Genomic DNA, 72,089 nt, shown 5'->3' with positions numbered 1-72,089 from the left:
TTAACAATTGTGTGTATTGAGCCGTACTGTATTGTACCCATTCTGCAATCTGTTAAATACAGTTTTCATTCATTCATTCATTCATTCATTCATTCATTCATTCATTCATTCATTCATTCATTCATTCATTCATTCATTCATTCATTCATTCATTCATTCATTCATTCATTCATTCATTCATGCTGGCTACAAGTTGAAAGTCAATGGCTTCAGGTTCTCAGTTGATTTATTCAGCAGGGCATCAGCGGTAGAATACAGCAAATTCACAGGATACAAATAATCTCTCAGAATGACACAGACAACTTGGTTCTGTCCAGTGTTCCGTGGTGTTGAGACTGCTCAGTATTTAAACACTTTCTCAACCCCCGTACCTAGTACTGGAGTCGACTAGTCCACATAGCATAATGACAATACATTTATTTGATCACAAAGGCTGATTTTCGTTCTAGACATTAACATGGTAATTCACTCATTCTGGCTCCTGTGTGGAGTGTAATCTTGTTCCACCGGTATGTGGGTCTTCAATAGTTTTAGTTTCGTGTGTGAGTGTCTAAATGGGTGTCACCTGTGTCTAGTGTGTGTGTGTGTGTGTGTGTGTGTGTGTGTGTGTGTGTGTGTGTGTGTGGATGACTTGAAGGAGGAGGAGCTGAAGAAGTTCAGGTTTTATTTGAAGGATAAAGGGCATGGCTACATTCCCATCCCAACATGCTGGCTAGAGAACGCTATCAGACTGGATATGATGGAGGTGATGGTGCAGACCTATGGTCCTGATGGAGCTCTGGAGACTACAGAGAAGATACTGAAGCTGGTTGGCAGGAATGATCTGGTGGCAGATCTACAAACAGGTATTCTTGTCAGCCTGTCTAGATGAGTTACAGCTGTCCTCTCTGTTCTGTGTAGATGTGTTCCAGCTGTCTTCTCTGTTCTGTGTAGATGTGTTCCAGCTGTCTTCTCTATTCTGTGTAGATGTGTTCCAGCTGTCTTCTCTGTTCTGTGTAGATGTGTTCCAGCTGTCTTCTCTGTTCTGTGTAGATGAGTTCCAGCTGTCTTCTCTGTTCTGTGTAGATGTGTTCCAGTTGTCTTCTCTGTTCTGTGTAGATGTGTTCCAGCTGTCCCCTCTGTTCTGTGTAGATGTGTTCCAGCTGTCTTCTCTGTTCTGTGTAGATGTGTTCCAGCTGTCTTCTCTGTTCTGTGTAGATGTGTTCCAGCTGTCTTCTCTGTTCTGTGTAGATGTGTTCCAGCTGTCTTCTCTGTTCTGTGTAGATGTGTTCTTAGTTACTTATTTTGTCTTATTTGTTCTCCAGCAGTCAGGGATGAGACAGGATCAACCTCCAAAGCATCTGGACCCATTAAAACTGGTAAATTAAATATGAATTCTAAATGAATTGATCCTGATGTACAGTAGGTGGAGAGACTCTAGTGGTGATTGCTTTTTGTAAATGATCTGTCTGCTGAATAAAAGTGGCAATTTCTGCCTGACATCAGAAAAGAAACTGGATGAGTTTGACCTGAAGAAATATTCTGCATCAGAGGAGGGTCTTCTGGGACTGCTGCCAATGGTCAAAGCCTGCAGTACAGCTCTGTAAGTATTCTGTCTAGATAATTAACAGCTCTGTAAGTGTTCTGTCATATTTAGATAATGAATTGTTTTGTCTAGATAATATCTAGATAATTAACAGCTCGGTAAGTGTTCTGTAATATCTAGATCATTTAGTGTTCTGTCTAGATAATATGTAGAAAATGAAGTGTTCTGTCTAGATACTATCTATTCTAGATAATTAGGTGTGCTGTCTAGATAATGTCTAGGTAATATTCCCTTGATTAAATTCTGAAAGTAATTTCTGAAAGAAATGCTCTGAATATGCTCTGTAATGTAATGTTAAATAGCGACCTCTAGGAAAAAAGCCCTGTTTGGTATTGTACTTTGTTTAAATTTTTTGTTTTGGTCTAATGTGTGGGTTGGAGTTTAGTAACTTATTATACAGTGAATTTCTCAAGACCTCTTCTCCGGAGGCTGAGGTGTGACCAGTAATATCAACCCCTCCCCCTATCCCCACTCAACTCCATCTATATAGGTAGAACAAGTTTGAAAGGTGTAGCAGGTATATATACAGGTAGAACAAGTTTGAGAGGTGTAGCAGGTATATATACAGGTAGAACAAGGTTAAGAGGTGTAGCAGGTAGATATACAGGTAGAACAAGGTTAAGAGGTGTAGCAGGGAGATGTATTGGATTTAAATAATTATAATAATAATAAATACCATTAATTAATTGGCAAATCTCTCCTTTCCGATATAAGGAGCCGTTGAATATGTTTGCACACGGTCCTTCATGCCCTCATAAGTAGCTGGCTGGGCATTTCTGTATGCAAATTCGAACTTCTTATGAGGAAACTTACGAGAATGTTAGTGAATTAGGCTGGGTTTTGTTCCTGTGGATTTGTGGGAGTAAATACTAAATTGGGGTTGACTTAGTATGGAGTACTGTATTTGCACAGGATAGACTTTGGTTAGTTATATATAATATTGTGCCAGTAATAGACCAAGGATAGTTAGTTATATTTGTACCAGGCTTAGGTTAGAGGTATACACATTTGAACTGAGGCAGACTGCTTTGACACCTGCATTTCCCTACAGGGGCTAATAAAGGTTTTTCTTGTCTTATTTAAGAGTGGATGTACTGGGTCTGTTGCTCAATTTCCCAGTACTACCGACCTATACATGCCATGTACTGGTATCAGCTGTCACATGGCTTCTGCTTGGTAGTCAGTGTAGTGTGAAGGACAACTACAGATCCACCTTTATCAGCTGGTCGGATGAGAATGGAGTTGTCCTATAGCTCTTTGTGTGCATGATGTTTTGTTTAAAAAAGGGAATGTTGCATTTGAGTCTGGGAATGTCCTGTTGCATTTGCTTGCTGTACGTGTTTATGGCAGGGCATCTGGTGCCCAGAGGTATGAATGGACAGGGGTGGATATGTATTGAAATAAAATACTTATTGTTGACGGATTTGAAAGATATTAGAGAATTGTGAGTTTCTTAAGTTTCATCCAAACTGGATCAGAACTGCAGAAGCTATGGCTGGTACAGACAGCTTTGTGTAGCATCACCATTGTGCGTTTATGTTTACCCTTAATATTGATTTCAATGGACAATGGTGGAAATTAATTAAATTAAAATACTTGTCGTTGACTGATTTGAAACATAATTGAGAATTGTTGGCCTACAGTATATGTGCGACATTTCATACAAACTGGATCAGAACTGTAGGAGCTATGGCTGGTACAGACAGACACACAGACAGAATCACAGACAGGAGTGAAAACAATGCTTCCTCTCACTGTGTGCAGTGGTGTAATTAATTCATAATTCACACAACCTCATCTTGTTCTATGGTTGTTGATAAATCCTTCTTAATATTCATGTACTTTCTCATCCTTTATTTTGCAAGACAATATTAAAAAAAAAAAAATGTCATCTTCGTTCTATTTTCATTCTATATATTTTCTTTCTGCTGCAGGACAGGAAACTCTGTAAATCAGTTGCTCTACTGAGTGTTAGGGTTAGTTTAATGACTACTGACTACTTTTTACCTGTTTAAATAATGAAATATTTCCTGCATGCTGGGTTCATTCTGGTTTCCTTCCAATCCATCTTCATTCAGGCTGACCCCGTTCCCCGTACCTGGATAACTGAGTTAGCCGGATAACTTTCGGGTAAGTCTGACTTAAGCCGGACTTTCCGATTCCCCGTACCTGGATTTTCCAAATCACCATGACAACAGATCCAAAAGTTTGAGCCTGGTCGAAAGCAGAGTTTAAGTTCAAGTTAGCCGGATCAAGCAAAGCCACGCCCCCGCAAAGAAAGTGACAGCTCGTTTCCTGAAATTATTCCCACAGCCTAGGATCTGCGTTATACCATTCTGAATTACGTTTTTGTGCTCCATTCTTCCAGAGGGGTCTTTTGAAATGTAAAATAGACCCAAAATGCTGATACTAAATTCACTTTGTCCTAAATAATGCACGTTATATACCGTGGCGCTCGCTCGGTGCAACAACAACAAAATAAAGAATATTCTAAACACGGGTCTCTCGTTCATTAATGTATAAACAATGAATTTATCCCATCTGGCACAGTGGCGTAGCGGTAGTGCTCAAGCCTGGCAACCCGGCGACTGGTGTTCGAAACCCCGTGTTTCCAATATAACTTTTTGGAATATAATATTAATGATTATACGCAAAGGTAGCCTAGTTTTAAGTCAAAATATTATAAATCTACATGCATTGAGGATGTCATTCTTTATATAGCTCTCAACGTGCACCAAATTGAATTATTCCTATATTGCAAAAAGAAGGAGACGACTGGGTCTCGAACCCCGGTCGTCTGCGTGAAAGTCAAAAGTAGAACCCGTTACGCCACAGAGAAGATAAGTAAAAGATCGACCATACATCAATCAATGGGTAAGGGAGCCGTATCGTTATTCTGTATAACAGTTTTACTAATTATTTTCGCTAGCAAGATCTCATTTGATTATTCAATCCAGCAGGCAAGTTTAAAGAAATATAATCTGATTGATTGAGGTAATGAGGGACTTGAAATTAGCCTATAGATAACGCATTTAACTTGTCGGCGAGGCGATTGAGCCGTACTGCAATATGTTACTAAAGTTTTAAATCAATTAATCAATCAATGCCGCTAGAGAATCAGGATCTCTGCTCTCGACACTTGCTGCCTTCTCGGCTGAGGCGGGCACGCGCACTTATCCTGGGTCGCAAGTCTGGCTTGAGTTAACGAGACTGAATCCACCTTCGAGGAACAGGAAAATCCCGGCTTCAAACATCGGGTTAACTGAATCTGGATAATGACATCTTGATCGACTTAGTTGAACCAGGTACGGGGAATAGGGCCCAGGTGTAAACTCTCAGGTAGATCCTGTGAAGCTCTGGCCTCAGTTCTCAGCTCTACCTCCTCCAGTCTGAGAGAGCTGTACCTGAGTAACAACAACCTGCAGCATTCAGGAGTGAAGCTGCTCTCTGTTGGACTGAAGAGTCCACACTGTAAACTGGAGAAACTCTGGTCAGTATTATATTGAGACACATTTTACTCAAAGAAATTTAACAAAATATAGAATTGTAAAAAGAAAATAAATGTATATTTTTATGTATGAAATTAAGTGATTTGTAAACCCAAAGCTTATAGGTGTATCAACTACATTACAGGGTTCACTCTGTCATTTCCATATTGTAAACTGTTGCCAGAGAGCTGATTACCAGAGTCTAGCTGAGGCTTTGTGTAGCATCACCCTTGTGCGTTTATGTTTACCCTTGATTTCAATGGACAATGGTGGAAATTAATTAAATTAAAATACTTGTCATTGACTGATTTGAAAAATATTTGAGAATTGTTGGCCTACAGTATATGCGACATTTCACCCAAACTGGATCAGAACTGTAGGAGCTATGGCTGGTACAGACAGACACACAGACAGAATCACAGACAGGAGTGAAAACAATGCTTCCTCTCACTGTGTGCACTGGTGTAATTAATTCATAATTCACACAACCTCATCTTGTTCTATGGTTGTTGATAAATCCTTCTTAATATTCATGTACTTTCTCATCCTTTCTTTTCCAAGATTTTAATTTTTTATTTTTTATTATTTTTTATCTTTGTTCTATTTTCTATTTAGTATTTACATTCTATATATTTTATTTCTGCTGCAGGAGAGGAAACCCTGTAAATCAGTTGCACTACTGAGTAGTAGGGTTAGGGTTAGTTAAATGACTACTGACTACTTTTTACCTGTATAAATAAATAAATGTGTGCACTGGTGTAATTCATTCATAATACACACAACCTCATCTTGTTCTATGGTTGTTGATAAATCCTTCTTAATATTCATGTACTTAATATTCATGCCACATTTTACAAAATAAAAAAGTTACAAAATGGCTCAATTGTAATATATTTATTATATGTATAGTATTAATAATGGTGAACTCTCTGCAGGCTGGTCCGATGTTGTGTTACTAGGGAAGGCTGTGCTGCTCTAGCCACAGCTCTCGGTTCCAACCCCTCCCACCTGAGAGAGCTGGACCTGAGCTCCAATAACCCAGGAGATTCAAGAGAGAAACTGCTCTCTGTTGGACTGGACAAACTCATGTATGTAAACTGTTGTTATCTCTTGTCTAACCCAGGTACTGTTGTACTGGAGTTCTGGACCAAAACATTGAACAGTGTGGTTTTTAAAACAATCAGTGGAGGGTGAATAAAAAGTAATTTCCACAGAGCGGAGACTGTTCTGGTCAAATCAAGTGCAAAACAACGTTGTCATAATGAATAGTTTATTCTGAATCTAACCTTTTATTGAGTCATGTCAGCAAGCCAGCTAACAAACTACAGTTGGAACGGTTTACGTAAATGAATAAGTTAGGGTTAGCTTTTGTGGCATGTAGGAGTACCTCAATTCTCAATTAAATCAAAGAAAATGGAAAACAATAACTTAAGATTGAAATAACTAATGATGAATTACATAATAATAGTGGGTCTCATTCCCCAATATTTTCCAAAGAGTTCTCTTGGAAGACTTATCTTGGAACCGACTGAGACAGAATCAATGACAAGTTCACTCTGAGTCCCCAACGTGCTGGGAATATGTCTTAAGTGGCTCAAACATATGTCTTAAGTGGCTCAAACGTTCGCACCTGTGATATGATCTGATATCTGCGTTGGGGAATGGCATATGTCTCAAACGCGAAAGCGTGTCCCTGTTCAGGTCATTTGCATACAAAACAACGCCTCCAAAGCTCCTTATAATGACGCAGCCGCGTGAAAATGGAATGGCGGAAGCGCTTTGCGAGTCTTGCGAGCCATCAAAATTAGATTAGATTAATGTATTGGCATCATATATAGAACAGCTCGTGGTACACCTGCCGCAGCGCGCGCGCACACACACACACACGCACGCGTGCGCAGTACTGTATATGGATGAATTAATGAAAACCTTAACAGATTGCAGAATGGCTACAATACAGTACGGCTCAATACACACAATTGTTAAGGGGATGCAGACCAGAGAAAGAATGAACGCAGTAATGAATGAACGCAGTATAGGCTTATTATTCCATTAATGACTTGTTTCATTAGGATTTAGTAGATATATATATGCTCTGCCCTACGTACAGTATAGGTACAGTATAGGTACAGTCTGTATACACTTCACTTATACTGTACGTAGGGCAGAGCATATATATAGTATCTACTAAATCCTAGTTATATATCTCAGTTATACATCTCCGTTATATATCTGATTTTACACATCTCTGTTATGGATCTCCATTATACATCTCACGCTATGCATCTCTGTTATGCATCTTCGTTATACATCTCCATTATACATCTCCCATTATACATCTCCTGTTATGTATCTTCTGTATTAATCCAAATTAATCAGTTCTTGATACACTTGATTCATTTTCATATGGGATTTGGCTAACTGGACAAACATTTGTGTGCACTGTGTGTGTTTGCTAATGTTGTGTAAAAACTTATGGAAATGCTTCAAATGTAGGAAATATATTCAATGTAACAATATTTTAGCAAAAGTGTGTTTTTACAGCATGTGACATCATTACACACAGGTTGCTATTCACATCAAATCTGTTGGATGGAAACACACTTTCACCGGCATAATTCACATTAATGTTTTTTGCAAACTTCAAATAATTGGCTTTAAATTCAACTGACAAGTGGATGGAAACTTAGCTACTATCTGTTCTTGTTTCTACAGTCTGGACTCTGCTGAAGATTTCACTTTGATTAGGCCTGTATAAAGAGGCTATTTCACTTTGATTAGGCCTGTATAAAGACACTATTTCACTTTGATTAGGCCTGTATAAAGACACTATTGAACTATTATTAGGCCTGTATAAAGGGACTATTTCACTTTGATTAGGCCTGTATAAAGACACTATTTCACTTTGATTAGGCCTGTATAAAGGGGCTATTTCACTTTGATTAGGCCTCTATAAAGTGGCTATTTCACTTTTATTAGGCCTGTAGAAAGAGGCTATTTCACTTTGATTTGGCCTGGATAAAGACACTATTTCACTTTGATTAGGCCTGTATAAAGAGACTATTTCACTTTGATTAGGCCTCTATAACAGTGGCGGCTCTGCCACTAGGGGCGCAAGGGCGCCGACCCACCTGCTGCCAGCTGCTGTTAAATCACAGAAGAAGAAAATAAAACTTTTTAGTTTTTTGTTTTATAGCCCTATAAATAATATAAACATGTTTAAAATGAATAATATTTACTCATTTTAAGTATGTTTGTATTTCCAATGCACAATATAACGTTATTATCTCAAATAAAAAACACTAGTTTTCCTGAGCAGGAAGTGACATCACGTTTTTTTAAATTTTTTAAATTTTTTCGTATTTCTCTGCCCGGGCTAGACACGATAGCGCTCTGAGTGCGCGTCACAGTTTGATCGCTGTATCTGTCACAGCCAATCAGTGCATAACGCGTTGTGCGTTGAAATATGACTATTATGTTGGAATCCGGGCGCGATTTGAAGCGATCTAGCCAGTAGCGTCAAGAATTTCTGTAGCCGCATTTCACAGAGACGATCTCTGATTGGCCGAATCCAATTTCTAATGTTCCAATTCTAGCTTATTCCGGCTAGGTTGGTTCCTAGGTTGGTCCTAGGTTGTTTGTCTTAGAGCGTGCCGTGACTGCAAGTTCTTTAGACTGTTAAGCTTAGGCACTCTTTCAAAGTTGGTTAAGGTTAGAGTTTGTCTTAGAGCATGGCGATAGAATGCCAGGTAGTTTGCAGTCTGTTCGAGCGGAAATGGACAAAGGAATGAAGTACTTGTGACTGTTGTGTGGTGCTGCTAACAAGCTAACACTTGGCTAACAAGCTATATGGCGGATGCAGTCTGGACACAGTGGACAGTGGTCTGGAATACATCAAGCCCTGGACGTGTCAACTAAACAGTGAGTCTCTCTCTCTCTCGCTCTCTCTCTCTCTCTCTCTCTCTCTCTCTCTCTCTCTCTCTCTCTCTCTCTCGCTCTCTGTGGTTAACGTTAACGTTTGTAAATAGTTTTTTTTAGGAGCAGTACTGTTAGGCTACTGCTGGCCATTCATGAAGCGAGACATTGCTGATTGTTTATTTATTTTATAACACAAGACTATGACTACCAACTGCCTAGCCAGCCGTGTATCAATCTTGGATGCAATAATAACGTTACCACACTGACTGTGTCGATGGCTCATTGATTTAACTACTGCAGCTCTCTCGGATTGAAAATACGTGGATTATGGCTTGTTCAATATCGTCTATGTTTGAATGAATGAATGAATGAATGAGAACTTTATTAACAGATTGCAGAATGGGTACAATACAGTACGGCTCAATACACACAATTGTTAAGGGGATGCAGACCAGAGAAAGACGTTTGTCTTGTTTACATCAGGGTCCCAGATTTTCGATTCATATCGATAGTTTAATAGCTAGCCTTGGCTCGTTTAACAATATGCAAAATATGTGTACAGCCCTGTACTCATACTGAAGTTATTCTTGGTATATAATAGGTCTGATTGTGTAACGAATCAATTCCACGTCGCGCTGTGTGTGAGAGAGAGAAGGAGAGAGGGAGAGATCTGCCTGTGTTTGGAGACGGGCGAGTTTTGTTTCTAACTTTTCTATTTATATATTGTGTTTCAAGTTGTGAATTAGAGTCTAGACTATACTTTATTTGACTGGTTGTGTGTTGTTGTAGTAACAGCTGAGCGACTCGTTCATAAGAGCCGATTCATTGCCGTGAGCGTGAGTCGAATCGCTCACGTCTTGCCATGAGTCTGTTGCGTGGTACTGTACATGTTTGCAAAATGTTTGGTATAGCGCCCCTAGTGGCGAAGCACCCACCGGCCGCCACTGCTCTATAAAGACACTATTTCACTTTGATTAGGCCTCTATAAAGAGGCTATTGTAGGAATGCGGTAATGATAGTGAAAACGGAGTCGTGTTCCGATGCAAAAATACTATTTTATTACGCACTCTACTGTCGCACAACAACACTGCCATTCATCTTTCATTCGTCTCTCTTTAACTACGTCATCCCCCGCTAAGGATCACGGGAGATGTAGTAACCACCACATAAGGCTAGGATGCCGTGAATTATGTCCCAGTAGCCACTACACACATCCCCCCAGAATTCACAAGAACTGGCCCCAAAAAACTTCCAGGGGCTCTGACGACCCGCCCAAAACGACTCCGGTACCCCTGGGCAGGCACAGGAAACCGAGGCAGTGGCAAGGCAGTAGGCTGACACTGAACAGGCCTCGGACGGTAGGTCCGGGGGTCCGCCGTAGCTAGAATAGGCGTCGGGACTGCCCTACCAGGGAGGCGACCGCGGCGGGGCGGTTGGGCCAACTCAATGGGGCGGTCCAAATCCAGGTGAGCAGGCTTCAGGCGATCCACGAGATCCGTTCTTCCCTCCCCCCCATGTCAACGACGAAGGTCTTATCACCTGCCTTCACAACCCGGTAAGGACCATCGTAGGGTGGCTGTAGGGGGCCTCGATGGGCGTTGCAGCGGACAAACACGTACCCCGCTGCTTGCAGATCAAGCGGGACACGCACCTTCGGAACGCCGTGGCACGAGGTGGGGATGGGCAAGAAAGACTTGGCCTTGTCCAGCAGAGCATCCCGCTGTTTCAGTGCTGACCAGGAGGCCGTAACACAGGGAAGAAAATCCCCTGGGACACGGAGGGGTTGGCCATATACCAGCTCAGCTGAAGATGAAAGAAGGTCCTCCTTAGGTGCAGTACGGAGCCCCAGCATCACCCAAGGAAGTCTGTCGACCCAGCTGTCGCCTCGGAGATCGGCCTTGAGAGCAGCTTTCATCGACCGGTGAAAACGTTCACACAGGCCATTGGCCTGTGGATGGTAGGCCGTAGTGCGGTGGAGGGAGACACCCAACTGCTTGGTAATGGAAGTCCATAACGCGGAAGTGAATTGGGCCCCTCGGTCAGAGGAAAGATCAGAGGGAACACCGAACCGGGCGACCCAGGTACTGATGAATGCGCGAGCCACGTCAGCTGTAGTAGTCGCAGTGAGTGGGACAGCCTCCGGCCAACGGGTGGTCCTGTCTACCATCGTCAGAAGGTGAGTGTACCCCCTGGAGGGAGGAAGGGGTCCCACCAGATCCACGTTGATGTGGTCAAAACGCCTCTCAGGCACATCAAACCGCTCCAACGGGGCCTTAACATGTCGATGGACCTTCGCGCGTTGGCATGCCATGCAGGTCTTGACCCAACCCCCAATGTCAACCTTCATCCTGGGCCAGACGAATTTCGCTGCCATTAGGCGCTGTGATGGTTTCCTGCCCGGGTGCGAGAGGCCATGGACAACCTCGAAAACTTGTCGTCTCCATGCCCGTGGAACCACTGGCCTTGGCTGCGCCATAGATATATCACATAGCAGCGTCGTGCCATCATCAAAGAAGGGGACGTCCGCCAACTGGAGGCCAGTAACCGCCGTCCTGCATGCCTGGATGTCTGGGTCTGAAACCTGATCCGCAGCCATACGGGTGTAATCAATTCCCAGGTGGACAGCACCAATGGCGGCCCACGAGAGGCAGTCAGCCACGGGGTTGTCCTTCCCCGCCACATGCTGGATGTCAGTGGTGAACTCAGAGATGAAAGCCAGATGGCGTTGTTGCCTGGCAGACCACGGTTCGGACACCTTCGCCATAGCAAAAATCAATGGTTTGTGGTCTACAAAAACAGTGAAAGGGCGAGCCTCCAGCAGGAAACGGAAATGTCTGACCGCCAAGTACAGGGCGAGGAGCTCACGGTCAAAGGTGCTGTACTTCTGTTCGCTGGAGCGGAGTTGTCGGCTGAAGAATGCCAGGGGTTGCCAAATGCCCTCGACCAACTGCTCATAAACGGCTCCAACGGCATAATCCGAGGCATCAGTTGTCAATGCCACGGGAGCCTCAGGCACAGGGTGCGTCAGCATGGTTGCGCTCGCAAGGGCCTCCTTGGTATCCGAGAACGCCTTTGACATGTCATCGGACCAGGCGATGGCATGCTTGGGAGTCTTGTCCTTGAGAGCCCCATACAGGGGGCGCATTAGGTGGGCAGCCTGAGGGATGAACCGATGATAGAAATTCACCATCCCCAGGAACTCCTGCAAGGCCCTAACCGTGGTAGGGCGTGGGAGCCGCAGCACCGCTTCCACCTTTACTGGTAATGGGACCGCCCCAGCAGTAGTGATGTGGTGGCCAAGGAAGTCCATAGCAGGCAGTCCAAACTGACATTTTGCTGGGTTGATGATTAATCCATGCTCTCTGAGGCGACTGAAGAGGAGCCGGAGGTGTGTTAGGTGTTCCGCCTTGGACGTGCTGGCTACCAAGATATCGTCTAGGTAGACAAACACGAAAGACAGGTTGCGCAGCATGGCGTCCATTAACCTCTGAAAGGTCTGAGCCGCATTTTTGAGGCCAAAAGGCATCCTCAAAAATTCAAAGAGTCCGAATGGGGTTATAACTGCCGTCTTGGGGATGTCCTGAGGGCTAACCGGCACCTGGTGGTATCCTCTCACCAGATTCACCTTCGAAAAAACAGCCGCGCCAGCAAGGTGGGCTGAAAAATCTTGTATGTTTGGAACCGGGTAACGATCAGGTGTAGTGGCGTCATTAAGGCGCCGGTAGTCGCCACACGGACGCCAGCCGCCGTTAGCCTTTGGAACGAGATGGAGAGGCGAGGCCCAAGGACTGTCGGAACGACGAACGATGCCCAGTGCCTCCATGGAGGCAAACTCATTCTTAGCGATGGTGAGCTTGTGTGGGTCGAGACGACGAGCCCTAGCATGTACTGGCGGGCCTTCCGTGGAGAGGTAATGCACGACTCCATGCTTAGTGGCCGCGGACGAGAAGGTGGGTGTTGTGATGTCCGAGAACCCCAACAGGAGGCGGGAGAAATCATCAGTGGCCGCGACGGTGCTGGACAGTGTCATTGTGGCCGTGTCACTGCGCTCACATGCTAAGGAGCCAAAAGTCACAGCATTGACGAGCCGGCGATTCCCCACGTCTACCAAGAGACTGTTGGCGCAGAGAAAGTCAGCGCCTAGGAGGGGAGTGGACACCTTGGCCAACACAAAATCCCAGGTGAAACGCTGGTCAGCAAAACACAATGCCACGGTGCGTTTGCCAAATGTAGGGATCGCACTGCCATTGGCAGCTTCAAGGGCGGGGCCCCATCTCGCTGAGTGTAAATCCTGAGTGGACGCCGGCAACACGCTCACCTGGGCACCCGTGTCACATAAAAAAACGGAGAGTGAGTCTGTGACGTACAGCAAGCCTGCAGGATGGCCAACACTCACGGCTGCTAATGAGTGGCAGCCAGTGCGTTTCCCGACCCACTGTAGTTACAAGGTGGCAGACACTTCTTAGCTTTGTTCCCAAACTTTGCGTGGTAAAAACACAACCCCGACGGCCTCACCCGGCGGGGCATAGCTGCGGCGGAGATAGAGAGTGGCTGGAACCCCTGCTCATCAATGGTGTAGGCTGATGCTGCCACACACCTCTTCCCAGCTGAGAAAAATACATCTGCTTCTCTAGCTAGCTGGCGAAAGTCAGTTTTGATGGAATCAGCCATAGGTAAACGAACATAGTCTGGTAGCTGTTGCAAGAAAAGCTCTTTAAATAGAAAACATGGCCCATGGTCACCCAGCAAAGCTAACATGTGATCCATCAGTTCAGAGGGCTTTGAGTCACCCAGTCCAGGTAGAGAGAGAAGCTGGCGAGCACGGTCAGATTCAGATAGACCGAAAGCCTCTTTCAGGTGTGTTTTCATAGCAACATATTTGTCATGTGTAGGTGGGTTTTCCAGCAAACTCACCGCTCTCGCCGCAGTTGAGTTCGTCAGGGCTGCTACCACATAGTAGTACTTTGTGGCGTCCGCGGTAATATCCCTGAGAGCGAATTGGGCTTCAGTTTGTGCAAACCAAGCGTTGGCGCTCTGCTCCCAAAACTCTGGCAGCTTGAGTGAAACTGCGTTCAAAGATCTGCGATCCGCGTCTTGTTGTTCATTTGACATGTTCAATGTAATCTCCGAAATACGTCCAAGAGAAAATCAGGGTCACCAATGTAGGAATGCGGTAATGATAGTGAAAACGGAGCCGTGTTCCGATGCAAAAATATAATTTTATTACGCACTCTACTGTCGCACAACAACACTGCCATTCATCTTTCATTCGTCTCTCTTTAACTACGTCATCCCCCGCTAAGGATCACGGGGAGATGTAGTAAACACCACATAAGGCTAGGATGCCGTGAATTATGTCCCAGTAGCCACTACACTATTCCACTTTGATTAGGCGTCTATAAAGACACTATTTCACTTTGATTAGGCCTCTATAAAGACACTATTTCACTTTGATTAGGCCTCTATAAAGACACTATTTCACTTTGATTTGGCCTGTATAAAGAGACTATTTCACTTTGATTAGGCCTCTATAAAGAGGCTATTTCACTTTGATTAGGCCTCTATAAAGAGGCTATTTCACTTTGATTAGTCCTGTAAAGAGGCTATTTCACTTTGATTAGGCCTCTATAAAGACACCATTTCACTTTGATTAGGCCTGTATAAAGAGACTATTTCACTTTGATTAGGCCTCTATAAAGAGGCTATTTCACTTTGATTAGGCCTGTATAAAGAGGCTGTTTCACTTTGATTAGGCCTGTATAAAGAGGCTATTTCACTTTGATTAGGCCTGTATAAAGAGGCTATTTCACTTTGATTAGGCCTGTATAAAGAGCAGTAGCGGCCGGTGTTCTGCAAAATTCTACTACTCTGCTGAATTCTGCTGCCAGCGCTCCTGCGCTTGCGCACGCATGCGCATGACCCACAATCGTTCACTCTACAATATTCTGCCACCTTGCTGACGAACGTCTTGTTGAGTCTTGTTGATATATCTTAAACAATATCTTAAACATATGTTTTTCATTGCACCTTTTGAACTGTATACGCATGTAAATATTTGCATGTAATTGGCTTTGCAGCCGAATGTATTTGTAGATGATAAAATGTCGGTACACCTGTTGGAATTCGGAGTGAACTATAGGGTGACATCACCCAGCTGTCCAAAGATATAGGCGATTCGCGCTACGGCAGCAGTTCTCAGCAGAGTAGTAGAATTTCGCAGAACACCGGTGTGAACTACATTTGGGTGGGCGCGGGTGGGGGGGGGGTGAAGGGGGGCAAGCGGGCAGCTCACAGCTGACCAAGTGGACAGCTGACGACATAATGCTACCAATGTTAAGTCGAGTTACTACACTAGTACACGTATGATCAATGCAATAATGAACACATATATATCTTGTCATTTTAAACAAGTTACCATTCATTCATTCAGCCATTATGCGTCAAATTAACAACAACAGAGAGAGAGCGAGAGAGAGAGAGAGAGAGAGAGAGAGAGAGAGAGAGAGAGAGAGAGAGAGAGAGAGAGAGAGAGAGAGAGAGAGAGAGAGAGAGACCGAATTAACTCACTGTTTACGTGGTCGAGGAGGGCTTGATAAAGTGTATAATTATGTCCACTGTTGTCCCACAGTCCCAGACCGTTGATGTATATCCACTCTGTCCCGACTGCATCCAGCTATTAGCCAAATAGCTTGTTGTTGTTGTTGAATGAGTTTGTCTTTGCCCATTTCCGCGTCGAACAGCCTGCAAACTACCTGGCGTTCTAGCTCTAAGACAAACTCTAACCTTAACCAACTTTGAAAGAGTGCCTAAGCTTAACCGTCGAAAGAACTTGCCGTCACGCTCTGAGACAAACTCTAACGTTACCTTAACCTACTTCGAACGAAGAGTGGCTAGGCTTTCCCAGTGTAGAAACTGACGTCGGCCAATCAGAGAGCGTCTCCGAGAAATGCGGCTACGGAAATTATTGGCGCTGCTTGCTTAGATGATAATAGATCGCTTGGAAACGCGCCCGGTTTCCATCATAATACATCATATTTCAACGCACAGCGAATTACGCACTGATTGGCTGCGACAGTACAGCGATGAAACCAGTGCACGCCCACTGTGAGCGCTATGCGTCTAGCCCAGGAGAAGTCACTTCCTGTTCATGAAAACAATTATTTATATTTGATATATTAACATTATATTGTGCATTGGAAACACAAACATACTTAAAATGAGTAAATATTATTCATTTTAAACATGTTTATTTGATTTCTAGGGCTCTTAAAAAAAATTTAAAAAAAATCTTCTTCTCTCTTTTCACCAGGGAGGGCGGCGCTCTAGCGCCCCCATTGACCAGCCGCCACTGATAAAGAGGCTATTTCACTTTGATTAGGCATGTAAAACGATGGCTGAAATGCAAATCCTTGTATCTGAAAATCTCGTGTTGTTTTCTTGCAGAATGCAGATTTTTTTCAAGGATACCCAGTACAATACACTGCTTTTGGCTTTTGGAAAATATCTTGAATAGGTGCAGATAGGAGGTTTCTCATCATCCAAAGTGAAATCAGAAAATCTGAAATGTTGCAGATTTTGCGTTTTCAGCAATCAAAAAGGTTATTTCACTTTGATTAGGTCTGTATAAAGAGACTATTTTGTTTGAATATAAGCCAATTTATTATATTTTATATTTTGTATGTATTGGCATAGGCTGCACAGGCTATTTCTTTTGATCAGTTTCCTTCTCATAAACTAAGGCTGTAATTTATTTAATATGATTATTGCACATTTTGTAGCCACTTAAATGTCAATGAAGAGGAAAAACCCTGTCTGATTTTGCCTTTGTCTCTCAATAGCATAATAATTACAATAATAAAGACTAATAACGGTTGATAAAGACGTCATTCATTCATAATAACGGCACCAAACAGCGCCGTTAGGCCCCAATCATCCTGCTGATGAGCGCAGATGATGTCACACTGCGTGCCTGGAGGTCTCTATGCCTTCTACAACGGCGCTCAGTTTCCGGGTTCCTCTGATTGGCCACTAAGCCCACGTGACCGCGCGCTAGCACGCCCCCCTTATCGCCCACTGCCGCGCTCTGCAACCCCTTAACAATTGTGTGTATTGCGCCGTACTGTATTGTACCCATTCTGCAATCTGTTAAATAAAGTTTTCATTAATTCATTCATTCATTTCTCCCCCACTACTCCTCCAACGGGTGTTTGTGCGACCATGTCGACCTGAACAATGGGGGATTAATAAGAACGAGCCGCCTCGGAGAGGGAGAGAGGATATCGCAGGCGGAAGACGGCCGCTGGAGCTGGACCGAGTCAGCGGCGCACGGAGCCGGGGAGAAACCACCGCCGAGCCGAGGAGAAACCACTGCTTCGCCCCGCTGCCTCTATGCTCCGCTTCACAGCGCGGCAGTGAGCGATAAGGGGGCCGTGCTAGCGCGCTCCGAAAATGTCACCTCACTCAGACACACTGGGTCCATTATGCACAGAGACGTTTGCATATCTCGGTCACACATGCGCCTCACTGACTATGTATGGGAGATCTGTCCTGCCCGGTCAAACTCGCTTGATGCATACTGTCACTGAAGTGGTTTTCTTTTGTCGAGGCTTGTGATAAGATACACTATGCTAATAGCGTTTTACAGTTGGTGCTCAGTAGGGTGTTTGGAAGATGAATCCACATACACACACACACACACACACACACACACACACACACACACACACACACACACACACACACACACACACACGTGTTTTTAGGTACTTCCGAGGACCTTGAGATTTCAACGAGGTTGCGATGACCACCCTTTCCACTGTGATTTGGAGCTTGAAAAAAATATATTTACCAATAGATGGCGCTGAACTGCAGGAATCTGACCTCAAATAATTTAAGAGGCATGTCTGTTTTTTCTGTCTGATGTTATGTAGTGAGGACTAGCTTGTTGCTAGGTAGAATAGAAATTTTTTCGTTTTTTAAATTTTTCCTGGTCCTCAGAAAAGCGTATAAGTCAGAACACATGACTATATAAATACATATTGTTTCTGCCTTCAGAAGGTGTTATAACATATAATTTCTGACTCCAGAAGGTTTTATATGAAACATATCGTTTTTTGTCAGGATGGAGGTAGGTGAGTTCCAATTGTTGTAGGCAATTCCAGAGACGGAGATGGTATACTCTTGAACAGGTTCGACTTTAATAGTAAAAAACACAAAGAGTAATACTAGGATACTATGCCGAGGGTAAAGGAAAAAGAGAATAGATAATGAAGCTTAGTGGTGGTCCAAAACTGGAACCGGCCGCGTTATCTCCGAACGCCTATAGTGAAGACCTGACGAATGACAAGCAGAAGGAAGGAATGTTAAATAGCCACCAAACACCAACATTCCACACACACCCCCGTGACAGCCAATCAGAAGCCAACCCCTAAGTGACAGCACTAAATGACAGGGAAAACAAGTGACAGCAGTCAGGTGACAGGTGACAGAGATGGTGGGTGGTTCCCGACCGTAGTCAGTAACCAGAATCGTAACAGTACCCTCCCCCGACGAACGGCACCAGACGTTCACCTGGGGGCCTTGGGATTCAGCCGCCGGAAATCAACGATCAGGCTGGGATCTAAAATATCCCTTTGAGGCACCCAAGAACGCTCTTCTATCCCGTACCCCTCCCAATCCACCAAGAACTGAAACCCCCTACCCCTCCGCCTACAACCCAGTATCCTCCGCACCGTGTAAATGGGCTGACCACCAATAAACCGAGGCAGAGGAACCGTAGGCAGTGGCGGGGCCAAGGGCGATGAGAGGAATGGCTTCAACAGGGACACATGAAACGTCGGATGAACCCTCATAGAGCTCGGAAGCCGTAGCCTGTAAGCCACAGGATTCACCCGACGTACCACTTTAAAGGGGCTATGTACTGCTATTCCTAGCACTATTTGGGCAACTTTACACAATTCCTGTTAGTCTATTGAAGACATCTGTAAGGTTTTTTTCAAAAAAATGTATTGTTTTATATTTCTAATCAAGTACTCAAAACCATAATTTTTCAGCTCCAAGATTTCAGGCTGTTATGGCCTGGCTCCGCCCATAAGCACTTTGAGTGAGAGTCAGTCCACACAGTCTGCGACAGAGAGAGAGAGAGAGAGAGAGAGAGAGAGAGAGAGAGAGAGAGAGAGGGGGGGGGGGGGTGCGAGAGAGAGAGAGAGAGAGAGAGAAAAAAAAGACAGGCTGGGGCAGATTGAAACCCGATACCTCTGCATACTCTGGAGGGAGAGAGAGAGAGAGAGATAGAGAGGGAGAGAGAGAGAGGGAGAGAGAGGGAGAGACAGAGAGAGAGAGAGAGGGAGACAGAGAGAGAGAGGGAGGGAGCACTTGGGGGGGGGGGGCCCTACCGCGCCACACGGGAGAGGGGAGGAAGGGAGGGCCCCCCCCCCCGTTTTCGAGAGGGTCCCACCTCCCGTGTGTCGCGGCAGGTCCCCCCCCTCCCCAAGTGCTCCCTCCCTCTCTCTCTCTGTCTCCCTCTCTCTCTCTCTCTGTCTCTCCCTCTCTCTCCCTCTCTCTCTCCCTCTCTATCTCTCTCTCTCTCCCTCCAGAGTATGCAGAGGTGTCGGGTTTCAATCTGCCTGCAGTATGAGGAAGTAGGCGGGCATTAGCTCCAACCACAGAGCCAATCGCATCACTGTGCGCTACCCAGCGTCCGAATGACGTGACTCAGACGTTCAAATCAAAATGGCCTGATTTACTGGAGGAGGAAAGGGGCTGAGCTGAATCAGAGCAATCCGCCAATATGGTATTTAGACACTAAAACACATTGATACGAACTCCTATTACTATAATACAATGCTAGAGACTGAAAAATGACATTTATAGTACATGTCACCTTTAAAGGGGCCAGCGAGGAGCCAGCTTCCTAGATTCCACCCGGAGAGGGAGATCCCGGGTGGAAAGCCAAACCCGCTGCCCAGGACGGTAAACCGGAGCCGGACAACGCTTGCGGTTAGCCTGCCGCTGGGTACTAACCGAAACCTTCTGCAGCGCCGCCCGGACCCGCTTCCACGTCCTGCGGCAGCGAGCCACGTGTGCCTGGGCCGAGGGCACCTCCGCCTCCTGCTCCTGCTCGGGAAACAGAGGAGGTTGAAAACCATACTGACACTGAAAGGGAGACATACCGGTAGAGGAGGAGAGGAGGGTATTATGCACATACTCAGCCCAGGCCAACCTCCTGCCTGGCAACGTAACACCTCAAGACCCCCTCCAGGTCCTGGTTGACGCGCTCCGTCTGCCCGTTCGACTGTGGATGAAACCCAGACGAAAGACTGACGGAGGCGCCAAGACCGGCGGCAAACGCCTTCCAGAACCTGGAAGCGAACTGAGGACCCCGGTCCGACATGATATCCACCGGAAGCCCGTGGACCCGAAAGACATGCTGTATCACCAGATCAGCAGTCTCCCGGGCCGATGGAAGCTTGGGGAGAGGAACAAAGTGAGCCGGTCCACCACCACCAAAATGGCGGTGAACCCGTCCGAAAGGGGAAGGCCAGAAATAAAGTCCAGGGATATGTGCGACCAGGGCCGTTTAGGAATAGGAAGCGGCCGGAGGAGACCTGCTGGTGCACGGCGAGAGGTCTTACTGCGCGCACACACCGGGCAGGCCGCCACAAAGGAACGCGTATCCCCCTCCACTGTCGGCCACCAGAACCTCCTACGGATAAATTCCAGGGTCCTGGTGGCCCCAGGGTGGCTGGTGAGGGATGAGACATGTGCCCACTGCAGCAAACGTGAGCGTGCCGCCTTGGGCACATACGACCGCCCCGGAGGGCCCCCACCAGGATCGGGCTCCCGCGTCAGCGCCGACCTTACCACCTTATCTATGCCCCAAGACACGGGTGCCAAAATCAAGGCCGGTGGAATAATGGGATGGGGCTGCTCCTCCCGACCAGGAAGATCAAACTGGCGCGATAACGCGTCGGGTTTGATATTCTTGGAACCGGGCCTACACTGAAAAAATGGGAAAGAGCAGGTCTTTGAATTTACACGAATACAGTTAGTGCATTCAACTAATTAATTTATAATCCTTTTGTGATCATGTTTTAATCAAGTAAAACTTTCGTTGTTTATGGAGAATGTTGAATTTACTGGTTTCTCTCGCGTTGATTAAAAACTGACAACTCAGTTAAATTGAGTAGAGTCACCAACCGGAAATAGTATACCGGAAATAGTATTCGACCGCCAGAAAGTCTGATGGACTCTGAGAGAAGAACTGAAAATTCGTCTTTTGAGAAAGAACTCCTGAATTGAAAGTAAGTTCATCAAATTGATTTATGTTGGTGTTCAAGTGGGCACTGGGCGACATTTCCTCTATTAGTCTGTCTATCAGACAAGCGTTGGGTTAGCCACTGGCTAGCTACACAGCATAAAATGTTTGGACAGCTTGCGTTAGCTATAGACAAGCTAGCTAACGTTAGCTACAATAGACGAGCTAGCTAACGTTAGCTTTAGACAAGCTAGCTAACGTTAGTTACCTCTAAGGTATGATTATAGCTGGGTAGCTAGCTAACGTTAGCTATAGACAAGCTAGCTAACGTTAGTTAGTGCCTCTATATGCTTATAGCTGGGTAGCTAGCTAACGTTAGCTATAGACAAGCTAGCTAACGTTAGCTAAGGTTAATTAGGGCCCGGTCACACATGTGCGAAAAATAGAATGGGAGGCGCATTTCTTCCCGCAATAATTTTGTGAATGTGCGACTGCCTGGGGCCCTAACGTTACTTAGCTAGCTAGCTAGCTCACTGTGTTATATTGTCTAACGTACAGCTTGTGTTAGCTACAATAGACAAGCTAGCTAACGTTAGCTATAGACAAGCTAGCTAACGTTAGTTAGTCCCTCTAAGCCTATGGTATGCTTATAGCTGGGTAGCTAGCTAACGTTAGCTATAGACAAGCTAGCTAACGTTAGTTAGTGCTCTAAGCTAGCTAACGTTAGCTATGGTTAATTAGGGGCCCGGTCACAATAATTTTGTGAATGTGTGACTGGGCCCTAACGTTACTTAGCTGTGTTATATTGTCTAACTACTAGCTAGCTAAATGAAGTCCCATTGATGAATAGAAATAAGCTCAACACTGCAGTGATCAGTGAAATTATTGTTTGTTTCAGGTTCATGGTGTCTACGGTCAAATTGTCTCCTTGTATTTAAAGATATATCCATTATTTTTTAATTGATAGCACTAGTACATTTCCATAATGTTTTGAATTGCTAGTGCAGTAGACCTTTTTATTATAATTAGGCCTAGAGATCAGAGCTTTAATAATGTAACTAATGATGGTCTTGATTTATGTTACAGGTGCTGGGAATGTAACAGAAATTATCAATTAAGTCCCAAGCTTTTGCATCACTATTAAGGCATTCTTTAACAGCATCATAACACATTAAAACACATTTAGCTGGTTAGTGTTTGTCCTTGTATTTAAAGATATATCCATTATTTATGAATTGATAGCACTAGTACATTTCCATAATGTTTTGAATTGTTAGTGCAGTAGACCCTTTTATTATAATTAGGCTTAGAGATCAGAGCTTTAATAATGTAACTAATGATGGTCTTGATTTATGCTACAGGTGCTGGGAATGTAACAGAAATTATCAAGTAGGTCCCAAGCTTTTGCATCACTATTAAGGCATTCTTTAACAGCATCATAACACATTAAAACACATTTAGCTGGTTAGTGTTTGTCCTTGTATTTAAAGATATATCCATTATTTATGAATTGATAGCACTAGTACATTTCCATAATGTTTTGAATTGTTAGTGCAGTAGACCTTTTTATTATAATTAGGCCTACACAGTAAAATTCGCAGTGTCAAATATGCAGTGTCAAAGTACATTGACTCTTTCAGAGTTATTACAACAACAGTTTGAGTAAAATGCAGACAGTGTTGGTGAAATATTTCGTAGTTAATTGGCTGGTGTCATCACTACTCTGGGAAGCTCCGCCCATCTCCTTCTCTTGAAGAACGTCCAAGACACGCCATTTTCTTCACGTCGCGGCAGAGGTAACTCGGCAGGTAAGTTTCTCCTAATCACATATTAATTAATTAATTCGGTAGCTATTGGCTTCCAGCAACTTGCAAGAGGTAATGTTAATGTTGTTAAATACAATGTGGAGGGGTGATTGTGAATTGTATCGTTTGGAAAAAAAGATCGATAAAAACACATGGCGATACATTGGCTTATAGTAACAAACATTTGCACGCCATGTTCTGAGGTAAATGTGTGTACAGTATGAAATCAATTAACAGTTATTTGGCATTTGACCAACATTATTATTTTGTTAAGTCCACAGATTTCGGCGACAGCCAAGAAGAGTGCACGCACGTGCGCCATTTCACATTGAGTGAGGCCTTGAACGTGAGCCAGCCCTTAGTGAGTTTTTTCAAATGTGTCTTGCTAGCTAATGTTAATGCGGGGAAATACCCTTGAATGATATAAGTAATCTGTACTATGAAATGGTGTGTTATGAGAGTGAGTGCATTAGAATGCATACAATATGGTTGATTGAGTTTATTGGAAGAAACACAGGGCAATACATTGGCTTAACAAACATTTGCACGCCATGTTCTGAGGTAAATGTGTGTACAGTATGAAATCAATTAACAGTTATTTGGCATTTGACCAACATTATTATTTTGTTAAGTCCACAGATTTCGGCGACAGCCAAGAAGAGTGCACGCACGTGCGCCATTTCACATTGAGTGAGGCCTTGAACGTGAGCCAGCCCTTCGTGAGTTTTTCAAATGTGTCTTGCTAGCTAATGTTAATGCGGGGAAATACCCTTGAATGATATAAGTAATCTGTACTATGAAATGGTGTGTTATGAGAGTGAGTGCATTAGAATGCATACAATATGGTTGATTGAGTTTATTGGAAGAAACACAGGGCGATACATTGGCTTAACAAACATTTGCACGCCATGTTCTGAGGTAAATGTGTGTACAGTATGAAATCAATTAACAGTTATTTGGCATTTGACCAACATTATTATTTTGTTAAGTCCACAGATTTCGGCGACAGCCAAGAAGAGTGCACGCACGTGCGCCATTTCACATTGAGTGAGGCCTTGAACGTGAGCCAGCCCTTCGTGAGTTTTTTCAAATGTGTCTTGCTAGCTAATGTTAATGCGGGGAAATACCCTTGAATGATATAAGTAATCTGTACTATGAAATGGTGTGTTATGAGAGTGAGTGCATTAGAATGCATACAATATGGTTGATTGAGTTTATTGGAAGAAACACAGGGCGATACATTGGCTTAACAAACATTTGCACGCCATGTTCTGAGGTAAATGTGTGTACAGTATGAAATCAATTAACAGTTATTTGGCATTTGACCAACATTATTATTTTGTTAAGTCCACAGATTTCGGCGACAGCCAAGAAGAGTGCACGCACGTGCGCCATTTCACATTGAGTGAGGCCTTGAACGTGAGCCAGCCCTTCGTGAGTTTTTTCAAATGTGTCTTGCTAGCTAATGTTAATGCGGGGAAATACCCTTGAATGATATAAGTAATCTGTACTATGAAATGGTGTGTTATGAGAGTGAGTGCATTAGAATGCATACAATATGGTTGATTGAGTTTAATGGAAGAAACACAGGGAAAATGCAAGGAAGGCCCTGTTACCAAGCTGCTAACATTGGCTTAGTAACAAACATTTGCATGCCATGTTCTGAGGTAAATGTGTCCTACAGTATGAAATCAAGTAACAGTTATTTGGCATTTGACCAATGTTATTATTTTGTTAAGTCCACAGATTTCGGCGACAGCCAAGAAGACTGCACGTGCGCCATTTCACGTTGAGGGAGGCCTTGAACGTGAGCCAGCCTATACCCTTCGTGAGTTTTTTCAAATGTGTCTTGCTAATGTTAATGCGGGGAAATACCCTTGAATGATATAAGTAATCTGTACTGTGAAATGGTGTGTTATGAGAGTGAGTGCATTAGAATGCATACAATATGGTTGATTGAGTTTAATGGAAGAAACACAGGGAAAATGCAAGGAAAAAACCCTGGGTTATATAGCTCTCCTTTTTTTGTCTGTTTGCATCTGTGGGAAATTAGTGTCAGGCTTGAATATTCAGTGACTTTGTACTTATTATTTACCTTATTGGGGACATTGATCTAAGTAAAACATTTAATAATAACTTAACTTAGATCAATGTCCCCAATAAGGTAAATAATAAGTACAAAGTCACTGAATATTCCAGCCTGACACTAATTTCCCACACTTCCCTGTGTTCAAGTTGCCCACTCGTTGGTAACTCTCTTGCAGGCTTGCTGCAAGCATGCTGTTGAAAGTCCAACTGGGAGATGTCCAAAAGTTTGTTCGGATTACAGAAATAAATCTGATCGAGTTTCTGAGTGCAGGTAAGAAATTGGGATCATTGGGAAATTGTCCTCAATGTGATACTCAATGGTTATCCACTGGGTGGATCTGTGGCTTCATCTATTGTATTGCAGACAGCAATTATTCAAGATTAAGTGAATATTTAGTGAGTAGATTTAGAAATCACTGGATACATCCAATGACATTTCTGTTTATGCTTTTGTGCCCGTTTCTAGCATTTGCAAAGTTTGGTGTCCCAGCTGTAACGGAAGGTGTGAAAGTTTTTGACAGTTCGGGGACCGAATTGGATGACGATGTTTTTGAGGAGGTAGCAAGAGATGCATCCACTGGGGTGCTAATCATCAAATATGACACAGGTTTGATTACATTTGTAATATATATTTAATGAATAAGTTATTTGTCATGTGAAGCTTACATTCGATTAGATAAGGGACATCTTTATGAGGAAACTGTGTATAATCTTTTTATTTATTTATCCTGTCTCCACGCTAGCCTCATCTGAGCAGTCTGTCTCCACGCTAGCCTCATCTGAGTGGTCCCAACCATCATCCCTGGATTCGTCAGGGTCACAGCCATCATCCCTGGATTCGTCAGGATCACAGGATACTGTCATCATTTCAGAGGACCCTTCACGAAAACGCCATAGGCTGGATACAGAGGCCAAGCAAGTAAGAGTTGACACACATGTAATATGTATGCATCACCCTGTGATTCACAACTCAGAAATGCATGTTTTTTACTGTCAATGTTATGCCCCCATCTTTTCCATTGTACTGGTCGCGTGCCTGTAAGAATATTGTAGCTCACTTGAGATTGGATGGATCTCTCAAATTATCATCTCCACGAGTCAGAAGCATGCTAGACAGACCTCAGATAGGGTTAAAACTGATATTAAGGATACTTATCCTTTACCTTAACTTTGAATTGCAGTCTACAGTATATTCCTAACACTGAATTGTTTTTTGTGCATGTGCTTTTGTGCTTCAAGTTGGTGGAATCCATTCTTCGTGAGAAATCTGGTGGAGAACGCATAATAAATGAATACAATCGAACCAAGTCCTTGCACGATGACAACAGAAGGAAAATGGTGAACCTATTGGCAGCTGACTTGACAGAGAAGAATGGGTAATTAGCTCCTTGTTTTTAGTTTGTTCTCAATCTAGCTTTCCGATTAATTTGAAATCTAAATGAAATCCAGGGAATATGACTGAGAAATACATTCTTCTTTAATCTTAATCTTCCAGTACTTCACCACCCAGACATCTGAAGGAAAAGTATGCCAGAGGGATCGTGACTTTATTCCCCTACCTCAGTGACCCACACTCTAAGAATGGCTATGTGAGTTGCACACAGTAATGGTTGTGGCAATATTGATACATTTTTAATCCTACCAGAGCATGCTGTTTTTCACTTTTAAATGTGAAGTGTCTGTTTTTATTCCACCCTCCAAGGAGCATTATTATGATGGCCAGAGTGGCAGTGGATACTTGGCCTGGAGGATTAAAACTATTCAGAGAACCGCTGCTAAAGACAAACGATCATCATTTGGAGGTAACACTAATAATGCATATCTTGAGTACAACGAGTTGATTAACAAAACAAGCAGCATTATTGATTACTGTATACAGGGCCGTAGCCAGGGTTTAGAAAGTAGGGAGGTAATTTTTTTTTTATACAAACTTTATTATCTAGAGATCAACTTAAGGTCAGTCACTCACAAAGTAATTTACAGGACGTGGGGGCACTTACAGGTGAGTGGCCTAAAGAGTGCACCAAAGCCCTGTGGTCTCTTATGCATTTATAATTTGGTGAATGGGCTAAATGCATACCAAAATGAGTTATACAACCCAACCTATTCATTCAAAATGCATTATCTATAATAAAGTCACCTGTTGTTGGTAAAAAAAAAAATTTTACTGAAGTATTAATATATTTCTCCACTTCTTGGCTCACTGAAAGTACACAAAATAAGGACAGACAAAGACAGAGACACAAAAAGCTGTACAATTTAAACAATACCATACTGGTAATGAGCAAATATGCGCAATTAATGCATGGAGCTGTTCCATCTTATTTCATTTGATACTAACTACTCAGTTCATACAGATTTCAAGTATCCAAATATCCATGATGAATATTGCATAAGGTTTACACAGTAAATAGATCACCTGTTTTATATTCATGCTCAGAGAGGAGTAATAGTTAGATCTTTATGTGTGATTTATATGTCAATTAAATCAATGGTGTGCTTGTTTGGTTGGGGAGTTTGACCTCGGTGGCCTCATAGCTGGCTACGGCCATGACTGTGTACCTGCAGAACTCCATCAATCAGGCCTTTGGTAGATTCTTTTTTTTTGTGTTTTTCCCCATATTCTGTAGAATCCTGTGGAGAACCATCTTGTGGAGGAGGACCAACTGCCAGACGAGATTCCCATGTTGTTGCAGAGACTGCCCTGAGCGAAGAGGAGTGCAAGGAAGCGATCTCACTAATGAAACATTCAGCTGATGAGGACACAGTGAAGAACAAGATGAAACTGACATTTGACTATAGGCACAACAAGGTCCTCGACCCCCAGCAGTCAAGCAACATACTGTCTGACTTTCCACGTTTCCAAGACGTCAAGGGCTTGGTAATTATCTATAGTTAGTAGAAAAGACTCACGCACATCCCAAGTGTATAGTCACGGGTGCTAGACTCAAAATAGATCTGTAATGTTGTGGAAAAAAAGTCTGCACACCGTCTGTAGTGTTCCCAAGTTTTAATATACTTGAACACAACGTTTCGGCCTGTGGTAATTATCTGCCATTATTTTGACCATTTTGTGACACTTGAATGATAGACTGTAGATGTATTGTACCTCAACTAGCACCCACTAACTTTGGTTGGCTGTGAAATCCTGAAATTGTCCCCCAATCACCCCTCTACAGGTTGAACAGGATTTCGTTCTGATGTTTGGAGAAGGTGTATCGGGCAAGCTTCTGGAAAAGTGGCCGACCACATACAAGAAAAAGATCATCCAACAATGCAGACGGCTTCCATCCACCAGTGAGCTTCAAGAGCTCCTGCTGATAGCTGATCCTCCTGAGGATGACACTGAAGTGGATGCTGACGTTGGTAAGCTGCTTTTGAGCAAACCATTCTTGTTGTTTTTCACTGAACTTCTGTGAAAAATGTACGAGGCATTTTGTATTATCAACCAGTCAAAAGTGTCTTCCCATTCACTTGAATGAGTGCATCCAAGCTTTTTACTGGTACTGTATATTCATATTTTGAGTGGCAGAGCTTCTTGTGATGAACTGCTGTCTTTTATCTTATTTTGTAAAAATACTGCTAACATTGCAGATGGACTGAATTTTGTTTATGGTCTACATAATTCAAGTGTCTTAACATCCAACTTGTATCGTTACAGGTTGGGACAGTGACCTCTCATCGATTCTACTGCTGTTGCACTTGATCCCACCCTCTGCTCAGGGGCGGAAGAGACCAGGGAAGGTGTCGGCGTCCAACGCGGAGCAGCATCTTGTGATCTTCAAGAAGGTTGGTATTTTCTCCTAATGTACAAATTTATAATTATAATGCTACAATCATGTAATTATTATTATTATTATTTTTTATATTCCCCCCCTCCTTTTTCTCTGTTTTTCTCCCATTCCAATGTTAGTCGTTATGCCAATTCTTAGCCCCTTTCGTGACTGCTGCGCCACCCAGCCGCCACAATCATGTAATTCTAATTGTTTCTCCATGTGTGTTTGTCTTCTCAGACTGGAACAAGCATCCAAGAGCATCTTGATGCCATCACTACCAGCAATCAACCCTATCTCCTGGCTGTTGGAGTGAAGAAGAATGCGATCCACCGGTTCTACATCATTCTTGACAAGAAGGCCATACCTTGCAAGTCAATCTCTTCTCTTGGTGCTTTAGATGAACTCTTTAAGGCACATTATGTGTTTGGCACAGCATACAACACCATGCTGCGCAACATGTACACGTTCCTCCAGACCACTGTGTATAGTATTGATGTTGGGAAAGTCAAGGAGAGTCCTCGTGTTGCTGAAGTTAGGGCGAGGTTGCTTCATTAGTGCATGAGGCTTCTCCTCCGCCATGAAGTGTTTTGATTGTCGGAAGGAGTTAGGTTGTACAAATAGGCTTGTTAGGCATTTGCGAATAGTTCACGGTTACGTTCAAGGAAAAAAGCTTCGCCTTAAATGTGCTCAGACTGGATGTGGCTATAGGTTTGGTACGTTTTCAGGTTTTAGGAAACATTTAGACAACAAACACACTGAGTATATTGACCAAGAGGTTGACACTGATGTTAATGTAAACAGTGTAGGAGAGGCGGTGATCGCTAATGTAGATGAGACCGCCACAACATCTGATGTCGATGCGACGGCCACATGTGGACTGTTCAGAAACTCTAATAGGAGCACTCTCGATATGTGTGCAACTGCTGTTGCACAACTCAAGGCTGCTGGAACCAGTCAGTCTACTGTAAAAAGTTTTGTCTCAACCATGGAAGAAGTGATTTCTGAGATTCATAGTCACGCTAAAGATGCAGCTCTACAGTGCTTATCTCCACAGGACACAGAAAATAAGAACAGCTTAGAACAGTCATTCCAAAAGTTGGAAAACCCATTCACACACTTAAATTCTGAGGCAAAAATAAACAAACACTTCAAAGAGAAATGGGGAAAAATTGAACCCGTTGAAAAGGTGCTTGGCACAAGATTTGACAGCAGAAGAAACAAAACTACTGGGACATATGACCAGGTCATTGTAACTGATAAGTTTGCATATGTTCCCATTTTGGAAACGCTGAAGAGCATTTTTAAAAACCCAGAACTTGCAGACATGTTAAAGCCCAGGCACATGACTAAGGAAGGTGTGTATGCAGACTTGAGAGATGCCACCTATTTGAAAGAAAGTCCCCTGTTTTCAGTAGAAAAAGATTCCTTTCAAATTCAACTTTTTTATGATGACTTTGAAACTGCAAATCCATTGGGCTCTAAAAAGGGTATACATAAATTAGGTGGTGTATACTTTACATTAAGAAATTTCCCCCCAATCTATAATTCCTCTTTGATTAATATTCATTTGTGTGCTCTTTTCCATGCACAGGACATTAAGCGTTATGATTTCAATTTGATACTTGAGCCACTTGTCAATGATCTGAAAGTACTGGAGACAGAGGGACTTAAAATTCCCATGTTTAGACACGTAATTCGTGGTACCATAGTTCAGGTCACTGGGGATAACCTTGGCTTGCATGGTCTGTTTGGGTTTGTGGAGTCATTTGGGGCTCGGTATTGCTGTTGTTTCTGTCTCCTTGAGAAAGCTCGTTTTCAGACTGTATTCTGTGAAGATGATCCGGCTGTTGTACTAAGAACTGTTGAGATGCACGCACAACACTGTCAAACTATACAGACAGATCCAACGCTACCTCATATATATGGCGTGAAACGCAGTTGTCTGTTGAATTCACTTGAGTATTTCAACACAGCCACAAACTTCTCTGTAGATATCATGCATGATATTTTAGAGGGGGTTGCTCAGTTTGAGGTGAAACTTATTCTCAAGTACATTCTTCAGGAGAAACTTCTAAATGCTGAACAACTGGCTGGCAGAATACATGCTTTTGACTATGGTTACAATCAGCAGCGAAACCGTCCGCCAAGAGTCAAGTTGTTGGATGAAAGTAAGGATTTGGGGTTGAATGCCACACAGTCTTGGTGCTTGTTGCGCAATATGCCTCTGATATTTGGTGATTTAATACAGACTGATGATAAGTACTGGCATCTTCTGCTTTTGCTTCTACAGATTGTTAACATTGTATTTTCACCAGTCCTGTCATATGGCATGACCATTTATCTCAAACATGTAATCACTGATCATCATCGGCTCTTCAAGCAGTTATTTCCTAGAAGCAACCTATTGCCAAAGCATCACTTCATGATACATTACCCTCGTAATATAAGGAACATTGGCCCAATTCTGCACATGTGGTGCATGCGTTATGAAGCTAAACATAACTTCTTTAAGAGACAATTAAAAAGCTTTAAAAACATTACAAAGACATTAGCCCAAAAGCACCAAAGTCGTATGGCAATGTATCGGGAGTCCTTTACCAAAGAAAGATTAACCATAGGTCCAGGAAAGATGGTGGCACTTGTTGAGCTCAAAGAAGGTCCAGAGATTGCTTCCTTATTTGGAGATGTAACCAGTGTTTTTTCTGCCAAGTGGATAAAACATCATGGTACAGAGTACCGCTGTGACTTGATTATCTGTACTGAGGTAGCATTTGAGATGCCTGTGTTTTGTAAGATCAAGACTATTGCTGTGAAAGATGACAGTGTATTGCTCTGTGGAAAACTGATGGAAACCATGTGTTTTGATGACCATTACCATGCCTTTAAGGTCAGACTGCATCCAGACGGAGTTGTAAAGGTCTTGGATATAAATCAGCTGTGTTACTTTAAACCATTTGATATTCAAATGAATTATCGAACGACAGATTGCTCAAAGTATATTGTTCCATATTGCCACTTTATGCAGACCTGCTAATGTGATTGTTTTATTACTGCATCCAGACGGAGTTGTAAATAGGGTTGGGTACCGAAAACCGGTTCTAATAGCAACCGGTTCCTAACATCCGGTTCTGGAACCGGAAGTAACATATTTGCATTTCGATTCTTAATTTTTTATTTTTTTTTACTTTGTTAATTAATACCATAGTTGCAGTACAGCAACCAAATTAAACTGTATCAAGTCAACTGAAAATGTGAATAGTATGAAAAAATGTACACATTTTCAAAAAAAATCTGAACCGGAATCGTTCAAATCCAAACGATGCCCAACCCTATATAGTTGTAAAGGTGTTGTATAAATCAGCTGTGAAGTATATTGTTCCATATTGCACTTTATGCAGACCTGCTGAGGTCAATGTATATTTATGTTTTATTTTTTTATAAGCCTGCCTGACCCTGCCTGACCTGACCAACAATAAAATTGTTGAAATCATTTTGTGGTAACTTGTGATTTTTTAATGTATATTGTATGTAAATGCAATTTCACAAGAGTAAATTAAGTGTAAAATTAACACCAGTGAGGTTTATTTTCACCAATATAGTGTCCGGTTTCATTGACACTGTGCAGTGTTAATGGGTGTTATTTGCAGAGCTGTTTTTTCACTACTAGTGAGTAAATTATCAACACAGTACTGTGTAATGGCAACACTTCAGCAGAGTTATTTGACCTCAGTGTTAACTTTTAATAACTCAATGCAGTGTTAATGAGCATTGGAATTCAACTCAATCAGAGTTAATTTGTTATCACATAAGAGTAAATTATCAACACTTCTGAGAATAATAATTACACTCACAAGTGTTATTAAACCTATAGTGTTAAGTTTAAATAACACCATACAGTGTAAGCGAGTGTTAAATTTGTACTCTATTAGAGTTAATTTAACTCAAAAAATTTAACACGGGAGCAAGAGTCGATTTAAATAACACCATACAGTGTAAGCGAGTGTTAAATTTGTACTCTATTTAGAGTTAATTTAACTCAAAAAATGTAACACAGGAGCAAGAGTCGATTTAACACTATTCGTAGTTGGAGTCATATACACTCTGGAATAGTGTTAAATTCGACTCTTTAAGTGTTAATTTGACACTGCGAATTTTACTGTGTAGTGATCAGAGCTTTAATAATGTAACTAATGATGGTCTTGATTTATGTTACAGGGTTAGGTGCTGGGAATGTGGAGATGTAAGGGGTGCACAGAAACTGTATCAAGTAGGTTCAAGCTTTTGCATCACTACAGGTTAAGGCATCCACGATTTGGAAGTAGTTATCCCTTTCCATCAGTGGAGGTTTCTCTATGACAACACGTGAAACACAAATTCACTCATAATTCATAATTATTATTAATTTACATATACCTATATATATATATATATATATATATATATATATATATATATATATATATATATATATATATATATATATATATATATATATATATATATATTAGGGCTGTCAGTTTATCGCGTTAATTAGATTAATTAATTACACAGCAAATAATCGCGTTATGAAAATTAACTCAAAATTAATTACAAAAAAAAGTTTTTTTTTTTTTTTTTTTTATTATAATAATATTTTTTTTGTATCTCATTCATTCCATAAGCATGTAGAATACACATTACAGATTTTTTTTTTAATATGGTCCATTTGCATTTTCTTGGTATCTGATTCTAGGGACATCTATGAATCTCAGGGAATGTATTCCCAGTGTCAGAAATACTGTGGGCTAGATCCACAAAGAATGGATTGCACGGTGCAAGTTGCACCCTTACTTACAATTCATTATGAATTGAAAATGGGGGACCCTGATGTAAACAAGACGAAAGTCTTTCTCTGATCTGCATTCCCTTAACAATTGTGTGTATTGAGCCGTACTGTATTGTACCCATTCTGCAATCTGTTAATAACATTTTCATTCAATCAATCAATCTGCGCGGTGATTGATTGAATGAACATTTTATTTTGAGTAAATTGTAATGAACCAAATGAGAATATCAATAATTTTTTTTTATCTTTGACTGTGAATAACACCATGCTCAAATTGACCAGACCTGAAAAATCTAAGCAAATTAATAGATGGAAGATGATTAAACAGAAGGTTTTGTAGATACAGTACTGAATTCTGCCATCCGGACACATGCAATTTGAAATATGATTATAGAATATAGAATATGAGGCATAAAATGGTAATGCGATTAAAATGCGATTAATTAGATTAATTAATTACAAATCCTGTAATTAATTAGATTAATTTTTTTAATCGCCTGACAGCACTAATATATATATATATATATATATATATATATATATATATATATATATATATATATATATATATATATAAAAAATATATATATATATTTTTTTTTAATTATTATTATTATTTTTTTATTATAAATGTTTTCCTCTGTAAAAAAAATGCCAGTGAATTTTTTTCTTCTTCAAAAATGGCCAAAATTGACCGCTCTGAGCAGGCCTGCACTGCAGTAATTATTCGTGCAGAATATCTGCGCAGGTTGACCAGGGTTAAATAAATAATAAATAACAGCGAATCAAAATAGGCTATTAATGTCATCTAAGCACGGTCTGTGTAGTTAAACTCTTGCCATTGAATGGGGGATTGAATGATTGACAGCCTTGACAATCCAATAATACACGGAGGTTGAATGATTGGCAGCCTTGCAAATCCAATCAGAGATTGCTGCATCGCACAGTCAAAACGGGTCCAGCTGCAGGTTCGGAGGATAGGTTTAGCTCGGGCCAATCTCAAGTTTCTCAAGTTTCTTTATTAGTTGTCATACAGAAGTACAGAATACTTTTATACAAAATGTAACAGAAAGAAGCATTTTGTATAAAAGTATTCTGTACTTCTGTATGACAACTAATAAAGAAACTTGAGATTGGCCCGAGCTAAACCCAATCTCCGAACCTGCAGCTGGACCCATTTTGACTCTGTGAAACATAGCAAGCTAGTAGTTTAGTAAACTGTGTACAGCTATAACAACACAGGCTAAATTAAACTTTGCGCCAACATTAGGACCGAAGTATAAACCAGCAACTGAGCAACATGAAGAAGTGGACTTATGCATCTGGATCAGAAAAAAAGTTGTGGATGAAAAAGTAAGTAGGCTACAGTGTTTGTAAAAGCTTGTATGCTAACAGTAGCTAGCCAGCTTAGCCTACATCACAATGATTATCACCAAGCTAACTTACTGTACACACTGTAGGGCTGGGCAATTAATCGAAACAGAATCGCGATATCGATTCATAGACCTATGCAATCTCATTTCTAAGTTATGACGATTTTTCTTTTATTAAAAAAAAATTATATATATATATATATATATATATATTTTTTTTTTTTTACTTTTTAAATTATTTTATCTGGGTTGAACATGATTTGTGGAACTCCCTCTGGTGTTGTGGTCATGGTATTCACTGACCTTTGGGATGTATTTCGACATGCACATGGGTATCTTAGTGGTGTAGTGTATCTTGTAGACCAGGCCTATTGCAAGTTGCTGTACTCTGTTGTCTACTCTAAGCCATCCTAGGTTGTCAAAGTGGGCAGGGGTGAGGTGGGTTTTAGGAGTAAGGTCAAGCAGTAGTCTGACCAGTTTGTTTTGTGATGTTTGTAATCTTGTTTTTAGTGCCTTTGAGGTGCTTTGGTACCATGAGGTGCAAGCATAGTCGTAGTACCCTTGAATGAGTGCTCCTGTTAGAGTCTTCAAGGTATTCTTGTTTACCAGAGAGGAGATCCGGTACAGGAATCTAGTTAGTTGGTTGACTTAGTTTTATTACATTGGATCCCATTTTGTCACAGGAAAGATTTGCCTCTATAGGATGGAACCCAGGTAGGTAATTTCATCTTTCCTTTTAAGATAAGATAAGATATTCCTTTATTGATCCCCTTGGGGAAATTCAGGCATCATAGCAGCATGGGGGAAGGGGGGGGGGGTACAGGTAGTGAAAACAACACAAGCAGTGTAAACAAATAGGTCAATATAATTCAGTGGAGGCTGCTGACCAATTTTTAGGTGAAGCACAAATTATTATATTATATTATATATTAAATTATATTTTTAAAACATCCCCCACTGTGTGTCAGTGGTCAGTGGACACAGATGAAAACATATTAACATTAGGTGACAGCGGACCTGACCAGATGAAAACATATTAGGTGACAGCGCACCTGACCAGATGAAATCAAATTAGGTGACAGCGCACCTGACCAGATGAAATCATAATTAGGTGACAGCGCACCTGACCAGATCAAAACATATTAGGTGACAGCGCACCTGATCAGATCAAAACATATTAGGTGACAGCGCACCTGACCAGATCAAAACATATTAGGTGAAGGTGACAAGGAAGCCACAGACTCATACCCCCCGACAGTCAACTAACCGCCTCGGACAGTCCTTCATACCAGTGGCCATCAGGCTCCACAACAGTGGGCAGGGACTGCTGCCAGACATCGACCTAGAACTAATAGGAACCCAAGTAGGACAATAACACTACCTTATGCATACTGCACCTTATGTGGATACTGTGATACTGTGAATAATGAATAATGTATATTTCAGTTAGTTAGATAGTAAATTATAACACTACCTTATGCATACTGCACCTTATGTGACACTGTGAAAATATATTTCAGTTAGTTAGATAGTAAATTAACTTCAACCATATATTGACCCGTCTATAAATTGAGTTCTCCCCTCAGATTATAATGACCCTCTCTTTCAAAGAACCGTTTTTGAATGTTTCCTGGAAGTACATTATACCTTTTGCTTTATACATTATTTGTGCTGTTTTAATTTCCACAAGATCAATTAACTTTAGTGTTTTTTACTTTAAAACTAATATGTTTGTGTGATCACAATATCCTGCATTGTGAACTATCCTTATGGCTCTTTTTTGGAGTATAAAAAGTGGTTGTAGTGTAGAATTATAAGTCTTTCCCCAAACTTCAGCGCAGTAATTTAAATATGATCAAACTAGTGAACTGTAGAGAGTGTAGAGTGATTTTTGATCCAGAATTTGCTTTGCTTTACTCATGACTGAAATGCTTCTTGACAGTTTAGTTTGGACATGTTTTATGGGAGGTTTCCAGCAGATTTTATGGTCTATTATTACACCTAGAAATGTATTTTCATAAACTCTTTCAATAATCACATAATTTATTTGAACTTGTACTTGAGTATTTAATCTATACAGTCAAGTACAGCTACTTGAGTATGTATTATTTCGCTGTGAGCAGCACCAGCAGCTTTATAGTTATGTAGTTTGTTTGAGGGTGTGTGTGTAGCTATTGCAGATTAGTGCTTGGTTTGATAGTTGATAAGACAAACCATATGACCCCCAAGTCCAATAAAAACAATAATACCCAGTAAAGTGTTGTGTGTAAGTAATAAAGGGGGCATTGTTAGGCCTTGGCAGAGACTGAATGCATTATTCTAGTTTATTTCTGTATCATGTCCATAGACCAAAAGTCAGAAAATGTATTTAAAGATTATGTTATGTTGCATTCTAATTCCACAGAGGAGTGTAAAGAAAAAAACACCACTATTCAGCTTAGTTAAAGTGGAAAAAAGTATTCCTTCCTCCCCCCCAAAAAACGATTGATTACTTAATTTGTCATTTACAATTCTTTTGCGGGTCCTAAATGAATGTATCCTCTCCCTACTTCCCATTTCCCCATGTGGAATGCACCCGATTGGATAAATGAACTGCTGGTGCTTTAGTGCGACATCTAGTGGCTGAATCTTATCTATAGCACCTTTACGTTTTTGTAAACGTTCCTGATATTATATATATATTATATTGTATTGTAATGTATCATAGAACTTGTTCTACTGTACTATAATTTGATTTTGATATTTATGTATTCTATTATTAACATGCCCATACCTGTACCTTCCCTCCCCCCTCCCGCTATGATGCCTGAATTTCCCCAAGGGGATCAATAAAGGAATATCTTATCTTAATCTTATATTGGGTTTGAAGTGGGCGTGGTTATACTTGGATATTTAATATGAAAATGCTGTGGCATCTAGTGGTTGACTGTTATCTATAGGTATGTTTTTATGGTAAATATTCTAAGAAAAGGCTGTGGGAGCACTGGGGGAGGAGCAGAGGCACACGGCACCTGCAAGCCCTTCACCCATCAGTGTGTCTTTCTTTTTACAGGTGTCTTGAGCATCCATACAGCAACATACTCTGGGATTCTTTAGACTCATCCTCCCCTTCATCATCAGCAGTGTCAGGTCCAAACTGGGTCTTGTGACGACATCGCAAATTACAGCCTTGTCCCCTCTGGCGTCTATTATGTGAAAGACATGAATGACATTGATGTGACATAGCTCAATAAACTGAGCGCCCTCCAACCTAACAAGGCCACTGGCCATGACAACATCCCCTCCAAATTCCTCAGAGACTCAGCAGCCGCCATCACCCCAATCATCACACACATAATAAACCTCTCCATAAAACAGGGACACGTCCCCAAGGACTTCAAAATTGCGAGGGTGACCCCTCTGCACAAAAAGGGCAGCAAATTAGACCCAGGCAACTACCGCCCTGTTTCTATTCTCACCTCCATCTCGAAAGTCATGGAAAAAATAGTCTATGAACAGGTCGAAAAGTACCTAGCGGAAAAAAATCTAATCTACGAATTCCAATCTGGCTTCAGAACATCCCACTCCACTGACACATGCCTTCTCTATTTGAATGACCACATCAAACAAGAGGTGGACGCAGGCAAATACTGCGGCATGGTCATGCTGGACCTACAAAAGGCCTTTGACACGGTCAATCACTCCATTGTGGTGACCTATATTAAGAGACATTCACCAAGGTGGGCTTGTGCCTTTAAGCGTGTGGGTTGTACTGTTTAGGGGACAGGTTAAATACCACTTCCGGTTCCGGGTTAACTTTGTTGTTATTGTAAATGCTATGTGAGTGAGAAGTAAAGTACCTCAACTCGAACCACGTCTCTGGCTCGCTACTTTCTTATCGCCACATTGGTGACCCTGTGAAGGAAATTTGTAACGTTAACAGCATTTAGCGTTATGTCTCAAGACAACGGCGTCGCGCAACCGCAAGCTCCCGCACCGAATGCTAACGACGCTAACATGCTACAAGCGAACATTTACGCTGCGACCGTCAAGTTGCCCGACTTTTGGCAGCATAATCCCTGGCCGTGGTTTCAACACGTCGAAGCCCAATTCCAGCTGAGAGGAATAACACAGGATCTAACTAAGTACTTCCATGTTGTGGCGGCGTTGGATGCTTCAACGACGGCACGGGCGATGATGCTGTTGGAGGATCCGCCGGCAGCTGACAAGTACAATGCGCTAAAGACATTCCTTCTGAAGCTATATGAACTGTCAGAACTGGAGAAAGCGGACCGCCTGCTGTCCCTCAACGGCCTCGGCGATGGCAAACCGTCGGAGTTGATGGAAAAAATGCTGGCTGTACTGGGATCAGCTGATCCCTCTTTTCTATTTACACACATTTTCTTGCGACAGCTTCCAGTGCCTGTGCGCACAGCACTGGCGAGTTCCCTCCTCTCCTCCACCAAGGACTATCGCGGCCTGGCTGCAGAAGCGGACAGGGTTTTCCTGGCCAACAGGCAGCAGCAGTTTGTCCATGCGCTGCTGTCCCACCAGGGCACCTCTGCCCCACCACTGGAGGCCTATACAGACACCGCGGCTGCGGTGACAGCCCGACGCCAACCCGACGATGGGCTCTGCTATTACCATGCCAGGTTTGGGGACAGGGCCAAGCAGTGTCGCAAGCCATGCAGTTTCAAGGGGCAGGGAAACGCCAGGGCCAGCGCTCATTAGTGGCTGTGGGTGCCGGCCATGACTGCAAGCTATTGTTTATCACCGACTCCTTGTCTGGCCGGCGGCTGCTGGTGGACTCGGGCGCGCAACGCAGCATCCTGCTGGCACAGGGCGTGGACACCATGGACGGCAGACACGGGCCCCAGATGGACGCAGCGAACGGTACGCCCATACGTACCTACGGCACCAGGTATGTGGAGGTGTGTTTTGGGGGGCGCCGTTTCGGCTGGGGTTTTGTGATGGCTGCGGTGTCCACGCCGCTCCTGGGAGCAGACTTCCTCTGTGCTTTCAGCTTACTGGTAGATGTTAAAAACTGTCGCTTGATCGATGCCCTCTCTTTTTCCTCTTACCCCTGCACACTTGGGGCGGTTGGGGGGGGCGGAGCTCTCTGCCTGTTGAACACACTTGCCACCGGGGACCCGTATGAACGCCTGCTCGCCGGGTTCCCTGACCTCACCACACCCACGTTCTCATCTGCAGTGGCCAAACACGGTGTGGAACACCATATTACCACAGAGGGCCCCCCAGTCTATGCCCGGGCCCGGCGCCTCGACTCAGCCAAGCTGGCAATCGCCAGGGGGGAGTTTTCCACCATGGAGCGACTTGGCATTGTGCGCCGCTCGAACAGCCCATGGGCTTCTCCATTACACATGGTTACAAAGGCTGGCGGAGGTTGGCGCCCATGCGGCGATTTCCGTCGCCTTAATAACGCCACAACCCCCGACCGGTACCCTGTTCCGCACATACAGGACTTCTCTACCCACCTGGCAGGGGCTGTCATCTTCTCCAAGGTGGACCTGGTGCGCGGTTACCACCAGGTGCCGGTCCATCCACGGGATGTGCCAAAGACAGCTGTCATTACACCCTTTGGGCTTTTCGAATTCCTAAGAATGCCTTTCGGGCTCATGGGGGCGGCGCAGACGTTTCAGCGCCTGATGGACTCTGTGCTCCAGGACATGCCATTTTTGTTTGTGTACTTGGATGACATTCTTGTAGCCAGTACGTCCATAGAGGAGCACATGACACACCTCCAGCAGCTGTTTGAGCGGCTCAGTAAACACGGCCTCATCGTCAACCCGACCAAGTGCCAGTTCGGGCAGTCCTCCATCACTTTCCTCGGACACCATGTCGCTCCACAGGGAGCCACCCCACTCCCCGCCAGGGTGGAGGCCGTGGCCAGTTTTCCTCGTCCCCGCACCGTATGGGCTCTACAGGAGTTCCTGGGCATGGTGAACTTTTACAACCGGTTCCTTCCCCATGCTGCCCACCTCATGCGACCCTTGTATGAGGCCCTGCGGGGCAAAGTGCCCAAGGACGAGTTAGATTGGTCCTCGGGGATGGACAGCGCTTTTGGGGCTGCCAAGAACGCGCTAGCCAACGCTGCTCTGCTGGCGCACCCCTCTCCCACTGCCCCGGTCGCCCTCACGACAGACGCCTCTGACTATGCAGTGGGGGCGGTGTGCGAGCAGTGGGTGGGCGGTGCCTGGCAGCCACTGGCCTTTTTTAGCAAACAGCTCCGCGACAACGAGCGTAAGTACAGTACTTTCGACAGGGAACTGCTGGGTCTGTTCCTCGCCACCAGGCACTTTAGATTCCTGTTGGAAGGCCGCCAGTTCACTGCCTTTGTGGACCACAAGCCGCTAACTTTCTCCATGGCCAAGACCTCGGAGCCGTGGTCGGGACGTCAGCAGCGGCAGCTATCGGCGATCTCCGAGTTAACCACGGACATTCAGCACGTGGCGGGCAAGGACAACTTTGTCGCCGACTGCCTCTCTCGGGCGGTCATCGGGTCCGTCCACTTGGGACTCGATTATGCCGCCATGGCGGCAGACCAAGCCACGGACTCGGACATTCAGGCCTATCGGACGGGTCCTACCGCACTGCAGCTGGAGGATGTGGTGTTCGACACAGCTAACGCCACTCTCCTCTGCGACGTCTCCACTGGCCAACCGCGCCCTATGGTGCCTACGGCCTGGCGGCGCCGGGTTTTTAACATGATCCACAGCCTTTCCCACCAAGGTGTGAAGGCCTCGACTAAGCTGGTGGGGGTCAAGTTTGTGTGGCCTGGCCTCCGGAAGGATGTTAGGACCTGGGCTAGCTCATGTGTGGCGTGCCAGCGTGCCAAGGTGCACCGCCATACCAAAGCCCCTTTGGCACCGTTTATAGTGCCGGAGAGGCGGTTCGACCATGTGAATGTGGACCTGGTGGGCCCCCTGCCCCCCTCCCATGGATATACTCACCTCCTCACCATGGTGGACAGGACCACCAGGTGGCCGGAGGCTGTTCCACTGTCCTCCACTACGGCAGCGGAGGTGGCCCGGGCGTTTATCGGCTGCTGGGTGGCCCGTTTTGGCACACCGGGGGACATCACAAGCGACAGGGGCCCCCAATTCACTTCGGAGCTCTGGACTGCAGTTGCGGAGCACCTGGGGGTGAAGATCCACCGCACTACGGCGTACAACCCGCAGGGCAACGGACTTTGCGAGCGGTTCCATAGGGACATGAAGGCCGCTCTTCGGGCTGCCCTTACGGATGGCGCCTGGGTTGACCGCCTCCCGTGGGTCTTGCTTGGTCTTCGTTCTGCCCCCAAGGAGGACCTCCAGGCCTCGTCCGCCGAGCTGGTGTACGGCCAGCCGCTGCGGGTCCCTGGGGAGTTTCTTCCGGGGGCCACAGCGTCCTGGTCCGTCGCCTCCCATCGAGCAGTGTCCCGGGGTGTTGCCGATGCCCTTATTCCCATTCCAACATCCCGCCACTGCCTTCCCCAGTCCTACGTCCCCAGGGACCTGCCATTGGCCAAATATGTTTTCATCCGGCACGACAGCCATCGGACCCCGCTGCAGCCCCCTTATGACGGGCCTTTCCGTGTCTTGGAGGCAGGCACTAAAAACTTTGTTGTGGACATGGGAGGCAGGCCAGAGCGGGTCACTATAGACCGTCTTAAGCCTGCTCACTTGGACAAGGACGAACCAGTTAAGTTGGCCCTACCCCCGCGGCGGGGGCGCCCCCCGGTTTCGGCTCAGACCCCTGCCCTATCCTCTGTTCCGGCCTTGGCCCCTTCCGTGGCCCGGCCGCTGGTTCCACTTATCTCCCTTAGTCCCCCTCTGGTTAAGCGCAGTCGGTTCGGCCGCTTGATCCGTCCCCCTCCACGTTGACTATTTCATGCTGTGATCTGTTCACTGATGGACTGTTCACTGGCTATTAATTAGTTGCAGTTTTTGTATTGGTGAATTCTGGGGGGGCCTGTGTGGTGACCTATATTAAGAGACATTCACCAAGGTGGGCTTGTGCCTTTAAGCGTGTGGGTTGTACTGTTTAGGGGACAGGTTAAATACCACTTCCGGTTCCGGGTTAACTTTGTTGTTATTGTAAATGCTATGTGAGTGAGAAGTAAAGTACCTCAACTCGAACCACGTCTCTGGCTCGCTACTTTCTTATCGCCACACCATTCTGATTGACAAGCTAAAAGCAATTGGTTTTGATAGTCTATCAGTGAGCTGGATGCAATCCTACCTTGAGGGGAGGGAACAGATGGTGGAGGTAAACGGTACCCTATCCCCCCCCCTCACAGTGAGCTGTGGTGTTCCACAAGGAAGCATACTAGGACCGCTACTGTTCCTAATTTATGCAAATGACATGTCGTCAGCTTGTGACTGCAACTTGTTCCTGTTTGCGGACGACTCAGCCCTGCTGGTCTCTGACAAGAACAAGTTACAGGTTGAAAAAACCCTCAGCTCGGAACTAGGCAGAATCTGCATATGGCTCGCTGATAACAAACTATCATTACACATGGGCAAAACAGAGTCCATTCTCTTCGGTTCAAATAACAAACTCAGCAAGACCGACGGCTTCTCAGTTACAGTGGGTGACAATATTGTCACAAGGAAAGATGAAATTACCTACCTGGGTTCCATCCTAGAGGCTAATCTCTCCTGTGACAAAATGGCATCCAATGTAATAAAAAAAGTCAACCAACAAACTCGATTCTTGTACCGGATCTCCTCTCTGGTAAACAAGAATACCCTGAAGACTCTGGCAGGAGCACTCATTCAGGGGTACTACGACTATGCTTGCACCTCATGGTACCAAAGCACCTCAAAGGCGCTAAAAACAAAATTACAAACATCTCAAAACAAACTGGTCAGACTACTGCTTGACCTTACTCCTAGAACCCACCTCACCCCTGCCCACTTTGACAACCTAGGATGGCTTAGAGTAGACGACAGAGTACAGCAACTTGCAATGGGCCTGGTCTACATTACAAGATACACTACACGACCAAGGTACCCATGTACATGTCAAAATACTTCCCAAAGGTCAGTGAATACCATGATCACAACACCAGAGGGAGCTCCACAAATCATGTTAAACCCAGATTCGGCTCAAATAAGGGACTAAACACGTTTCGCAATTATGCCACATCAATGTGGAACGCCCTACCCAAAGCTGTAAAGGAATGTGGATCACTACCCACTTTCAAAACCTCTGTCAAGGGACACCTACGGGAGACTGCAATTCAAAACTGGCCCCTGTAAATATCCTAACCCAACCCCCTCCAATGTACAGTCATTTACCTAGTATGGTTTTGTCAATAGTCCAATGTACAATTTTGTTTGTTTGTACAGTGTCTCCCCCCCCCCCCCCCCCCTCAATGTACAGTTTTGCTTGTTTATACAGTGTGTCTCCCCCCCCCCAACCACCTCCAATGTAAATTACCCAGTATGGTTGTCAATATCCCAATGTACCCAACCCCCCCCCCACCCAACCTCCTCCAATGTACAGTTTCTACGTCAAATGTATATACTCCCTTTTCTTGACTCCTTCTGTATCACAAACAGTACTGTATTTGCAAATCTGGTATGTCATAAATGTATAGATGTAGCAGTACTGACTATCTGTATGTCATGTATGTCATATATGTCCTGATGAATTGAAAATGGGGGACCCTGATGTAAACAAGACAAAAGTCTTTCTCTGGTCTGCATCCCCTTAACAATTGTGTGTATTGAGCTGTACTGTATTGTACCCATTCTGCAATCTGTTAATAAAGTTTTCAATCAATCAATCAATCAGCTTCAGGGGAGACTTCAAGTCAAGTCAAGTTAAGTCAAATGTGTATTTATCCCTGAAGTGAAGTTCTATTTGCAGTGGATGAAAAAACACACCACACACACACACACACACCCACAATAACAATAAACATACACAGCAGTTGACAGGACAGCCAAGAGAAGAAAACCCAGCACAGAAATCAATATTATACAGCCCTGCAAGTAGAGGTGCACTGGCTATGAGTAGGGCTGCACGATTTTGGGAAATAATCTAATTGCGTTTTTTCTGACAGATATTGCGATTGCGATTAAAAATGCGATTATATATATTTTTTTAAGAAGCCCCACAGAGGTTTATTGTAAAATGCGGCTTGCATCTGGCCTACGCGGTGGGTCTTTTCGGGGACACCGAGCCTGAAAATGTTTCTTTTTACCTGCATGGGAATCGATACCGGTACCCAACGGTACCTTTTTTTCTGTACTTTACTCTTTACTCTCCCTCTCTGAAGTCTAAACTTCACAACACACAATCTAAACCCCCTTACCTCCCTCTCCCAAACCGATCTTGTATCTCAATGGGACTTTCTGGTTAAATACATAAAAAAAATAAAAAAAAATGCGTTTTTTTTTTTTTGCGATTTGCTAATTGCATCATTCCAAATCGCGATTTCGATTTTAAATCAATTAATCGTTCAGCCCTAGCTATGAGTACCACGTACTGTACCCGTTTTTGGTATTGACCTGATACCATCCTAAAATACTCATGCTTGTTGAAGATTCACCTAGGCCGAATCCAACGATCCTGCTGCTGGCCACTTTCACAAGACTGCCTGCTGTCTGTTCAACAACTCAAATTGCCAAACAAGGCTACAATGTAAAATAAATAAATATTCTGTCTGTCTATCTAGCCTCCTAAAACTCCAGTGGACCAGTGTTACCAGTGGACTAAACTGTATAAGACCTCAGGAGTGGCATGTTATTAGTGTTATTTATATCATACTGGGCTCTGCGTCTCGCTCTGCCTTTTGAACTATGTTCGTGTTCTTGGTACCTAATGTACCCGCTGGAAAAACGTTTCATTCACCTTTACATCTACCATAGCCACGCCCACCTCCGGTCCCATAATATGCCGGGGTAGTGGCCATACTACTTCCTTCCGAGTCTGAATTTCCCGTGAAAAAACTAATAGCATAAATCTGCGGAGCCGCAGAGCTCAATGTCTGGGCGAGGCTTCGGGGCTTGTACTGTGCGTTGCTGTGCGTGGGCGGGGCTTCGGGGCTTGTACTGTGCGTTGCTGTGCGTGGGCGGGGCTTCGGGGCTTGTACTGTGCGGTGCACGACAGCGCATGCAAATGATGGGGGGGGGGGGGGGCTCTCTCGCTCTCGTACGACATTTATGACATACACAACATACGGAATCCGTATGTTGTCGATATTACGGATATACAGATATAATAATCTAATCTACTCATCTAATCTAATCTAATCATGACATTTATGACATACATGACATACAGATATACAGTACTGTAACATTTGTGATTGATTGAAAATTGTATTAACAGATTGCAGAATGGGTACAATACAGTACAGCTCAATACACACAATTGTTAAGGGGATGCAGAACAGAGAAAGACTTTCGTCCCCCATTTTCAATTCATCATAACATATATGACATATGCAGATAGACAGTACTGTTACATCTATACATTTATGACATACCAGATCTACAAATAATAATTAATATATAATAATAATAATAATAATAATAATAATAATAATAATAATAATAATAATAATAATAATAATAATAATAATAATAATAATAATAATAATAATAATAATAATAATAATAATAATAATAATAATAATAATAATAATAATAATAATAATAATAATAATAATAATAATAATAATAATAACTGTACTGTACTGTACCCATTCTGCAATCTGTTCATTAAAGTTTTTAATCAATCAATTCAATCATATACAGTACTGTTAAATGTGTGACATACAAGATATGCAAATATGGTTAGTTACATAGATGGAGAGACTAATGAACTAAGTACCAGTCTTCTCCTCAGACATAACATCAGTTCTGTTTCGTAATGGATCTCACTCGGCGTCACTACTGCACTATACCTCGCTCGTGCACGCGCACAGAATAAAATATTCCACAATGTACCTTTACATCCCAACATTCGTCTGGCCACACCCCTATCAGCTTACCTACATAAGCAGGGGTGGGGCCACACACTCGCCTCCTTCTTCGCTTTCACCACAAGGAAGTGCCTTCGGTAGATCCCCACTTAACGAGGTTGTTAGTAGAAGAAAGTTGGAAAACAAGAGATACGTTGACATCATATCTTTATTTTCTCTCTCACTATTTTCAAGAAAATACGGCGATATTGTCTTCGTTACTGGAGTGTCTGGAAGATGATGATCATTCTACACCTCCACCGTTTTTTTCGTATTAGGAGTTCACGCCGCTGACATGCTTCCCAACTACAATTCTCCTTGCTGCGGCTGGAAGGGGTAAGACCCTCCAGCAACACAGCTGGACTGTAGGACGCACCGACTGTTGTGAGAAGCGGTGGGTTCCAGGTTGGGTGAGTAATGTTTGCTTGCGAGCACCACTTGTCTGTTAGTGCTATGGGGGCTAGCTGGCCCCAGATTAGGGTCCTTCTGTTCAGCCTTTTAGGCGACGGCGGAGGATCTTGGTTTGAAGCCCATTATAGTCAACTAGTGGGCCACGACCAGTAACTGGTGATCCCAGGATTCTCTGGACGAGTGGATGCTTCTCTGTCACCGTGTAGGCCCCATCTTTCATATACAAATGAGAGTATACCCTAACGAGGAAATGTGGGCATGGATGTTCGTTATCGGAAGATCCATGTTCAAGTCGGCTACAGCCCAGATGGGACTTGTGCTGGCTCCGCCGGATGTCTGGTAAAATCACTGTTGTAAACTGTGTTGACATCTCTTTTTCTCTTCTCTCTTAAAAGGTGAGGAGGGTTTCAGAACGGCGGCCTGTCTGAAGTGTGGCTTGTTATACCGTTGTGTACAAGTTCAGGTGATAGCTGCTTAGCTTGCGTGCTAGTTGTGGCCTACCTGTTAGCCAGTCAGCTGTTAGCTGCGGCGCTAGCCCGTTGTGTCACTAGGCTAGGAAACGTTAGCTTGCTGCTATCGGTCGAGAGTGGCTGTTAGCTTGATGCTACACTGTTGAACATTGCTATGACTATAACATGCCTTGAAACACTCTGACTACGACGTCATCTTTGACAGAGGATGTTAGTCGAACCTACCCGGAGCCCGGCCGGCGAGGACTGCGTCAACAAGGAGAACAGTATCGGCGGGGTGGAGCAGCGCTGCCCGTGTCGTCAACACAGATGCTGTGTTTACTATCGGTGCCCTGTTAGAGACTGCAGTTTGCGTGGTCTGCGCTCACAGTGAGGAAGGTCCTGACCAGACCTTAAAACGCGTCTTCTTCCTTCCCTTCTAATGTTTTGTAATAACGATGTTTTCCAAAACGAGTGTTGCTGCAATACATTAGGATACGACGCGAGTTGTGTGTGAATTGTCTTGTCACTGATATTAGCTTCTCCATGCAAATCGGGTTGTTTGTTACAGATGTAAAAATGATCTGGTTTGTTGTGTTGAGAAACATCATGTGTGTTCATGTACCATGTACTCACAACTAAGGGGGTTAATTTAACCTATAAAGCTATGCTCAGTGACATATGAGTGAAGAATGAATTCTTTTCTCAGCCTGTAATGACAATGAACAGTGTGTTCACATATTAACAGGTTTACCTGTTCAACTGGCCGTATTAAGGGTAAGGTAGGAGGAGTGTTCCCCCCGGTTCCCTGGGGACTTCCACACCCTCCTCTCAGACATGTTGTTACAATATATTGTGTCACTGTGTGGTGGGATACGATGTAACCCTTAGCTTGGTTGCTGGGGTTGTGCTAAAACCGCTTGAGAAACTATATTTTCCTAAAGAAAAGATTGTTTGGTCACTTTTCGTGTGTGCTTAGCAAGGCCTGTGGCCGATACTAATCGAGAATTGTGTATTCTCTCATTATGAAAAACGGCGTTCCTCTGTAGAGTGTATTGCCATTTTTTGTGGTGATAAAGGGTTGTGTGTGTCGTGTGATCTACAACTGGGTTAGGTTGGCCACAGAAGCACATGTGTAAGTCTGGTACCGGGGCTCTTAAGGGGGCCCTCTCTATTCTGTGTTTTTTCCTTAGTAAAAATCAGATAGCACTTCATGTAGCTGACTGTGACTGTGTCATGCTCTTTTTTGTCATTACATCGTATCATGGGTGTGGGGTCGTAAAGGGGTGAACTGGTAATCCTTTCCTCCCCTTTTGATGGGCAGGGGTTCCAACCTCCTGTCCTTCAAGGTTCCTGTCACGTTGCTGTTCGGCACGTTACAGGGTAAGAGGGGGGGGGGGGGAGTTTCCTGGTCCCACGCCCTGGAATATTGGGCGTGTGCACCGCAGAAATTCCCCCACCATAGAGTACGTCACTGGGCGTCTCTGTTGGTAAGACTTCCGTGAGCTGTTCAGGTCCATATGATGGATCTGTTTCAGGGAGTGGTCAGGGCTCCTCCTCACGAAGCTCCTACTCGGGCCTTCTGTGAGTTAGGACTCTCCTTCCATGTGAGGGAGCCTCCTCAGAGTGCAGAGCCTCCTCCTCAGATTGTCAAGGTGAGTAGAACTTCAAAAAGGAGTCCTGCTCTATTGTGTGTGTATTCGATTCAATTCGATTATTGAGTGTGTATTGGTTCAGTGCCTCCTCCTTGGAGAGCCCTAAACCAGAATTGTACATGGCTCAATGTTGCAATATATTCTTTTCAATCTATACAGCTCGCGTGGGAAGCCTCTCTGGAGATTTCCGTCTCCTCCCTATGGGAGGGTGGTGGGATGTAAAAATGTAAACTATTTTTACCCTCAGCGGCGTCACGAGGGATTCATGTCGGTCTCTGTTCTTTCTTTTTTGAATAAAAAGAGGAAGGTACATGAAGCACGACGGCTCCGTGTCGTTCTCCCAGGCGACTTGGAGGGACAATGTTTGGTGTTTTGCTAGACTATCCATTGATGTGTTTGGGTCTCGACGCATACATAGTGCTGGCTCAGGTGTGTTTCTGTGACAGAATCACACAGGGGCTACGTGCGCCTTGGTTGCTTGTTAAAACAGCGTTTTTATAGGGCAACTGGGATGGAGTTTTGTCTCTTCCGGGCGCCAGTTTACTAGGTTGTCTCGATGAATTCTCGTTCATATCTGGGGGATGTTAACGGAATAGATCTGAACATAGGTAGAGGGGTCTCACGCCCTTGGGGTGGGCCACTGAGCACGGTCTAAATGTGGACCGTCTGGGTGGCGCCCTCTTTTCATGTTTTAGATCGACACGCATACCTACCCCCTCTCCTGGAGTGGGCATGTCGGCGTGGTTAGGACACGGGACTGGTCTGGTCTCGCTGGTCCAGGTCAGTTAACCCGTTGTCCGCCGGGGATGCAGATCTGCTGTTCTGGTACCCTGAGGGACTTGTGCTTTTTTCGGGGGGAAAAATGCCAGGTCGGTCCGGGTGTCACAGGGTTAAGCGCTATGGAGACCCTTGTTGGGTACATATTGTACTCTGCACTATCGTAATGGCTTACGGCAGGGCTATTCAACTAAATTGTTCAGGGGGCCACATTGTCAGAAACCCAAGGGGCCAGGGGCCGGACTGCCACGCTGCCTCGCCGTGCTATGAATATATGTACACTTGACACAACACGCAACCACATTTTCACAACTTTTATTTAACTACATTGCAAAAGTAGTATACTTTTCAAAAAAAGTGCTTTATTTATGTGCCACATCTGCAACATCTCCTGCAGAAAGTGCTTCATTTATGACTGTGCAACAACTGCAACATCTCCTCTTCAACATTTCAATATAAAAATAAAATAAAAAACAAACAAGTGCATGATGTGCATCTGAATATTCTAACATCAACACTGTGCAACAACAGCAAATCACAGCATCTTATTAGCACTTATTGTCCACTCTTAACTCTCAAACATCAGGGGGGTGGGGGGCAGACACATCTAATGAGAGAGATTGCACTTCTTTGACTGTGCAATTGCAGAGAAAGAGGGTTAATAGGAAGTGAGGGCTACCCGCAAACAGTGATGCAAATGCTCATTTGTCAAGGAGGCACGTTGCTTGTTTTAATGGCATTCATGTGAGAGAAACTGGATTCACAGGTGTACTGTATGTTGAGCCAAACATTGTTAGCGCAGATATTGCCAGCGTTTTTATTTTGGGGAATGTCTTGACATGAATACACTTTATCCAAAATGTTGTGGTGGATTAATTCTCAAGTGAATGAATGAATGAATGAAAACTTTATTTAACAGATTGCAGAATGGGTACAATACAGTACGGCTCAATACATACAATTGTTAAGGGGATGCAGACCTGAGAAAGACGTTTGTCTTGTTTCCATCAAGTGCCTGCTTCAGAGCAGATGATGCTTGCATGTCAATTATTTCAAGTTGCAGGAGACCTTCATCAATGTGAAGTGATGCAAGGAACTCTTGTCCTTTTGTGGAAATAGCAACTACATTGGCAAATGGGTTGCTCACAAAATGCATCAATTCTCTGGACATGTCAAATTCATCAAATCGACTTGCAAAGTTTTCCCTCAATTTATCAATGAAATCTGTCATTAATTGAGTGACTTTTGGCTCAATTGTGCGTGTTAACGTTGACATGAAAGAAAAAAAAGTAATAAAAAAAAAAAAAAAAAAAAAAAATTATTATCATGTAATCTTTGGCGGGCCGGTCAGAATCATCCCGCGGGCCGGATCTGGCCCGCGGGCCGCCAGTTGAATAGCCCTGGCTTACGGCCATGCCAACCGGTACACGCCCGATCTCGTCCGATCTCGGCCGCTACGCAGGTTCGGTCCTGGTTAGTACTTGGTTGGGAGACCGCCTGGGAATACCAAGTGCGGTGTGCTTAGGGCTGGTTCTCCATTCTTTTCGCTCCTCTCTCACGCGTGGCGAAGAGGGGGCTGTTGGGGTGGTCTTGGACCTCCTCTGGTAACCCTGTGCTTCCCGTACCGCTGGGCCCGGTCCGAAGTAATGTTTCATCGACCCGTAGGCCTGGAATAACCCTTTTTTGAAAACTGAAACACTTGTACTGCGGTATAGCCAGTTATGCCCGCAGGTGTGTTTTGGAGTTTTTTCTTGAGGGGTTATAGGAACAACCACCGCATAGGGTAACGACAGGGTGGTTGATTCCCTGGTGTGTTGGAGCAGTGTCAACTCCCGGGTTACTCGGTTGAGTGTGCCCCTGCACGTTCATGACGTCTGCCAATCATGTCAGCCTTCTCTGCCTCAACCCCTCTGGGTGGTTTTTTTTTAATGGAGGCTTGGTCATGCAACAACGCCAGCATACGCCCCTTCCGCCGGGGGGGCTGTTCTCAGCTGACTCCTTTGGCGCCTGTCTCGTCCGCAGTGCTCCAGACTCAGGTTACAGCCTGTTGCCTGGTTTCCCCGGTGCGCTGCCTGCTTCCGTTGGTTAACCTTTTTTGTGTGCTTACGGCCATGCTGACTGCCTGTTCTGCAGGGTCAGTGTGCCAGGCGGTGTGCTATTGGGGGGAAAGGGCCCGCTCTTGGAGGGGCCTTATCCGAATACGCTGGCGATGTGGGGGGCGGTGTCACTAAGTGACCGCCTGGTGGGGTCTTGATGCCTGGCGTCATTGACCTCTCCGGGCCCCGGCGCCTGTCACGTCCGCAGTGCTCCAGGCTCAGGTTACAGCCTGTTGCCTGGTTTCCCCGGTGCGCTGCCTGCTTCCGTTGGTTAACCTTTTTTGTGTGCTTACGGCCATGCTGACTGCCTGTTCTGCAGGGTCAGTGTGCCAGGCGGTGTGCTATTGGGGGGAAAGGGCCCGCTCTTGGAGGGGCCTTATCCGAATACGCTGGCGATGTGGGGGGCGATGTCACTAAGTGACCGCCTGGTGGGGTCTTGATGCCTGGCGTCATTGACCTCTCCGGGCCCCCGTTTTCCAGGGGATCCAGTCCCTTCAGTGGGTCTGGGTCTTCCTTCGCGCTCCGCTGCTACGGCCTTGCCACGGGGTTGGGTTTGCTCTTGACCCCGTGATTCTGGGGGCAGTAACGAGGTTGTTCCTTCCGTTCGCTCCCAGGTGGCATGCGGGTTGTGCGTGTGTGTAGTTGTGGGGTCAGGCCACGGTCTGCTCACCCTGTGCGTTGAGTTGCTTGAGTGCCTCTTCGCACGGTCGGATCCGTCGCCCTCCCGTGAACCTCCAATAGGGGGGGTGCCCTCCATTAGGGGGGGTCGGGGGGGCTCGGTCCTCCCTGATCTGATGGTTGTGGGGGGCCTCAGCGGGGTACATTTGTCGGCCGATGGCTCTCGCTCGGCCTCCCTTGTGCAGTAGTGACGCCGAGCGAGATCCATTACGAAACAGAACGATAGGTTATAACTATAACCAAGTTCTGTGAGTAATGGTGACGCTCGGTGTCAGACGCCGCTGCGGCCCTTGATCTCACCTTGTGGTGAAAGCTTGGGAAGGAGGCGAGTATGTGGCCCCACCCCTGCTTATGTAGGTAAGCTGATAGGGGTGTGGCCAGACGAATGTTGGGATGTAAAGGTACATTGTGGAATTTTTTATTCAGTGCGCGTGCACGAGCGAGGTATAGTGCAGTAGTGACGCCGAGCGTCACCATTACTCACAGAACTTGGTTATAGTTATAAGCTATCGTTTTTCACATTAGGATCTAACAACCCCAACAGGCCACCTTGTTTATGATTTGATTCAGTTTTAGTAGAATGTGAAAGACATGAATGACATTGATGTGACATAGCTTCAGGGGAGATTTCAAGTCAAGTCAAGTTAAGTCAAATGTGTATTTATCCCTGAAGTGAAGTTCTATTTGCAGTGGATGAAAAAACACACCACACACACACACACACCCACAATAACAATAAACATACACAGCAGTTGACAAGACAGCCAAGAAAAGAAAACCCAGCACAGAAATCAATATTATACAGCCCTGCAAGTAGAGGTGCACTGGCTATGAGTGGGGCTGCACGATTTTGGGAAATAATCTAATTGCGTTTTTTCTGACAGATATTGCGATTGCGATAAAAAATATGATTATAATTTTATTTTTTTTAAGCAGCCCCACAGAGGTTTATTGTAAAATGCGGCTTGCATCTGGCCTACGCGGTGGGTCTTTTCGGGGACACCGAGCCTGAAAATGTTTCTTTTTACCTGCATGGGAATCGATACCGGTACCCAACGGTACCCTTTTTTCTGTACTTTACTCTCCCTCTCTGAAGTCTAAACTTCACAACACACAATCTAAACCCCCTTACCTGCCTCTCCCAAACCGATCTTGTATCTCAATGGGACTTTCTGGTTAAATACATAAAAGAAAAAAAATGCGATTATTTTTTTTGCGATTTGCTAATTGCATCATTCCAAATCGCGATTTCGATTTTAAATCGATTAATCGTTCAGCCCTAGCTATGAGTACCACGTACTGTACCCGTTTTTTGACCTGATACCATCCTAAAATACTCATGCTTGTTGAAGATTCACCTAGGCCGAATCCAACGATCCTGCTGCTGGCCACTTTCACAAGACTGCCTGCTGTCTGTTCAACAACTCAAATTGCCAAACAAGGCTACAATGTAAAATAAATAAATATTCTGTCTGTCTATCTAGCCTCCTAAAACTCCAGTGGACCAGTGTTACCAGTGGACTAAACTGTATAAGACCTCAGGAGTGGCATGTTATTAGTGTTAATTATATCATACTGGGCTTCGCGTCTCGCTCTGCCTTTTGAACTATGTTCGTGTTCTTGGTACCTAATGTACTCGCTGGAAAAACTTTTCATTCACCTTTACATCTACCATAGCCACGCCCACCTCCGGTCCCATAATATGCCGGGGTAGTGGCCATACTACTTCCTTCCGAGTCTGAATTTCCCGTGAAATGTCTCGTGCGACATTTATGACATACACAACATACGGAATCCGTATGTTGTCGATATTACGGATATACAGATATAATAATCTAATCTACTCATCTAATCTAATCTAATCATGACATTTATGACATACATGACATACAGATATACAGTACTGTAACATTTGTGATTGATTGAAAATTGTATTAACAGATTGCAGAATGGGTACAATACAGTACAGCTCAATACACACAATTGTTAAGGGGATGCAGACCAGAGAAAGACTTTCGTCCCCCATTTTCAATTCATCATAACATATATGACATATACAGATAGACAGTACTGTTACATCTATACATTTATGACATACCAGATCTACAAATAATAATTAATATATAATAATAATAATAATAATAATAATAATAATAATAATAATAATAATAATAATAATAATAATAATAATAATAATAATAATAATAATAATAATAATAATAATAATAATAATAATAATAATAATAATAATAATAATAATAATAATAATAATAATAATAATAATAATAATAATAATAATAATAATAATAATAATAATAATAATAATAATAACTGTACTGTACTGTACCCATTCTGCAATCTGTTCATAAAAAATTTCAATCAATCAATTCAATCATATACAGTACTGTTAAATGTGTGACATACAAGATATGCAAATATGGTTAGTTACATAGATGGAGAGACTAATGAACCAAGTACCAGTCTTCTCCTCAGACATAACATCAGTTTTTCACATTAGGATCTAACATCCCCAACAGGCCACCTTGTTTATGATTTGATTCAGTTTTAGTAGAATGTGAAAGACATGAATGACATTGATGTGACATACTATAAAATCAGTTTATTTAGTGCAATGAAATAGTTCTGGATTACTGTTACTGTACAGTTCAGTCATCTTTCTGTTTGGTATCCACAGTTTAAAACCTGACAGTCTTCCCTCTTGTCTGACTGAAACCCACTATTAATGGTTTATATGGTATATATCAGTAAACACAATGGGTTTGATAAGCGATTGTTATCGATTGGACCCCACAGAGATGCAAATATTCTATTTTAATCCAGGTACTTTCTGTGTGGAGTTGGCATGTTCTCCCTGTGTCTTTGTGGGTTTCCTCCAGTTTCCTCCCCGCAACTGACTGTGGGGTTTTACAGTTCAGACCGATCTGGTACAGTAGCTCTGACTGTGGGGTTTTACAGTTCAAACATACACAGCCTCCGTCAGAGGAGAGGATAAAGGCTCTGTCGGGGACAGTCGGGCAGCTGACCACATCTCCTCATCACACACAGATGACCAGATACACATTCCACATAGGTTCAAGTTGAAGAAGTTTAATTTTAATGTACTGAATAATACAGGTACTTAAATTAATGTTCAATTCATCAAGACATTTACAGACATAAAAATATACAGTACTATGTAAGAAAAAAGCATCAAGTCATGTTTATCCTTTTGGACTAAAATAGAGGAACCTTGCTCAAGGTTATAAAATGCAGTTGTGCGCACTATGAACCGGGATTTGATTGATTAAGCAACACATTTTACAATGACGATGTGTATTGTGGTGGATAATAACAGAGAATGTGAAGTTGAACACCTTGTGAGAATGGTTCATGTTTAACATACCTTTAACATTAGTTCAACATTAATAAAGTAGTCAAAACGTTCACATTCACATATAGTTGGGTGTTTACAGGGAATATTAGCTAACGTTAGGTTAGTGCAGAACTAGCCCCCAGCTGCAATCCCGGAGCATGCGTTAGCTAACGTTAGCTTAGTTACCACTAAAGCAAATTACAGACGGAAAATAGGCCTTAATGTCCAAAATAGCAAAGGTGCCCCGGCCCGGCCTAAGGTACTTACATTTTCACTGAAAAACATATTTGGTTATTTTTCAACAAAGAAGAATGAATGTTAAACCAGAGCTAGAAGTAGAAACTCATACTTGCTCATATGCCTCAACATTGCATGCGCAGTAGTGCACCGCACAGTACAAGCCCCGACGCCCTGCCCACGCACAGCAACGCACAGTAGGCCTACAAGCCCCGCCCACGCACAGCAACACACAGTACAAGCCCCAAAGCCCCATCCAGACATTGGGCTCTGCAGGTATACCCTACTTGAAAAAACAGCCAAGGGTCCTCAGGGCTCGAAAAGCGAGACGCTCAGCCAGTAATAATTTTTCTGGCATAATATGCCCGGGTAAACTTACAGTATATTCAGGGTGCGAACCATGGGGGAGCTGGAGGAGCCATGGCTCCCCTATATGAGACATCAGCCCCCCTGAAAACATGATTTGTGAATTTTTGGGGGGTCTCTAAAATACTGACAATAAATGCTATTTTTGCCATGCATTTCAAATTTTTCTGTAATTTTCTGTATCGTCATCATCGTGTATAATAATAAAATTAGGCTATTTTGATTTATGATTAATGATTTGCGCACTAATTCACCGTAATAGACAATAGCATAAATCTATGGGGTTGCGGCACTGCAGATATACCCTACTCGTAATAGATGGCAAAATGCATGCTATTGTTGTAACTTAATAGGTCAGGTTAATGATTATGAGTTATATTACATATATTAATATCGATTATTGTTTACCTTTGAAAGAAGAAGTGGAAGTGGAAGAGTGTTTGTTTATTCTAGTCAGAGATACTATTATTTACATTAGTCACCACAAGAAATACAAGTCCCAGGATGCATTGCACCTGCTACCAGCTGCGTCCTTTTAGGTGATTGACAGAGAGCGTTTTATGAATGAACCTGATGAGAACTCAACTGTAATGTAACGTGCGCTGAAGATTCTATATAAAGTACAACCTATTGGAATCCGACGTATTGGACAATCTATTCTTTTGGACAGTAGTTATTCTACATTTTTGGTGCCGAAACCAGGGAACTTTAGATCATTTGGATATAACGATAGAATGGATGAAACAGAACGTCGGAATGAAATCGAGAGACAGAAACGGAAGCGCGGTGCCATCAGAGGTGGTACTACACGTATTTTAAATCAGATTGACGCTGAGATTGGAAATGAGGCTCCGAGTGTTGAAGACTTGACAACTATGTTGGATGTACTGGCATCAAAGGAGGACAGTTTGCTTGAAATAAACCGGGAAATAGAGCAGCTAACTTTGATGGATGATTTGGACGCGGAGATTGAATCATCGGAGACGTACAAGGAGCGCATCATTATCCAACGGAGCCGCGCACAACGGGTAATAAGGAACCAAAAGGAACTGACAGCAGAGGCCCGGCGGGTGAGTGATACTGAAGCAAGATCACAGAGACAGTCAGTAAAGCTACCAAGATTGGTCATTGAGAAATATAATGGAGGTGTCAGTAAATGGCAGGAATTCTGGAGCCAGTATGAAACTGCTATTCACAATAATGATGGACTGTGTAAAAGAGAGAAGTTTACTTACCTGAAAACCTATCTCACTGGACCAGCTGCAAAGGCAATAGCAGGACTGACATTAACAGATGATAACTATGACAATGCGGTCACTTTATTACAAAATAGATTTGGAAGGAAAGATCTACTGATCAGTGCTCACATGTCAAAACTACTGAATCTTACTCCTGTGAAGAAAGCCTCTGATGTGAATGCATTGAGGCAGCGATGAATGTGAAATTCAAATGAGGAGCTTGGAGTCACTGGGTGTAGTGTCAGAAACCTACGGGAGCCTGCTATGCCCAATTTTACTGCAGATGATTCCAGATAGCATAGCTCTTGAATATAGTCGTCAGAGGGGGGTAGATGATGAATGGAAAGTTTCTGAAATAGTCACATTCCTACAGAGGGAGGTTCAGAGCAGAGAAAGAGCACTGCAAATGACAACAACATCCAACCATCAGAAAGAAGAGAGCAAGCCATGGAAACAGGCCTACTCATTCAGCGAAGTGAGACCAAAAAGACCCAGCATGCAATCTACTGCTACACTGCATACAGCCAGCCAGGTGTACAACTGTTTGTTCTGTGACAGTGCTGATCACAAAGCAGAACATTGCCCAGACAACAACGTTATTGAACGTAAAGACAGACTAATGCGAATGGGAAGATGTTTTGTGTGTTTAGGACAGAAACACATAGCCAAATTCTGTAAAAAGCAGGTCTCCTGTGCAACCTGTGGAAGAAGACATCACATTGCTGTGTGCACTGGCAAGAAAAGTGAGGAGCAGAAACCCCCTGTTTCGGAAGAGGCTGTTGTTTCCTCAGTCATTCCTCATTCAGTGAAGATGAAACCAGATGGACAGAACACTGTGCTGTTACAAACTGCCAAGGCATGGGTGGAAGGCCCAGGAGGCAGGGTAATAGCTTGTTGCTTACTAGATGGAGGGAGTCAGAGGAGCTTCATCCATGGAAACCTTGTGAAGAGCCTGAAGTTACCAGTAATGAGACAAGAGAAACTCACTCTTCACACGTTTGGATCCTCTGTCCCTACAATGTCACAGTACAACACAGTGAAGGTCACCTTGAGGAATGTCTGGGACACCGAGCAAAAAATCGAAATAGAGGCTATAGAGACCCCACAGGTGTGCTCAGCAGTGATGAAGGTGCCTGGTGACCAGGTTCAACATGAGCTCAAGAAAAAGGGTCTCAGACTGGCAGACTTCCCAGGAAATGAAAGTGATCCAGAGCTCTCCATCCTGATAGGAGCAGACTATTATTGGCAAATAGTATCAGGCAAAGTGGAGAGGCTGACAGAGACTTTGGTTGCGGTGGAGAGCACCTTTGGATGGTCTGTGCAGGGGCCTGTGTCCATGTCAAGTGTAGCTGAGGCAGCATGCATGCTCATCCCCATGGATGAAGACACACTTGTCTCCAATCAACTAAAGGCATTCTGGGAAATTGAGTCTCTGGGTATAACAGGCGAGAAAACACAGAACCCAGCAGAAGAAGAAGCTCAACAGATGTTCGAGAGAACAACAACCTTTAAAGATGGGCGATACCAAGTGGAGTTGCCATGGAAGGCAGAAAGAACAGAACTCCAAGACAACTACAGAATCGCTAAGAAAAGGTTTGATGGTCTGAAGAAAAGACTAAAGAAAGATGTTACCTTTTACAGCAGGTATCATGAAGTAGTGGAGGACTATTTACAACAGAACATAGCAGAGGACGTGCCGGAGGATGATGCAAGGACAGACAGTGTGAAATACTACTTACCTCACCACGCAGTACTCAGAGAGGACAAGGTGACGACGAAACTGAGAGTAGTGTTTGATGCTTCATCTCATGAAAATGGCCATCCATCCCTCAATGACTGCTTATTCACAGGACCCAACCTGAACCCAGACCTCCTCAACGTCCTGATTAAGTTCAGGCAACATGCGATCGCCTTCATGGCAGACATCAAGAAGGCCTTCCTGCAAATATCCCTCGCAGAAAGGGACAGAGATGCCGTGAGGTTCTTGTGGCTCACTGGCCCACCAAAGGGAGAAGAGGAGGAAGAGCCACGAGTGTTAAGGATGACCAGAGTGGTCTTTGGCGCTTCCCCAAGTCCATTCTTACTCGCTGCTACAATCAGGAAACACCTGAAACAGTATGAGACAGAACATCCATCCGTTGTAGAGACATTAAGAGAATCACTTTATGTCGATGATTTTATTGCAAGTTCACACAGCGTTGAAGAAGCTTACACTGTGACGACAACTGCTAAACAAATGCTGTTGACCGCAGGCATGGACCTCTGCAAGTGGATGACAAACTCTCCTGAATTGATGGAAAAATGGGAGAAGAGCAAAACTGACCTCACGGTGGCGCCAGAGACACACGGAGCGGTACTGAAAGTGCTCGGCTTGGTATGGAGGCCAGAAACTGATGACTTCACCTTTGACTTAAGGCCACTGGTGAGCATTCTAAAACAGAAGGAGAACACAAAGAGAAGTGTTCTGCAATCGTCTGCACGCATTTATGACCCCCTTGGGTTCCTGACTCCTTTCACAGTCAGAGTCAAGTGCATGTTCCAAGAAATGTGGGAGAGAGGACTCTCCTGGGATGAGGAGCTACCACCTGATCTGACTCGAGAATGGCAACAGTGGTGTTCGGAGCTCCCCCAGCTACACCAGCTCGCTATCCCAAGATGGTACAGAATAGACCTGCAGACAGAGAACAGCCACCTCCTGAAACTACATGTGTTCTGTGACGCCAGTGAAAGGGCTTACAGTGCTGTGGCCTACCTGCAGGGCAAAAACCAAGATGGAGAACTTAGAACGAGCTTAGTGGCATCCAAGTCCAGGGTAGCCCCTCTCAAGAAAATGACACTGCCGCGCCTGGAGCTCATGGGAGCTGTGATTGGGGCAAGACTAGCCAGCCACTTGATGAAGACTTTGAAAATGGAACACAAACAGATCACAATGTGGACAGACTCTATGATTACGCTGCACTGGATTTGCAGCTCCGCTCACAAGTGGAAACAGTTTGTCTCAAACAGAGTGACAGAGATCCAGTCCTTGACCAACCCAGAGTCATGGTCACACATAAAAAGGAAGGTAAATCCAGCTGACCTCCCTACCCGAGGACAGACTGTGTCAGACCTGATACAGAACAAGCTATGGTGGTACGGACCTGAAGTTCTGACCACACCTGACCAGTCACCTGATCAGTCAGAGGAGACTGATGAGGGCCAGGTTCCAGAAGAAGTTCACACAGAACTCAAGTGCCATCACCAGGTCACAGTACAGCTTACTGCAAATGACGCAGATCTCTCTGAACCAGTATTGGAGCTGGCAAGATATAGCAAACTGAGAAGGGTCTTAAGAGTGACTGCCTGGATCAAGAGATTCATAACCAATGCTCAAAGGAAGACAAAGACACAAGGAGAGCTGACTGCTGACGAGCTCTTTGAGGCAGAAAGGTACTGGATCAAGACAATACAACAACAAAGTTTCAGTCAGGAGATCAAATTACTGAAGACAGGAAAGAATCTGACGAACGACTGTAAAATAAAGGAACTCCAACCATTCCTGGATGAATATGAACTGCTCAGCGTGGGAGGAAGACTGCAACAGTCCAACTTCACCTTCCGAGAGCAGCACCCGTGGATTCTGCCCGGAAAACAAAGATACTCAGAAATGCTGATACAGTCCTGTCATGAAAAGATAATGCATTCAGGAGTGAGGGACACCTTAGTACAACTAAGAGAAAGATACTGGATCCTGCGTGCTAGACAGCTAGTCAAGCGTGTTTTAGCAAGATGCACTGTCTGCAAGAGATTCAAGGCAAAGGCTGGATGTCAGATCACTGCACCTTTACCAAGAGACAGAATAACTGAATCCCCACCCTTCGAAGTCACAGGTGTGGATTTTGCAGGACCGCTTTATGTGAAGGCAAATGGATCGGTGACGAAGTCATACATTGCACTGTTCACCTGTGCGGTGACCAGGGCGGTACACCTGGAACTGGTCTCAGATCAGTCGACAGAGAAATTCCTGTTAGCTCTGAAAAGATTCATTGCCAGAAGAGGAATATGTAAAGTTATCTACTCGGACAACGCAAGAACATTCAAGAGAGCTGAGCTGGACTTGAAGGAGCTGTGGAAGGCCATCAAAGACCCACAGCTGTTGGAGTTCTTCTCAGAAAAGGGCATCACCTGGAAGTTCATAGCCGAGCGAGCTGCATGGTGGGGCGGATTCTGGGAGAGGCTCGTCAGATCCGTAAAAACATGCCTAAGGAAGGTGCTTGGAAGAGCTTCACTCAACTTTGAAGAGATGTGCACAGTCCTAACGGAGGTTGAGGCTATCCTGAACTCTAGGCCTCTGACCTTTGTGCACAATGAAGTGGATGAACCACAGCCGCTGACCCCAGCCCACTTCCTGGTGGGTAAAAGACTCACGTCTCTGCCGCCCAAGACATTCCCAGTTGACGCACAACGCTCAAATCCTAAGTGTAAAGAGCTCAACCGAAGATGGAAGTACAGGCAGAGACTCGCAACCAGCTTCTGGAATAGCTGGCGTAAGGATTACTTGCTGGATCTGAAATCAGCACATCGCTGTGACACGCCGTCACCCACCCCTCTGAAAGAGGGTGACATTGTACTCATCGGAGAAGATAATACTCCCAGACAAACCTGGAAGCTGGGAAGAATCAAGGAACTGTTCCCAGGTCGAGATGGACTTGTGAGGTCGTGCACAGTTCGCACTACCTCAGGAACTTTGTTGAGGAGACCTATTCAGTTGTTATATTGTTTAGAGGTCTAGGAATGAACTAGCAGTTCATCGGGGGGGAGAATGTTGTAACTTAATAGGTCAGGTTAATGATTATGAGTTATATTACATATATTAATATCGATTATTGTTTACCTTTGAAAGAAGAAGTGGAAGTGGAAGAGTGTTTGTTTATTCTAGTCAGAGATACTATTATTTACATTAGTCACCACAAGAAATACAAGTCCCAGGATGCATTGCACCTGCTACCAGCTGCGTCCTTTTAGGTGATTGACAGAGAGCGTTTTATGAATGAACCTGATGAGAACTCAACTGTAATGTAACGTGCGCTGAAGATTCTATATAAAGTACAACCTATTGGAATCCGACGTATTGGACAATCTATTCTTTTGGACAGTAGTTATTCTACAGCTATTCTTGCGTTTACCATTCGGAGAGTGGCGGCGCTGCAGCCTGCAGGCACAAAGCAAACTTCACCCGCCGTTTAAAAAAAATAAATACAGGTATTCAGGATAATGTCGAAAGTTTAACGAAATATCAAAGAAGTAAGCCTTCTAACCAATTTTGGTTTTACAAAGAAGGCGAAGCAGCCTGCTGCGGGGACTATACTTCTGTGACATGCAGATTTTGAGAATTTAGCAGATCTTCACCATCAGGTGGGTGGCGATAATGTTGCATTTGCCTACTATAATAATGTTAGACTCGATGTGTTTGTCGGGGACTTGTTGTTCGGTATTGGTTCATCCGTGTGTTTATGTGTAAATAGGACTGTTGTGTGTCACCATCAGGTGGGTGGCTATAATGTTGCATTTGCCTACTATAATAATGTTAGACTCGATGTGTTTGTCATGGACTTGTTGTTCGGTATTGGTTCATCCGTGTGTTTATGTGTAAATAGGACTGTTGAAAGAAAAATAATGAGCTCCCCCGAAGACCATGGTATGGTTCGCACACTGCTTATATTATATGGGGTAATGGGACCGGAGGTGGGCGTGGCTATGGTAAAGTTGTATGAACAGTTTTTTCAGCGGGTACATTAGGTACCACAAACACGAACGTAGTTCAAAAGGCAGAGCGAGACGCTCAGCCAGTAATCATATAACTAGGGATAGGATAACCTTCGTTAGTGCTTGATTGTTTCACGGTGGATTGTCCCAGCTGAAGCTGCTTCTTCTTTCACTCAATAGTATGCAACTGCAGAGCCGCAGAGCCAGCGGCGCTCTCAGGTCCGGCGGTCTGAGGACCGGCGGTCTGGGGACCGCTCAGCAGCGCCACCCACCCAATGGCTGAATTGCCAATGGCTGAATTGGAGTATTGCACTGTGCAGGCACAGCTGTGAGGTCCGCGCGAGGCCAGATATCTTGAATGAATGCGTTTATTTAAACTTTAATTAACAGATTGCAGAATGGGTACAGTACAGTACAGCTCAATACACACAATTGTTAAGGGGATGCAGACCAGAGAAAGACTTTCGTCTTGTTTACATCAGGGTCCTCCATTTTCAATTCATAATGACATGTATGAGATATAAAAATCTAATCTAATCATCTAATCTAAACTAATCATGACATTTATGACATACATGCAGTACTGTTACATTTGTGACATACAAGATATACAAATATACAGTACTGTTAAACAGAGATCCTAAAAGTAAATATATACAAGGGGAGGGAACTGTACATTTATGATGAATTGCAAATGGGGGACCCTGATGTAAACAAGACGGAAGTCTTTCCCTGGTCTGCATCCCCCCAACAATTGTGTGTATTGAGCCGTACTGCAGATTTTGACAACAAAATGAACAATATGATGCCGCAAGTTCTGTTATATTTCAATTGCCTTACTTATTTACATAAATATAAGGTAACGGTATACTTTTGCTATATGCTATACACTACAGTCTATGATGTGATGTGGTGGGTATGTATGATGGTAATTAAGGAATGGTGAATATTATGTTTAATGTAAATATGTGTATACTGTATATGAACAGCATTATAGGCCTACAGCAGTATTGTACAGCCAGTAACTATACTTTTGCTCACACAATATCTTGAATGAATGAGTTTATTTATTTCGAACATAAATTGAAAATAAATAATAATAAAAAACAAGTAATAAACAGATTAAAAAACAAACAAGCAGTTCATGTATAATATATTGTAAAATAGCTTAGACATAGCCTACTTGCATAGAATAGTCATGTATAATAATGTATAATATTGCTGGCTGTACAATACTGCTGTAGGCCTATAATACTGCTGTTCATATCCAGTATACACATATTTACATTAAACATAATATCCACCATTCCTTAATTACCATCATACTTACCCACCACATCACATAGACTGTAGTGTATAGCATAAGGCAAAAGTATACCGTTACCTTATATTTATGTAAATAAGTAAGGCAATTGAAATATAACAGAACTTGCGGCATCATATTGTTAATTTTGTTGTCAAAATCTGCAGTACGGCTCAATACACACAATTGTTGGGGGGATGCAGACCAGAGAAAGACTTCCGTCTTGTTTACATCAGGGTCCCCCATTTGCAATTCATCATAAATGTACAGTTCCCTCCCCCTTGTATATATATTTACTATAGGATCTCTGTTTAACAGTACTGTATATTTGCATATCTTGTATGTCACAAATGTAACAGTACTGCATATATGTATGTCATAAATGTCATGATTAGTTTAGATTAGATGATTAGATTAGATTTTTATATCTGTATATTGAGTATGTCATAAATGTCATTATGAATTGAAAATGGGGGACCCTGATGTAAACAAGACGAAAGTCTTTCTCTGGTCTGCATCCCCTTAACAATTGTGTGTATTGAGCTGTACTGTACTGTACCCATTCTGCAATCTGTTCATTAAAATTTAAATAAACGCATTCATTCAAGATATCTGGCCTTGTGCGGATCTCACAGCTGTGCCCGCACAGTGCAATACTCCAATTCAGCCATTGGGTGGGTGGCACTGCTGAGCGGTCCCCAGACCGCCGGTCCTCAGACCGCGTAGGGTATATCTGCAGAGCCACAGAGCCCAACGTCTGGGCGGGGCTTCGTGGCGTGGACTAGGCTTGAGGCGGGGCTTCGTGGCGTGGACTAGGTTAGACTGTACGTGGGCGGGGCGTCGTGGCGTGGACCTGGTTTTGCACTACTGCGCATGCGGATGAGGGGGGGGGCTCTCTCGCTCGCTCTTTCTCTCTCTCTTTCTCTCTCTCTCTCTCTCTCTCTCTCTCTCTCTCTCTCTCTCTCTCTCTCTCCTTGTTTACGACATACACAACTTTCGTCTTGTTTACATCAGGGTCCCCCATTTTCAATTCATCATAACATGACATACAGATAGACAGTACTGTTACATCTAGACATTTTATGACATGCCAGATCTACAAATATACTAGACATTTATGACATACCAGATCTACAACTATACAGCACTGTTTGTGATACAAAAATAGTCTAAAAAGAGAGTATATACATTTGAGGGGGAAGAAACTGTACATTGGAAGAGGTTGGGTAGGTGGGGAAAACTGTACATTGGAGGGGGTTGGGTGGGGGGGACTGTGCATTGGAGGATTTCCTGAGCTAGACATTATCAAACAGATCTATAAGCAGATGTATGGATGTCTGGCATCTTTGTCATGGCAGCTAAAGCTTCTTTCGGTTTATTGTCTGTGGCTGTGCAGGGATTCATGGGGAAAGAAACAGGTTGGTACGTAATGGAATGCTGGAGTTAAAATGACTTGTACCTGAGGCCTGCCTGGACACATGACATAAGTGGTGGTCCACTCGTCACTTTACCATGACTGCACATTAACCTGGCACACAACATACTTGTTCACATTTTTCTTTCACTCTAAAGGAAATATGTCTCACATACAGTAGACCCCCCCCCCAGTACTTTGTGGAGACGAAGATGGGAGGCCCGTCTGTGGACCTGATGATGAGTACCAGTCTTCTCCTCAGACATATGAAATCAGTTTTTCACATTAGGATCTAACATCCCAACAGGCCACCTTGTTTATGGTTTGATTCGGTTTTAGTAGAATGTGAAAGACAAGAATGACATTGATGTGACATACTATAAAATCAGTTTCTTTACAGTGCAATGAAATAGTTCTGGATTACTGTTACTGTACAGTTCAGTCATCTTTACCTTGTTTGGTATCCAGTTTAAAACCTGAGTCTTCCCTCTTGTCTGACACCCACTCTTATATGGTATATATCAGTAAACACAATGGGTTTGATAATCAACCATGTGAGAAAGTACTGTATATCAAGTGCAATGCTGCATATTTCCATATCTAGATTCCACATACTATAAATACTGCCAACAATGTAGAATGCATTACAGTTACCAGGAATGGAAAGATTGTCTACACAACTTCAACAACATTGATCTACCCTTGTGCCTTTACTTTAGGAATGTTACAGGTTAGAAACTGGCTGACAACTTATTAAATGTACATGGAAATTTGAGGCTCTTACAGATTGAAACTTTATTAACAGATGCAGAATACAATACAGTACGACTCAAGACACAGAACATTAGTATGCTAAATAAAAAATGAACACAGATTTGAGTGTGAATGAAAACTTTATTTAACATATTGCAGAATGGGTACAATACAGTACGGCTCAATACACACAATTGTTAAGGGGATGCAGACCAGAGAAAGACGTTTGTCTTGTTTATATCAGGGTCCCCCATTTTCAATTCATATTGACATAGGGACATACAGGTATTTAGTACTGATACATTTGTGACATATACGGTATTCAAATATACAGTACTGTTACCCATAGATCCTGACAGAGTATATACATATGATGGGGAGGGGACTGTACATTAGGAGGGGGTGGGTGGGAGAGAAATATACATACGGTGGTGAGGAGACTGTACATTTGGAGGGGGTGGGTGGGAGAGAAATATACATACGGTGGGGAGAGAATATATACATGCGGTGGGGAGGAGACTGTCTATTAGGAGGGGGTGGGGGGTTTGGACATTTACGGTGGCCAGTTTCGAATTACAGCCTCCCGTATAGGTGCTCTTTGAGAGCGGTTTTGAGTGTGGGTAGGGATTCACATTCCTTTACAGCTTTGGGTAGGGCGTTCCACATTTTTGTGGCATAATTGCAAAACGTGTTTAGTCTAGGGTGACCATATTTTGATTTCCAAAAAAGAGGACATGCTGGCCCCAGTCTCGAGATACTTAATGATACTTTGCACAATCGAAGCGGGCATGGCCACCTTCATTTCACTATGTCTTGTGTACTGTACTGTATGTGATGAATAAACCTCTTGAATCTTGAATCTCTACTCAAAGTTTACTCAAAGATGCCTTTATTGTTTTAACATATGCTTGGAAACATGCACCCAGAAAAGCGGCCTTTTTTTATACTTGAACTTGAGGACTGCATACTTTTTTTGCAAAGCTTATCTTTATACATTATGCGTATAGCACATGCATAAGCCTGGTCTCATTTGAAAGATAACATTCTGAAGTTACTAATGCAAAAAAGGAAAATCACTTTTAGTGCTAATGAAATAGAGTTCAACTTGAGTTGAACGTGAACTTGTGTACTCACATTTTTCTGCAGTGGTTGCAATATCCCAAATTTAACCACATAACCTGCACCCAGAAAAGTGGCAATTTTTTTTTTACTTGAACTTGAGGACGGCATACTTTTTTTGCAAAGCTTATCTTTATACTTTATGCTTATAGCACATGCATAAGCCTGGTCTCTTTTGAAAGATAACATTCTGAAGTTTCGTACACAATAAAGAAGGAGACTGTACATTTGGAGGGGGTGGGTGGGAGAGAAATATACATACGGTGGGGAGAGAATATATACATGCGGTGGGGAGGAGACTGTCTATTAGGAGGGGGTGGGGGGTTTGGACATTTACGGTGGCCAGTTTCGAATTACAGCCTCCCGTATAGGTGCTCTTTGAGAGCGGTTTTGAGTGTGGGTAGGGATTCACATTCCTTTACAGCTTTGGGTAGGGCGTTCCACATTTTTGTGGCATAATTGCAAAACGTGTTTAGTCTAGGGTGACCATATTTTGATTTCCAAAAAAGAGGACATGCTGGCCCCAGTCTCGAGATACTTAATGATACTTTGCACAATCGAAGCGGGCATGGCCACCTTCATTTCACTATGTCTTGTGTACTGTACTGTATGTGATGAATAAACCTCTTGAATCTTGAATCTCTACTCAAAGTTTACTCAAAGATGCCTTTATTGTTTTAACATATGCTTGGAAACATGCACCCAGAAAAGCGGCCTTTTTTTATACTTGAACTTGAGGACTGCATACTTTTTTTGCAAAGCTTATCTTTATACATTATGCGTATAGCACATGCATAAGCCTGGTCTCATTTGAAAGATAACATTCTGAAGTTACTAATGCAAAAAAGGAAAATCACTTTTAGTGCTAATGAAATAGAGTTCAACTTGAGTTGAACGTGAACTTGTGTACTCACATTTTTCTGCAGTGGTTGCAATATCCCAAATTTAACCACATAACCTGCACCCAGAAAAGTGGCAATTTTTTTTTACTTGAACTTGAGGACGGCATACTTTTTTTGCAAAGCTTATCTTTATACTTTATGCTTATAGCACATGCATAAGCCTGGTCTCTTTTGAAAGATAACATTCTGAAGTTTCGTACACAATAAAGAAAAATCACTTTTAGTGCTAATGAGTAACATAGGGTTGAACATGAGTTGAACTTGTGTACTCACGTTTTTGTGTAGTATAGTTGCAATATTCCAAAATAATATATATATTTTTTGTATAAGCTGGAAAACACTGCAAATCCATAGCCTGAAGGGACATGGGCCTGAAGGGACATTAACGTGTGTTGTCGGGCCTTACAAATACATTTGATTTTGATTTGATTATCAATAAGGTAGGATATCTGGAACACACAAACACACTATTTTTTAAATCACATGCCATGAAACTCTGGGACCTGGCTGAATTTAAGACTGCACAAATCATTCACTCCCGGGTAACATCCAAATATTCTGTTATAGAGAGGGGGGTTACAATTTAGAGGAGAGTCTAACTTCAAGAAACAGGCTGTTCATTCAACAATGTATGTATATTTCAGTTTGTGGAGTGAATATGAGTTGCATAAGATAATAGAGTGTGAAGGTATACTGAATACTGTCTAGTATGTCATGTATGTCATATGTTATGATGAATTGAAAATGGGGGACCCTGATGTAAACAAGATGAAAGTCTTTCTCTGGTCTGCATCCCCTTAACAATTGTGTGTATTGAGCCGTACTGTATTGTACCCATTCTGCAATCTGTTAATAAAGTTTTCAATCAATCAATCAATCAAGGGGGTAGGAATACATACGTTTACACTTCATTCTATACTCCTGCTTGTTTGTTTTTTAATCTGTTTATTACTTGTTTTTTATTATTATTTATTTTCAATTTATGTTCGAAATAAATAAACGCATTCATTCAAGATATTGTGTGAGCAAAAGTATAGTTAATTTACTCCCTCGAGTCTGGCCCGCGCACAGTGCAATACTCCAATTCAGCCATTGGCAATTCACAGCGCGGCCGTCAGCGCGCGGCCCAGAGAGCGCCGCTGGCTCTGCGGCTCTGCAGCTGCATGCTTCTCTGGGAGTCGGGGTGATAATCTGGCGCGCCATGTAAAAAGTTGCACGACTGACATATCGGCATGTAACTCGAGAACCGAGGCACGGATTTTGGCGATTCAGATGGCATTCGAACAGCAACGAATATCGCTTTAATTCTGTCATTTATATGTTTGCCTTCAGATGCTCGCAAAGGGCCGTGAAACTGAAACTGAAACTGAAAAACAATGAAACCCCGGACATTTCCATGAATTTATAAACCCCCCCCGGACGCCCGGACAGGGCGTGAAAAGGGGACATGTCCGGGCAAAAGAGGACGTTTAGTCACCCTAGTTTAGTCCCTTGAGGGCGAATAGAGTTACGTGTAACACTTCCCCCGGTCCTGTGGGACCAGCCGGCAACCCTCCGCCCGGTTCGGTTGGTCCAGGACCCAGACATTCACAACCCCCAATCAATAACCCTCATAACATAACATTGCCAACCGGTGGGCTGATGCAGATCTGGCATCAGCTCACACACCAGCTTATTATTATTTACTGCCAGTTATGTTTATTATGTTTATTGTCTTTTTTTTTTGTTGATATTTTTATTGGTTTTTTAAAAGATTTTTCACATACAGTTACTTACATTACAAAACACACATTGGGACAGAAGGGGGGGGGGGGGTTCCTCCAGTTCATCTATGCCGTCATGCCAGCAAAAACAGATCAAAAAGAAAAACAAGCAAAAAAAAGGAAATCTAACCCAGACAGGCACTGCACAGTACTGCACTTGCCTCGAGCCCATTCACATGTAGGCATACATGTATATACATATATTATTTTTTGTTGTGGACAATTATTCTGCTCTGTGTGACAATAAATACATTAATGATGATATATTATATGTAATTTAAAACCAAAACTAAGGCCTCCGTATGAGTTTAAGACGTGGACATGGTCATGTTTGTTGAATAAAATTTTTCTTTTTTTGACTGCCGATTTTTATTATTATTTTTTCCCGATCCCCGATCCTCTGAAAAGCACGTGATCGACGCCGATTCCGATCACGTGATCGGATCGGGACATCCCTACTTACAGGATGATTAGTCATGGACACTAATTCACAAACAAAGTTATCTATTAATCAACTGTTTAGTATCAAAAGGTAAGCCAAGAGTAAAACCATAATATTATGCCTTGTATACTTTTTAGCAGCAGAGTGGGTTGCAGGGCTAAATGAGGAACGATTCTAGAGACAGTTGCATCAGATAACAGCAACACTAGAACAAAGGAACTGAAAAGTCACACTCAACTGTTAGCAGATGTCAGCAGCGACAGCAGAGACCAGATAACTGGCTCTGATAGTATAAGAC

Source organism: Notolepis coatsorum, assembly GCF_963971535.1.
Source record: "Notolepis coatsorum genome assembly, chromosome: 10".
In the NCBI taxonomy this organism is placed as follows: Eukaryota; Metazoa; Chordata; class Actinopteri; order Aulopiformes; family Paralepididae; genus Notolepis; species Notolepis coatsorum.
Note: the sequence above shows the minus strand (reverse complement) of the source record.